Source organism: Salvelinus sp. IW2-2015, linkage group LG2 (genome assembly GCF_002910315.2).
Source record: "Salvelinus sp. IW2-2015 linkage group LG2, ASM291031v2, whole genome shotgun sequence".
Lineage (NCBI taxonomy): Eukaryota > Metazoa > Chordata > Actinopteri > Salmoniformes > Salmonidae > Salvelinus > Salvelinus sp. IW2-2015.
Window position 1 is genome coordinate 14,032,605 of NC_036839.1, and position 72,089 is coordinate 14,104,693.

A 72,089-nucleotide genomic window follows, 5' to 3' on the forward strand; every position below is an offset into this window, starting at 1 on the left:
AGTGTTTTCTATCCAATAGTAATAATAATATGCATATTGTATGATCTAGAACAGAGTACGAGGCCGTTTAAATTGGGCACGATTTTTTCCAAAGTGAAAACAGCGCCCCCCTATTGACAAGAAGTTCTGACAATGGAATGTTAGAATTTTGTTGAATTTAGGGACATGCCTGGTTCTAGAACCCGAATGCGCTCGTGAGTGAGTCTTCTATTTGGATACTTGAGGTTTTTAATTTCTTATGTTCAACAGGAGAGGGCGCTGTGCACAAAATAATTCATCCTTGACGCATCCCTGTCCATAATTTTTACTAGGCCTTCAGTCATTGCAGGTGTACCCTTTCTCTAAACACACGTAGAGCAGATATATATTTTTTTTACAGAAAGAGTTCAAGCTAAAATCATTAAACATATGAAGAAAAGTAACACATGGTTTCATTTTATTTCTAAGTGATGTATTGTTAAAAAGCAGAAACACAACAAAAACAAAACATTTTGGCTTTATCTAACGTTAAGAAACCAAAACACATATTGAAACATTTATACCATTTTGGGCAAAAAAGATTCTGTTTCACAGAAGCAAACATGATAGTAACCAACATAATGAAATCAGGCACATGGAGCTGTACAATTCACAACCATCATAAAACAAGTGCAATTTAAGACCAAAACATGTTTTTTATTCAATACAGACTGTTCAGTAAACCACAAATACACATTTAAATATATCATTCATAATAAGTACTGAAAATCATACACACAGCAGAATGATTCAACGTCACTGTATGTGGCCTTCTCTTAAATGCTTTGGCACTGATACTAAGTCATACTAATACAGTGGCACTGATTCCCTGACAGCTGGATGCACTTTACTTTGCCACTGAGGTGAGGTAACATTCTTACTCACCTCAGTGAGGAGTCAGGAGCAGAAACTCAAATCAAGTAGTAATCATATACAGGAGTGTATGAGCATGTTGGATGACTATTCACACTTTAGGCTTCGAATAGGACAGGGATACATGCAGGGGTTCCCACTCTTTTTATGGTGAGGGAATGTTGGTCTTTAATTGTAAAGGCTGTTTGGAATCACTGCTGTCCCTAACATTTCAAAACAGTTAAAGCAATACATATCTGGAGCATTTAGTTCAATGGTCTTACTTATAAGTTATTTAAAGGTGGTCAAAGTTATTTACAGATTTTTGGCTAATTATACTTTCCTACAAATCACCCGTGCTGATCAGTAATTGTGTAACTTGGTGCTGATATGATTGTCCAACTTCAAATGTTTTTTTGTTTTTTTATTATTATTATTTTTTTTACAATAACTGAGATCTGCATTTCATGCGCGATACTGATGTGGCTCTCAAGAGTATGACATGTAGTGATAGTTTGAACTGTCATTAAAACACTTCCATGTGTAAGTTTCATTTTGCATTTCCTGTTACTATTGCACCGTTCAATAATTGCGTCACACAATAATGTTTGTATCTGTACAAACATTCTCTTGATGTATTTACTCTCAGTTGTCATACGAGAATGGAATGTGGAGCTAAATATATCCTTGAAATCAGTTCCCTGTCCAACTCAGCAATATAGTGTCCTCAGTTAAGAGTTACATATTTTTTATTGACATTTATTTGAAATGAAGCCTCAAAATATTATTTATTGATCATATTATTATCCTGTTTCCATAGATTGGATAGTTGTATGTGATCTTTGAGAAATGAATGTCAAAGTGCTGCATTAGTATATCACCTTCACAAAAGTGCAAACAGCTGTGAATCATTTTGACTTCAATGTCACCGATGACATAATGCTCTTAGCATTATAATTCAAAATAAATAACTAAAAGTTGTAGTCTGTTTCAAGCTTTTCCAAACAATATAAAAGCATGGATTACAAGCGACAACACAATAAGGTTTGTACAGTACATTAATACAGATTTTATCAACCCAAATTGAACATGGTCAATTCCTCATAAATGCCATTGAAAGACCCAAAATAACATGCATTTATAAATATCAAACCATTTATAAGTATACACATACTTCAGAACCAATAAATAAACTGGGACAATTCATTTTTTGCACATTTGACACATAGACATAGAAAAATTCCATTCACAATATATCCTTAAAACCTTACCTTTAAAATTACAAGATACATTGCACAGGCTTACAGCTTTCAGTTTTTGTTGACTGATTCCATCTCGCAGTTTAGAATACTAGAAATCAGGGGGCTCATTAGAAACGTTTCTCATCATGGAACCTGTAGCTAAATAATGTCAATCTAATGTATGGTCTTGTAAATGACTTGGAAAGTTGAGTTCCCATTAAAGGCCATTAATATATTCTCCATAAATAACACTTGGTCAGCCTTGTTCATTAAGAAAAGACAACATGAAGCCTACACAGACAGGTGAGTTAGGCCCACTAAACTGGTGCGACCTGGGGGAGATTCTCTGCTAATGCAGGGATCTTTGTACTGACTGCTAAAGAAGGCCCTTCAGACAGACAATTAACGCTAGACACTTCCTTTGGTTGCTCTGTCACAAAACACTTCTTATTGTTCAGGTAGTTGTTGTGGAACTCAATCTGGCTGAGGCCCCCAGGCTGCTCAGGGAATGTTCCTTTAGGCGGGACCATGTTGTTTTCCAGGTCAGGTGTGCAGCAGCCCATGGCAGTAGTGGTTGCTGCTGTGCCATTGGTCATGGTGAAGTGCTGATTGGCGTACTGTTCCTCAGCCTGGCGGGGGTAATCTGTGTACTGCTCTGCAATGTCGACGGCCATGTTAAATGGTCCTTGTGGCATGGCACCGTTAGTAGTGCTTACTGTGTGCGGGAATGATAAGACCTCTCCATAGGGTTCACTGGGCTGGCTGGCCGTCCCGTTGGCTGAGGCAACAGCACTGGGGTTCTCCAACTGATAATAATCTGCTGGGGAGCTGAATAAATAAGAGTTTCCATTCATATGGTTGTCCTGTGGCAGAGTGGCGTCAGAGTAACACAACACAGAGGACAGGGGGGCAACCTCAGTGTTGGCGACAGGCGGCTCGCTGACTCCATTCTCAAAGTCCTCCGACTTGTCCTCCTCATCGCCGTCCTCTTCCTCAGAGTCACTGTTCGCCAAGCTCTGAGTGCTGGAGTCAGACAGTCCGCTGCATAAACTGCTGCTGTCCTCTTCATCCTCGTCATCTTCCTCATTATCCTCATCATCCTCATCTTCGTCTTCATCACCCAGAGGCTCGTCCATGTCGTCAGCAGTCTGGAGGTGCATGATGGCAGACTGTTGGACTGTTGGGTCTGACAGAGAGTATTGGGTCTGGACCAGCGGGCTGCCATAGCCGTTGCTTTCGCCATGGTAACCGTTGGCAGGGGATGCCTGCTGCTGCTCGCGGCTCTTCTCCAGCTCTAGCTTCATGATGGTGTGCAAGAAGTGGGTCCGCACGCGGATGGGGTTAAACTCCACCCGGCCGGCCGCGTTGCTACAGCCCTCCTTGGTACAGCCACAGGGAAAAGACATGCGGTCCACCTGTAGATTGGACCACCTTGGGTTATATGACCATATATTCTGCAGTTTGCATGTAATAGATTAATGAATGTAATACTTTGGCAATATCAGATAAGCTACTGTAGATGATACAGTACTTTTTCAATGATACAGTACTTTCATCTACAACGTCTAAAATATTTGATCGCTTAATCACCCTTCTATTGAAATGCATTTGCCTGAAGACTAGGGGCCGCATAGAAGGCTTAATTCCAGAGTGGATAGAGTGGCACATCTGTGTCAATATGAGAGCGTGTACAGTATGGTCAGACTACCCAGGGATTTACCTGGCACTTGATTCCTGCTACGCTGCATGCACAGGTCTCTGGGTCACAGAACACTCTGCAGTCGCAGCCACAGTCCTCCCTGGACACCCGGATGGCCCGCAGCTCGTGCTTCTCCTCCACGTCAATCTTCTTCACCCCCGAGGTCCGCAGCAAAGCCCGGCGCTTCTTCGTGGTGAGGGGCTGTAGGAAGAAGTACTCGTCCACCTCTGTGTTTTCCAGATCAATGTCATCGTCAGAGATGTCCTCTGCCATGAGCGTGTTGGCCTCCTCCGACTCCACTGTACCATTCTTAGTCAGCTGAAAACAAACGAGAAGGGATCAAATTTAGTCCGGTTTGAACCAGCTGAAACCAATGACATGCTGCTTCTCGGAAGAGTACACAGAGTGAGCAGTTGGAAACATATAACATTCTATATTTATAAAAGGATACAATATGTCATAACTGTATTTATAAACTGGATGGTTCGAGCCCTGAATGCTGATTGGCTGACAGCCGTGGGTTATCAGACCGTATGCCACGGGTATGACAAAACAATTTTTTACTCTTGAAATTATGTTTGTAACCAGTTCATAATAGAAATAAGGCACCACTGGGGGGTTGTGGTATACGGCCAATATACCACGGCTAAGGGCTGTATCCATGCACTCCGCGTTGCGTCATGCTTAAGAACAGCACTTAGCCGTGGTATATTGGCCATATATCAAACCCCCTCGGGCCTTATTGCTTAAGTATTTATTTATTTTTATTTAACCTTTATTTAACTAGGCAAGTCAGTTAAGAACAAATTCTTATTTGCAATGACGGCCTACATTGGCCAAACCCGGACGACGCTGGGCCAATTGTGAAACTCCCAATCACGGCCGGTTGTGATACAGCCTGGATTCGAACCAATACCTTGAGTTTCATGGAGTTGAGTTTCTCCTCCTTCAGATGGTCTCGGAGCATGTCTCTGTGGATTCTCTCTTGCTCCAGGGCAAACTCTCCCAGGGAGTACTGCCTGACACCGCTGTGTCTGTTGGACATGCCCAGAGTACTGCCCCCCTGACTGGGCACACTGGTGAAGCCCTGGCGCCGGCTGAAGTAGTACACCGTCACATTGTCAAAATGTACCCTCCTTGTTCTCACACGCTTCTCCCTCTTCAGTATAGAATCAGCTACAGAGTCAAAAGACGAGGGGAGAAGATGGTGAAAGGAAGCTGGTGATGGCCCGCTTCTTCATACATATAAATAATAGGGAAAGCAGGGTTATTGGTTTATACATGGATGAAAGATTAACCAGTTCGATGTGGAGGAAAGAATAGCCCATTTTAAATCAAGAAAGAGAATGTGAAATCACCAGTATGAGAAAAAGCTAGATTAACCCCCTTGACAGCATACAAGCACACTGTTTCAAGAGAAAGCACTTATTTAAAATCGGAATCATGTACATAGGAAAGAGTTGTATGTTGTTGCTCGCCATGATGTGCTCTCAGTGGTGTACAGTATGCGTGTAGCCATACCATAACAAGATAAAACGCTAGTCTGCTAGCTTACGATTTGCAGGATTTGAATGCCTCTTTTTATTTGACTTTTAATGAACCTCGGGAGTCCTCTTGCTAACACTCAGACAACAGGGACGTCCTCTAACTCAAGCCAGCTTAGTAGAGCAGTGTCATCATCCCAACTCTGCCATTTGGCATGTCAGTACTACGTGTGGCTTTTTAAGGACCGTTCTATGAGAGGGAGGGAAGGAGGGAGGGAAGGAGGGAGGAAAAAGAAAGCAAAGACAGAGAGCATAAATAATCCCCCTCCTGGCTCAGATCTGGAGTGGTTGAGCACAGCTTTCCCAGCGCTCACTTGATGTCAGAAAAACAGGACAAATGGGAACCATCTGGTTCCAGCAGCAGTCCACCCTGTGCCATAAGGACAATGCATTCATTACAGGCATGGCAGCGCCAGTCTGGCCTTGTTGATCGGAATTACGCTTTATTTTCCCCCAAAAAAAGGTTTATCAGACTTTGTTTAGGGTATCCATGTGGTTTCACTGAATGAGAAAGCAATTACATGCAGAGGTCATTTTCAAGCTTGCAATACGTAACAGAGTTCGATATCTCTGTATTTCTTCCTATTTCTTGTCCGGCCATCTTCTAGTGACTTGTGATATTAGGGTTGCTATGACCATGTAGTTCTAAAAATACATCTGTGAGAATACATAGAAGCCCTTCGTCAAAGACCTCCCGATTCAGATTCGGAAATTCCAAGGCTTTGTTTTGCTCCTCTAAAAGCAATCACACAAGGAGAGGGGCTGGATTATTTCTCCAACACTAACGCGACCCCAAACGGAGTTGTACTGTATCCTCCAGGCAACAATGCTACTGTACGTCTCAGCACCTGACACAGTGTGACACCTCTTTAGTGAGGAGAAGCTCTGGGAGCCGTGTGCTCTGCTGCATGAACTGCTCTCTGATTCCCGTGGCTTAGAGCAACGTCCTCCTGGTTGCCTTTATCTGCAGCAGCTGACCCAGAAGGCTCAGGAGTCTGGGGAAACAGCACGTATGGACCCACACAAACACGTACACAAGTGCATACGCACACACCAGAGGCTGGTGGGAGGAGCTATAGGAGGAGGGGCTCATTGTAATGGCTGGAATGGAATAAATGGTTTCCATTTGTTTGATATCGTTATATTTATTCCCTTTTCAGCCATTACAATGAGCCCGTCCTCCTATAGCTCCTCCTACCAGCGTCCTCTGGCACACACGCACACGTAAACACAACGCAGGGAGGAGCCCTGTCACTCACACCCACAAGAAAACCAGGGTAGGGTTACTGTATCCGTCTTTCCCCAAACACAACATAGATCTGTCACCTGAAGAACCAACCACTGACAATCCACACATTTTCCCCAGGCTGACTACCAATAACATCATATCTGCTCATAGAAAAAAACAGGCCATCTAAAACACAGGTCTTTTTTTTAAAAATCAGTGGCACCATCAGAGGTGCCTGCCAAACTGACTGAAGCCTTTCCGATGACAGGTTTACTCAACTGATAGCTTCTCGGAGCCTGCCAGACACACCACTGGCTTTGCACAACGCCAGAGACTAGAGAGCATCAGCTCATTCATCAGGCTGTACTGTGCTGTACTGCGCTGTACTGTGCTGTGCCTGCTGACGCAACGCCTAATGAGAGACTGTTGTGCTGCTGCTGCGGCGCTGCACTCATTCCCCTTTATTACAGCCCAGCACAGTCCATCCAGCCGTCCTTATGGCTACTCAGCTGTCCACACAGACACCAGCTCAGCTCACACAATGCCATGGATTGCGTCTCTTCTCCTCTTTTAAAGCACACCGGTTGATGCAGCTTTTTTCAATTTCCTCTTCAACTGAGTTATCTGAATTACATTTCTAACCGAGGGTTGTATTGTGCTTTAGCAAGTCATCACAATGACAAAATGTTATTGTCATGCTGTTTCCTAATGCACTCAACGTCCATTTTAGATGCAACAATTACGATACAGAAGTATAATCTGAATGACACATGCTTCATTCAAAAATATGTCTCTTTCACTCAACTACAAGATGAATAACGCATGTAGCTTTTTGTTTGTTCGTGTCAGACTGTATCAGTGCTGAGCAGATGTATAGCGGGAGAGAGCAGTGTGTGTGTGTGTGTGTGTGTGTGTGTGTGTGTGTGTGTGTGTGTGTGTGTGTGTGTGTGTGTGTGTGTGTGCTCACGGGTGAAGGGGCCCGAGGCTGAAGGGTTGACACTGTCACTGCTGTCTCCGCTCTCGCTGCAGGAGACCTCGTCATCAGACTCCTGCAAGGAGGAGCACGGCGAGGAGGAAGCCTCCACCTCGTCAAACTTCCTCTTAAGTATACCGCTCATGGCCCTCCTCTCCGTCTCCGCCGCTGCACCTGCAACAGCCAGCACAAGGAAGGGTACACATTATTTAATGCCCAGCTTAGGCCCCACCGGCCTCCACAGTCCTCCTCAACACAGGCAATTAGCAGTGAGCCACAGAACACAACAACCCCTCCTGCTACCCAGGTCCCCCCGCCACCACCCCCCCCTGCCGTCACTACCTACCCGATGGTCCCCAGGCAATTGATCACCTTGACACAAAGGAGCTCGGATGCGAGGCGAAGGATGCTAATTGCATGACGTGTCTACCTTGTTCACTCTGCTGTCTTTGATTGAGCGGCGACAGAAAAGGGACACTGGGGTGAGATTTTGCTTACTTTGCCCTGCATTCATGATGGTATTTCTAAAAACACTGCCTGGATATTTTTATCACAAAAGAACAACATGGGGCAAAAATTAAATGAGACGTTACCGCCCAAAGCAGGATTGTAATATCTGCCCACAGCAGCATAACTAAAAACATAATCTGACTGTACTTAATTGCTGTTGCACCTCAAAAACACAATGCATGCATCCAGTCGGCTACTGATTGAAAATATCCCTTGGCTTCAAAATTAATTAATTTCTATCTTATGGGAAATTTAAAAAGCCTGACTACAGCTTTACTTATCCTGGGATATGCAGTGAATTTAAATATGCCTGAATGTGTGTGCATGCACACGTGAATGTGTGCGCGTGTGGCCGTGCGTGCGCATGTGTGTGCATAAGTAAAATAGTGATTTGTAAAATGTGTAATGTTGCACATTCAGTGCTCCCTAGAGGGGTTCCAATCTGGGGCATGACTGAAGATAGTTTATAGTGGTTAGGAGGGTATTATGACTGACATGGTTATACCCTCTATAGAAGAAAGAAAGTGAAAATGTTCAAATGGACCGGGGGGAGCACCCAGAGGGATGTGAAGTGCTGTTGGAGTCAGAGTGTTTAATAGCTCCCAGGTTCATAGAAACTGAGGACAGGCCCTGGCTGCATCTCAAATTGCACCCTATTCCCTATATAGCACACTACTTTTGACCAGGGCTCTGGTCAACAATAATGCACTACAGTGCCTTCAGAAAGTATTCATACCCCTTGACTTATTCCACATTCGGCTGTGTTACAGTCTGAATTCAAAATGGATGAAATAATATCATTTTTCCCCTCATCCATCTACACACAATACCCCATAATGACAAAGTGAAAATATTTTTTGAGAAATGTTTGCAAATATATTGAAAATGAAAGACAGAAATATTTTTTTAAAGTATTGAGTATCAATACATGTTAGAATCACCTTTGACAGCGATTACAGCAGTGAGTCTTTCTGGGTAAGTCTCTAAGAGCTTTGCACAACTGGATTGTACAATATATGCACATGATTCTTTTTTCAATTCTGCAATCTCTGTCAAGTTGGTTGTTGACCATTGCTAGACAACCATTTTCAAGTATTGCCATAGATTTTCAAGCCAATTTAAATCAAAACTGTAACTAGGCCACTCAGGAACATTCAATGCCGTCTTGGTAAGCAACTCCAGTATTATATTTGTCCTTGTGTTTTGGGTTATTGTCCTTCTGAAAGATGAATTTGTCTCCCAGTCCCAGTGTCTGTTGGAAAGCAGACTAAACCAGGTTTTCCTCTAGGATTTTGCATGTGCTTAGCTCTATTCCATTTATTTTCATCCTAAAAAATGTCCTAGTCCTTGCCGATGACAAGCATACCCATAACATGATGGAGCCACCACCATGCTTGAAAATATGAAGAGTGATACTCAGTGATGTGTTGTGTTGGATTTGCACCAAACATAACGCTTTGTATTCAGGATATTTCTTTGCAACATTTTTTGCAGTTTTACTTTAGTAAACAGGATGCATGTTTTAGAATATTTTTTCTGTAAAGGCTTCCTTCTTTTCACTTAGATTAGTACTGTCATGTAACTACAATGTTGTTGATACATCCTCAGTTTTCTCCTATCACTCCATTAAACTCTGTAACTGTTTTAAAGTCACCATTGGCCTCATGGTGAAATCCCTGAGCGGTTTCCTTCCTCTCCGGCAACTGAGTTAGGAAAGACACCTGTATCTTTGCAGTGACTGAGTGTATTGATACACCATGCAAAGTGTAATTAATAACTTCTCCATGCTCAAAGGGATATTCAATGTCAACTTTTAAAATGTTTACCCATCTACCAATAGGCGAGGCATTGCAAAACCTCCCTGGTCTTTGTGGTTGAATCTGTTTTTGAAATTCACTACTCGAATGACGGACCTTACAGATAATTTGTATGTGTAGGGTACAGAGATGGGGTAGTCATGAAAAAAATCATGATAAACCCTATATTTGTGATTCCATGAAACTTATTATGTGACATGTTAAGCAAATATTTACTCCTGAACTTATTTAGGCTTGACATAACAAAGGAGTTGAATACTTATTGACTCAAGACATTTCAGCTTTTCATTTTTTTTGTAAAAAAAAATATCTAAAAACGTAATTCCACTTTGACATTATGGGGTATTGTGTGTAGGCCAGTGACACAGCGTTTATATGGAATCCATTTTAAGTTCAGCCAATAACACAACAAAATGTGAAAAAAAATGTGACTACTTTCTGAAGGCACTGTATATAGGGAATAGGGTGCCATTTGGGATGCACCCCTTGCCGAGTCACTCATCCTCCCCAATGCCACTACAGAGGCCAGGGGAGAACAGCCACCAGTGACAGCCATTAAACTCTGACTGATGGTGTAATTAAACAAATCAAAACAAGACCTGGTTCATCAGTCAACTGCACAAATACTACTGTAAGTGCCAAATTAGGCTACTGACTGTAATAAGTGTTGAATTGTAACTGTCAAACAATGGGTTGTTGGAACTTGCTGCCTTTCCTCCACAAATCATTCTCCATATTTCCATCAACATGTCTTCAGCCAGCCATTGCTTATATCAGTAATCAAGTTGCAATTATTTTGATGCATGTTGTCTAATATGTCCCTAAATACAGTTGATGTAGTGTATGTGACAACAACAGTCTGGCTTTTGGTTCTCTTACTACATGATGTGGGATGCAATCTTCTAAAACACATCTAATGAGATGTTTTTATGTTTAGGGGGTGGATCAGCTTTAATATTGCAAATAGATTGTGGCTTCTATCAATGTAATTGTCTGCATCATTTCCAATTCCATATACAGTATATATATATATATATTTGCCATATATATTATATATTGACCATATATATTATATATTTGCCATATATATATTCCTTTATTATTTTCCCCTAACCCTACCCCGCTCCCCTAATTGGAGTAAACTAATTGACAACACCACTTAGGTTTCTACTTCCAGCTTATACATACTATATACGTTTTATGGACACAGTATATTTTATAATAATTATCTTTTGTATGTTTTTAGTCCCATCCTTCAGCTCTACTCAACCATCTCCCATCCATCTCTGAACACCATCCAGGTTTGATTTCTATTTGCCATATATTTTTCAACTGTGCTGTGATGTTTCACAAAAGTTCTGAACCTTTCTATTCTCATAATTTCTACATATTGTAAATTAAAAATAACATTTTTGACTAAGAGTATTATTATATTATTGATATATTGACTATGACTTTTCAGATCACCCAGCAGTGCTATTTGCAGAGTTAACTCCAGGTAAATGTTGCAATTCTTCAGCCACTCCTGAACCTGCGACCAAAAACAAGCTACTTATGGACATTACCAAAACAAATGATCTAATGATTCGGTCTCTTCACAGCAAAATCTGCAGAGCTGCGATTGTTATATCCCCATATATATATATATAACATTATATTGGTTGCAAGAATTTTGTATGATAAATTAAAATGGAAAAACTCTAGGTTTTGAATCCGCCTTCGTTTTGTGTGCCAGTTCATAAACCATGTGCCATGAAATACATTTTACATCTGAAATACATCTGAAATCTCTTCCCAACTATTTTGCAATCTGTATGGCACAGCTGTCAATGTTTTGGTCCTTAAATGTAATTGGTATACTTTTTTATTCATCACTCTCCGACTCCTCTTTGTTTTTGACGCGGGAATAAAGAAACAGTGTTCAGCTTCAGTCTCAGTCCCAGTATCAGCCCGAGCAGCTTGTGGTGGAGTTCCATTCAGAGAGAGGTGCCCATTCATCTGGAGCCGCTCTCTGCTATCAACTCATTACACATGCAAATACTGCTGCTGCCTCAAGGACAGTGTATGCGCCCCTATGTAGTGCACTACCTTCACATACATCCCAAATGGCACTATATTCCCTATATTGTGCACTACTTTTGCACTATATAGGGATTAAGGTGCCATTTGGGACGCATCCAGTGTGGTGGAACCTGGAGAGAAATCACGCCGCTGCCAAAGGACCATTGTTCCCAAGTGTCTGTGGTTGTACTGTGACATGGGTCTGCTTGCACCTGGAGGAGATCCAACCCACAGTACAGTACTTAGCGCTGTGGAATGCTCAATGTTTGGCATCAGGACACCCATTTGAATGATTGTCTGTCCCTCTGCACAGTAGACCAATCATTCAAATGCACTAAAGCTAACATATGGAATTGTTTGTTTGGTTTTGAATTTTAGGACCCCTGTAGGTATTGAAGAAAAATATTAATCATTACTACTATAGACCATAGAAACGCATTGAATAACACATTCATAAATGGCCAAACAGACAGATAAAAAATAAATCATCAGAAATAAGGATTTATTAACGGGTATTTCCTATATATAAGAAAGCTAATGATTTGTTTTTTGGGGGGAACACACATATTTAACCCTTTTTATTTTGGGGCACACTACCTCCGCACTTCCATAAAAACATTTCAACCGGTAACGGTATCCAGTGAGAGTCTCATCTGTCCATAGAGTGGTCATATTAGTTTGTAGCCCAAACGGTTCGGACGCCACAGACGTTTTCGTGAGAAGACACATTTTCGGGATGTCTTATGTTCTGACAAACACTGCTGTAGCTCGGCCAACTTCCACCGCAGATGCGGAGGATTAAAACAAACTCTACATATTTTGAACCAAAACATATCAGCGTTTCCTGTTGGTACCGTTGATGAAATATTGAATCAGTCTAAAATGGTTACTGGCCCTCATCATTTAGCATTAAAGGTTGTACAAATAATACAGCTATCAGAGACTGCCTGAATGCAAATACATTTTTATGTAGCCTATAACCAATGGAATTACATGTTTATGTAGCCTATAACCAATGGAATGACATGTTTATGTAACCTATAACCAATGGAATGACATGTTTATGTAACCTATAACCAATGGAATGACATGTTTATGTAACCTATAAACAATGGAAATGACATGTTTATGTAACCTATAACCAATGGAATGACATGTTTATGTAACCTATAACCAATGGAATGACATGTTTATGTAACCTATAACCAATGGAATGACATGTTTATGTAACTTATAACCAATGGAATGACATGTTTAAATGCATTAGATACTTAGTACCTCCTTTTCTACAGTTGTCATAATGGGCAGCTGGACAATCCTCACTGTAATTCAGGAAGAATACAAAATAGTACAGACAATTTAGTTCTATTTTCCACATGGGATGGCCCAAGTCTATTTTGTAATCATTTTAATTAGTTCCCCATTGTTGGAAATCCATTCGTATTCTTAGCCCTCAGCAGATGCTGCAATATGCTATGATAGCCAAAGTGGTTTCCATGGCAATGCCAACATATGAGCAGAAATAGTGATTTCATGTCTGAAAGTGATTCTGCTCCAGTCCTCATGTCTGTGAAACATAAATGTCATAGTATGACTACACCTGACAACACATTATCGCAGTATAGTTTAAAGAGGAAGATTTGAGGCACACAATTAAGAAAAATTGAATATGATGGTTATAGCTACACTCAAAATCCAAATCAATGCATATCGTTTTCTGTACGAACAAGGATTATGCTACACGTCTCATTTCATATTGTAGCTGTCCTAAAATAGACCGATCCAATCTGGATAGGGTAACATCTCCTTGACACAGTGAATAGGCAGGACATCAAATGCAACTCAGTGGTTAATGTAAGCAGACTTCACTTCTTCAGGGCTTAGCAGCACAAGCCAGAGAGCAGAGCTAGTTCCTCCTCTACATTTCTTTGTCTCCTCCACTGTTGTGTTCCAACTAATCATGGCTAGGCTGGGCATACACCATGGTGCAAGAGAAAATGCTGGGTGGGAATAATGCAGCAAAAGTCTGCTTGCAAAGCCCCTCCCTGTGCTGGCTTCACTGAGCCCACACACATGCACTGTACGAACCAACTGTATTCCTTTAGGAACTGCATCCACAGCCCTATGTGACACACGTATATTCTGAATCAAAACAGATCATGTTTCCCGTAAGGTTCACCTATCACTGTACACAGAGGTGACACACAAGCCTCACGCTGCGGACCTGCCATACAGAGAGAGTCACAACGAAAGCTCTCGTTCCCAAGCAATACTAACAAGCCCCGAGATCTGTAGCAAGTCGTCACACATCAGCCCTGCAAAAATAAATATACATAACATGGCACTTTGTGCCAGCCCTGAAAGAAACCACTGACCTGTGTCCACTGGCGTGTTCCCGACTCCTCTGGCACCCTTTCTTAACGTGACACTTGGGAGCAAAATCTAAATGAAGCACTTAGAAAGAGGTGAAACATGATAAATGATAAGCTCCCATTTTGCTTTAGTCCACTGACTTGCTGCGACCCCAGTACTCTGAGGGCATGAGAACCTGGTGAGAGGGAGGGAGTGGGAGACACACAGAGACTTGTACATTTCCCAGCCCTGACTGCCACTGCCGGTACCATATGCTTTATTGTTAAATGACAATATTTAACTCTCCCTCTCCCTTCCTTTATGCTTTATTGTTAAATGACAATAGATGCCTCTCTTTAACTCTCCCTCTCCCTTCCCTCCTTCTCTCTCTTATTCACCCTAGCCACACAAAGACTCATTAGTTGCTGCCGGCTGAAAGGCTGGAGCCTGACTGGAGCAGAGGGAGGCAGCCTGTGAGATCACATGGGTGGTATGTCTGAGAGAGTCAGGCGTGCCTCTGCTCCTGCTGTCTGCAGATAATTTTACCAGCATGAGCCAGGGAGGGAGGGAGGGAGGGAGGGAGGGAAGAGAGAGAGAGAGAGAGAGAGAGAGAGAGAGAGAGAGAGAAAGAGAGAAGAGAATGCTGAAGGAGCGAGAATGGTGAAGGGGAGGGGGAAGAAGAGAGCGAGCGAGCGAGCGAGCGAGTGAGTGAGTGAGTGAGTGAGTGAGTAGTGAGTGAGTGAGTGAGTGAGTGAGTGAGTGAGTGAGTGAGAGAGAGAGAATAAAGAGGAGAGAGAGGGACAGGGAGAGGAAGAGAAATATTTGATTTCAGGCACAGCACAATAACCCAGTTTGATTAATGGGCACAAGGCTTAAAACCACAGGAGAAACCATTGTGTGGTTCACAACATCGACATTAGAAGCAAAATCTCCAAGAAGTGACAAATCCAGCATGAGAACATTCTTTGTGCTTATTTTAAAAGTCTTCTATTCATGGAAAAATGATGTATGCCTCAGACAAAAGGGAATTACCACATACAAGCTAATTAAACGTAAGTTACCATCATAGGGATCACAGTGAATACTACAGTATTCACAGCCTGTATATCTATGAAATAGTTATCCCCATTGAAGTGATTATAGTACAACAACTTCCTATCCCAGGAAGTCCTGGTGATTGTAAGTGAGGCCACGGCCAGTGAAGTGAAAGAGGAATGATATCATTCTCACACTCAATTAAAGCACTGCACTTCCTCCAATAGCGTTGGCCTAATCTACTGCTTTACAGCCAGCAGGGAAATAGAATCACCGCTGCAGCAGCGCCGTATTAAGGAGTGTGGTACAACCACTAACGTGGCTGATTGCAGACAAAAGACAAACATACAGAGCCAAAGTTACGACAAACACATTCTACTTACTCCTCTGCTGAGGAAATGTGTATTCCAAGATGAAGACATGTAACAAATTGGGCGAGTGCCTTATACACAGTGCATAATGTACATTAAATCCCCGGTGCATCTGGCAAATGCCGATGTTTAGTGGGCAGTTTCAGTGTGACGAGCATGTTTTTTTGACAGTGTGACGGGATTACATTGTTTTATTTATGAACCATTAAAACCCAACTGCCATTCCTCCCAGGTAGCGGCAGTCGGCTGCCTCACATGTGTCCTCGCTGAACCTACTGGACTTTCCCTTGACAGAGATTCTGCTGCCCTCCTCCTGCCCTCTCCTCTCCTCCTCCCAGAGGACTTATCTTCCACTCTGCTGTGACAAGTAGCCTAAATCAAGTCCTGGCACAGGATGAACTCACCAACCCCAGACAGACCATTACAGTATCTACAGTGAGGCGTGTCACCTTTACAATTTGAACTACGGCTCTTCGACGTGAACCACGATGCTTGAGTCATTTCGCTATTATACAGAGACTGAGGAGGACCTCTGTTGACAGGAGGCTACAGTTAATCCCTATGTTGATTCGTCCTCTATGCCAAAACAGTTCATAATTGAAACCAGACCCTGGTCACTGTGTTGCCTTGGGTCGGGTTTTTGAGCGTATTTGTTGATCCCTTTGTGTTACAGTAGATCCCTTTGTGTTACAGTAGATCCCTTTGTGTTAACTAGCATATGTTTTATGTAACACATCATTTATGAGACCGTATTAGTCTGAAGGAGGTTTTTATACATTGTGAACGCAGCGAGAAGTCATTCTGGCCTTTAAGAGACGTGGCTGCTTTGGTACAAGTGATTAACATACCAGCCACAGTGCACATTGTGAACAAGCCCAGCGGTTATGCATATTGATAGCGATCCGTGAGCTGCTGAGCTCTCCAACACAAGATTAGAGTAAATCAACTCAAGCTGGACCAGATGTATCACAAGACATGCAAGTTTAATGTCATTCTTTCAGCATTGCTCTAATGCTTTAATAACAGTGGATACTTCAATGACAGTAGGTTAGGTATAGTTAGTTGGTGACTTGTCAAAATAAAAAAGACATTTATGAATGATAAATAGCACACAGCATAAAAATCTAGTGAGAATATACAGAAAGGATTCAGACCCCTTGACTTTTTCCACATTGTGTTAGGTTACAGCCTTATTCTAAAATTGATTAAAACTAAATGTTTTCATCAATCTACACACAATACCACATAATGAAAAAGTGAAAACAGGTTTTAGAAGATTTAGAAAAATTTATAAAAAATAAAATAAAAAAAACGTATTTACATGATTATTCAGACCCTTTGCTATGAGACTCGAAATTGAGCTCAGGTGCATCCTCTTCCTATTGATCATCCTTGAGATGTTTCTACAACTTGATTGGAGTCGACCTGTGGTAAATTCAATTGATTGGACATGACTTGGTAAGATCCCACAGTTGACAGTACATGTCAGAGCAAAAAACAAGCCACAAAGTCGAAAGGACTGTCCGTAGAGCTCCGAGACAGGATTGTGTGGAGGCACAGATCAGGGGAAGGGTAACAAAACATTTCTGCAGCATTGAAGGTCCCCAAGAACAGAGTGGCCTCCATCATTCTTCAATGGAAGAAGTTTAGAACCACCAAGACTCTTCCTAGAGCTGGCCGCCCGGCCGAAGTGAGCAATCGGGGGAGAAGGGCCTTGGTCAGGGAGGTAACCAAGAACCAAATGGTCACTCTGACAGAGCTCCAGAATTCATCTGTGGAGATGGAAGAACCTTCCAGGAGGACAACCATCTCTACAGCACTCCACCAATCATGCCTTAATGGTAGAGTGGCCAGACATAAAACACTACTTAGTAAAAGGCACATGACAGCCCGTTTGGAGTTTGCCAAAAGGCACTTAAAGACTTTTAGACCATGAGAAACAATATTCTTTGGTCTGATGAAACCAAAATGGAACTCTTTGGCCTGAATGCCAAGCATCACGTCTGGAGGAAACCTGACACCATCCCTACGGTGAAGCATGGTGGCGGATGCATCATGCTGTGCGACTGTTTTTCAGCAGCAGGGACTGGGAGACTAGTCAGGATCGAGGGAAAGATGAATGGCGCAAGGTACAGAGAGATCGTTTATGAAAACCTGATCCAGAGCGCTCAGTACCTCAGACGGGGGCGAAGGTTCACCGTCCAACAGGACAATGAACTTAAGCACAAACCCAAGACAACGGTGGAGTGGCTTGGGGACAAGTCTCTGAATGTCCTTGAGTGACCCAGCTAGAGCCAGGACTTGAAACCGATCGAACATCTATGGAGAGACATGAAAATAGCTGTGCAGCGACGCTCCCCATCCAACCTGAAAGTGCTTGAGATGATCTGCAGAGAAGAATGAGAGAAACTCCCCAAATGCAGGTGTGCCAAGCTTGTAGCATCATACCCAAGAAGACTCGAGGCTATAATCGCTGCCAAAGGTGCTTCAACAAAGTACTGAGTAAAGGGTCTGAATACTTATGTAAATGTGATATTTCAGCTTTTCTTTTTCTTTTAAACCTTTTTTTGCTTTGTCATTATGGGGTATTGTGTGTAGATTGATTAAATCGTTTTTTCCCCTCATCAATTTTGGAATAAGTTTGTAATGTAACAAAATGTCAAGGGGTCTGAATACTTTCCGAATGCACTGTACACTGAACAAAAATATAAATGCAACATGTAAAGTGTTGGTCCCATGTTTCATGAGCTGAAATAAAATATCTCTGAAATGTTATTTCCCTCAAATTTTGTGCACATTTTGTTTTTACATCCCTGTTAGTGAGCATTTATCATTTGCCAAGATAAGATGTCTGTAATAAAGCCCTTTTGTGGGGAAAAACGTATTCTTATTGGCTGGGCCTGGCTCCCCACTGGGTGGGCCTATGCCCTCCAAGGCCCACCTATGGCTACACCCCTGCACAGTCATGTCAAATCCATAGATTAAGGCCTAATGAATTTATTGAAATTGACTGATTTCCTAATATGAAATGTAGCTCAGTCAAATCTTAGAAACTGTTGGATGTCGCGTTTATATTTGTAATCAGTATACTTTTACTCCGTACTATTTTCCCCTTACTTCTTCTCTAACTAAATATCCATAATTATCTAAATGGAATGCAGTACCTTATCTGTATTCTGTTGTATCCTTCTCTTATGGGTATCACATACTTTATGCAGCTATATGCAAAACATAAGCTAGAGAGATTGCATTTTGTTATAAACACTACCATTGCACCACGGCTATTGACCTATATTGTCTGATATGCAAGAGGCATTTTGATTTTGATGAAGCAAGTTTGTGACAGCAGGCATGAAAATAAACATACAAAACTATATATTTTAATAATCTGTGCCCAAGCTGTGCTGTTGTATTGAGGTCATATGCTAATGACATGTCTGACCCAGAATGCTCAGTCAAGACATGATACTAGAAAATAGGACATATAATTGAAGAAACATTTTGAAAAAATATCCCCTAACATATTTACTGTATCTCATGCATTGGTGAATAACTAATTATACTGTCCTAGAGTCATATTTCCTCCATAAACACATACCTGTTGTTCATCATAAACACAGGGTCAAATAGGCATTCCTGTGTAATTATCTTAAATCTTAAAGCCAACATTGTGTGGATTGGCTGAGCTGTGACTGAGATTGTATCTAATTAATATGTTTTATCCTGCACATAGTTTATAAAGCCTACATGCACATCTCCACCTTGAGTTTGTGCTTCTTGCTGATCGTTTTAAATGAATCAAGGGCTGAAAAAGCATTAGCAGGAGCCCATATTTCAGGTTTTACTCTATTGAAAATCATATGCACAGTCTCTCTAGATCCCTTGACAGTGTAGTAGTGGTGATGCTGTTGCATAGGTGATTTAAATATTGACTGGCTTTCATCAAGCTGCCCACTCAAGAAAAAGCTTCAAACTGGTTCAGGTTATCAGTCAACCTACCAGGGTGGTTACAAACAGCACAGGAATTAAATCATCAACATATATCGATCAAATCTTTACTAATGCAGCAGAAATTTTCTTTAAAGCAGTATCCGAAATATATCGGATGTAGTGATCACAATATAGTAGCCATATCTATGAAAACCAAAGTTCCAAAGGCTGGGCCTAATATAGTGTATAAGAGGTCATACAATAAGTTTTGTAGTGATTCCTATGTTGTTGATGTAAATAATATTTTTGAGTCTGTGGTGTGTAATGAGTAGCAACCAGACGCTGCACTTTTATGAAATTGCTTATTGCAGTTACACTTAAGCATGCACCCATTAAGAAAATGACTGTAAAAACTGTTAAATCCCTATGGATTGATGAGGAATAAAACATGGTATGGTTGAGAGGGATGAGGCAAAAGGAATGGCAAATAAGTCTGGCTGCACAACTGATTTGCAAGCGTACTTAAAATTGAGAAATCATGTGACTAAACTGAATAAAAAGAGAAGAAACTATACTATGAAACAAAGATAAATGATAGCAAATGATAGTAAAAAGCTTTGGAGCACCTTAAATGAATTTTTGTGCAAACTCACTCCATCATTCATTGAATCAGATGGCTCATTCATCACAAAACCCACTAATATTGCAAATTACTTGAATGATTTTTTAATTGGCAAGATTTGCAAATTTAGTCATGACATACCAGCAACAAACGCTGACACTACACATCCAAGTATAAATTAACAAATTATGAAAGAATTTTGAATACATTTTGAATTCCGTAAAGTGAGTGTGGAAGAGGATTAAAAAATTATTGCTGTCTAACAGCAATGACAAGCCACCAGGGTCTGACAACTGGGAATATTACTGAGGATATTAGCGAACGATATTGCCACTCCTATTTGTCATATCTTTAATCTAAGCCTACTAGAAAGTGTGTGCCCTCAGGCCTGGAGGGAAGCAAAAGTAATTCCCCTACCCAAGAATAGTAAAGCCCCTTTACCGGCTCAAATAGCCGACCAATCAGCCTGTTACCAACCCTTAGTAAACTTTTGGGAAAAATTGTGTTTGACCAGATACAATGCTATTTTACTGTAAGAACAATTGACAACAGACTTTCAGCACGCTTATAGGGAAAGACATTCAACAAGCACGGCACTTACACAAATGACCAATGATTGGCTGAGAGAAATTGATGATAAAAAGATTGTGGGAGCTGTTTTGTAAGACTTCAATGCGGCTGTTGACATTATCAATCACAATCTGCTGATGGAAAAACTTGTGTTGTGGCTTTACATCCCCTGCTATATTGTGGATAAAGAGTTACCTGTCTAACAGAACACAGAGGGTGTTCTTTAATGGACGCATCTCCAACATAATCCAGGTAGAATCAGGAATTCCACCGGGCAGCTGTCTAGGCCTCTTACTTTTAAAAATCTTTACTAAATGACTAGAGGTCGACCGATTAATCGGAATGGCCGATTAATTAGGGACGATTTTAAGTTTTCATAGCAATCGGAAATCGGTATTTTTGGACACCGATTTGGCTGCTTGAAAAAATATAATATTTTTTAACTAGGCAAGTCAGTTATGAACACATTCTTGTTTTCAATGACGGCCTAGGAACGGTGGGTTAACTGCCTTGTTCAGGGGCTGAACGACAGATTTTTACCTTGTCAGCTCAGGGATTTGTTTTTGCAACCTTCCGGTTACTAGTCCAACGCTCTAACCACCTGCCTTACATTGCACTCCACGAGGAGCCTGCGTGGCAGGCTGACTACCTCTTACGCGAGGGCAGCAAGAAGCCAAGGTAAGTTGCTAGCTAGCATTAAACTTATAAAAAACAATCAATCTTCACATAATCACTAGTTAACTATACATGGTTGATGATATTACTAGTTTATCTAGCGTGTCCTGCGTTGCAAATAATCGATGCGGTGCCTGTTAATTTCTCATCGAATCACAGCCTACTTTGCCAAACGTGTGATGATTTAGCACTGTCGTTGCACCAAACCTAACCATAAACATCAATGCCTTTCTTTAAATCAATACACAAGTACATATTTTAAACCTGCATATTTAGTTAATATTGCCTGCTAACATGAATTTCTTATAATTAGGGAAATTGTGTCACTTCTCTTGTGTTCCGTGCAAGCAGTCAGGGTATATGCAGCAGTTTGGGCCGCCTGGCTCGTTGCGAAGTGTGTGAAGTCTATTTATTCCTAACAAAGACCGTAATTAATTTGACAGAATTGTACATAATTATGATATAACTTTGAAGGTTGTACAATGTAACAGCAATATTTAGACTTAGGGATGCCACTCGATAGATAAAATACGTAACGGTTCCGTATTTCACTGAAAGAATAAACGTTTTGTTTTCGAAATGATAGTTTCCGGATTCTACCATTTTAATGACCTAAGGCTCGTATTTCTGTGTGTTATTATGGTATAATTAAGTCTATGATTTGATATTTGATAGAGTAGTCTGACTGAGCGATGGTAGGCAGCAGCAGGCTCGTAAGCATTCATTCAAACAGCACATTCGTGCGTTTGCCAGCAGCTCTTCGCAATGCTTCTAGCATTGAGCTGTTTATGACTTCAAGCCTATCAACTCCCGAGATTAGGCTGGTGTAACCYATGTGAAATGGCTAGCTAGTTAGCGGGGTGCGCGCTAATAGCGTTTCAATCGGTGACGTCACTCGCTCTGAGACTTGGAGTAGTTGTTCCCCTTGCTCTGCAAGGGCCGCGGCTTTTGTGGAGCGATGGGTAACGATGCTTCGAGGGTGGCTGTTGTCAATGTATTCCTGGTTCGAGCCCAGGTAGGGGCGAGGAGAGGGACGGAAGCTATACTGTTACACTGGCAATACTAAAGTGCCTATAAGAACATCCAATAGTCAAAGGCATATGAAATACAAATGGTATAGAGAGAAATAGTCCTATAATTCCTATAATAACTACAACCTAAAACTTCTTACCTGGGAATATTGAAGACTCATGTTAAAAGGAACCACCAGCTTTCATATGTTCTCATGTTCTGAGCAAGGAACTTAAACGTTAGCTTTTTTACATGGCACATATTGCACTTTTACTTTCTTCTCCAACACTTTGTTTTTGCATTATTTAAACCAAATTGAACATGTTTCATTATTTATTTGAGGCTAAATTGATTTTATCGATGTATTATATTAAGTTAAAATAAGTTTTCATTCAGTATTGTTGTAATTGTCATTATTACAAATAAATAAATAAAAATCGTCCGATTAATCGGTATCGGCTTTTTTTGGTCCTCCAATAACCGGTATCGGCGTTGAAAAATCATAATCGGTCGACCTCTACTAATGACATGCCAATGGCCTTGAGTAAAGCCAGTCTGTCTATGTATGCGGATGACTCAACACTATACACATCAGCTACTACAGCGAGTGAAATCCCTGCAAGACTTAACAAAGAGCTGCAGTTAGTTTCAGAATGGGTGGCAAGGAATAAGTTAGTCCTACATATTTCAAAAACTGAAAGCATTGTATTTGGGACAAATAATTCACTAAACCCTAAACCTCAACTAAAACTTGTAATAAATGATGTGGATATTGAGCAAATTGAGGTGACTGAACTGCTTGGAGTAGCCCTGGATTGTAAACTGTCATGGTCCAAACATGTTGATACAACAGTAGCTAACAAGCGGTGCTCTGCCTTTTTAACAACACTATCAACAAGGCAAGTCCAGGCACTAGTTTTGTCGCACCTGGACTACTGTTCAGTCGTGTGGTCAGGTGCCACAAAGGGACCTCGGGAAAATTACAATTGGCTCAGAACAGGGCAGCACGGCTGGCCCTTAAACGTACACGGAGAGCTAACATTAATAATATGCGTGTCAATCGCTCATGGCTCAAAGTGGAGAAGAAATTGACTTCATCACTACTTGTTCTTGTAAGTGTTGACATGCTGAATGCATCGAGGTGTCTGTTTAAACTACTAGCACACAGCTCAGACACCCATGCATACCCCACAAGACATGCCACCAGGTCTCTTCACAATCACCAAGTTAAGAACAGACTGTGAGGCGCACAGTACTACAAAGAGCCATGGCTACAAGGAACTCTATTCCACATCAGGTAACTGATGTAAGTAGTAGAATCAGATTTTAAAAACAGATAAAAATACACCTTATGGAACAGCAGGGACTGTGAAGAGAAACACACAGACACAGACACACAAACACACATGGATTTTGTATTGTAGATATTAAATCGTAGAGTAGTGGCCTGAGGGAACACACTTAATGTGTTGTGAAAAGTGTTGTGAAATGTAATGTGATGTAATATTTTAAATTGTATATAACTGGCTTAATGTTGCTGGACCCCAGGAAGAGTAGCTGCTGACTTGGCAGCAGCGAATGGGGATCCTTAATAAATACAAATACACTACAATAGGAGCAACCTGGTCTCAGAGCATTTTGTATTGTTCTGTACATAAATCCGTGACACTCATTTTAGTATGATATGTTATGTTTGGTATGGTTACATAAGACAGATGGTTATGTAAGGTAAAAACGAAAGGAAGGTGGTTGGTTGGGGTGGATGGGTAGGCATATAACGCAAATGTCTAGCAGCCCAAAGGCTGCAAGTTTGAATCTCATCACAGACAACATTTAACATTTTAGCTAATTAGCAACTTTGCAACTACTTAGCTAACCCTTCCCCTAACCCTAACCTTAACGCTTTTAGCTAACTCTTAACCTAACCTTAACCATTTACCCTAACTACTAAACTTAACACTAACCCCTAGCCTTGCTAATGTTAGTGAGCTAGCTAACATTAGCCACCTAGCTAGAATTCGTAACATATCATACGTTTAGCAAATTCAAAACATATTGTACGTTTAGCAAATTCGTAACATATAATATGAATTGTAATGCTAAACATATCATATGAAATGGGTGATGGACATCCACAAATGAATACATACCATACGAAACTCAACATGCCTCAGATTTACATACAGAATAATATGAAATGCTCTGAGACCAGGTTAATAATGGACATTGGTGCAGGGAGTGGGCAGTGTATTTCTGATATTGTGAAGCTAGAGACAAGGGAACTGACTTTAGACACCTCAGCCTACGTTCCAAATGGCACCCTATTCCCTACATAGTGCACTACTTTTGACGAGGGCCCATAGGAAATAGGGCGTAATTTGGGACATATTCCTGTCTCTCTCTCACTCTCTCTCTCTGAAGCCTGGGGAGAGGACCTCGCCAGTCTTAGCTAACACTCAATATGGCGTCTCATTCCAAAGTGCTAGTGTTTTAATTGTCATCATACAGCACTGTGCAAACATCCACGCAACCCAGATGGCTAGGCTGATTTTTGTCTTGTGGGAGATTCAGCTATGTGCCAATAGCCAGACTGTCTGGGCGACTAGGGCCATTAAAGCCATACAATGAGATTGCACAGTGAAGAAAAAGAAGAAGAAGAACCCTAAACCACTAAAGATCTTCTGCCATGTTAGCAGTCCAAGGTTGGGCTTAACCTCATAAATCACTGGTGTGAGACACGGCCATAAACAGCAACCTTTAGAGGCAAGCAGGGTCTCAGCTGGGCTCCCTGAGGAGAAGCTGTGGCCTGGATGATTATAGATCTACAGATGATGTCGACGGAGGATTCCTGCAACCAAGCATGTGGCAGAGGGAACATAAACACAACGCTGATGGATTTCACATTCAATGGCACTGTTTAAAAATAAATTATACATGAAAAGGCCACAGAGGAATATGTTTGGCGAGGGGGTCAGAGGGGACTAGCTCTCTCTCTCATAATCATGGGTTCAGGAATAAGAGAATGCTCAAGGTAATTTTGTCAAAATTGAGTTATTGACATAGCCTTGTTCTGTTCAATTTTCTCCTCTGTATAGTACTCTAAATACCCAAATTCATGTTGTTAAGTTCAAAAGAATTACAAGATTATTTTTTTTGACACCATTCAAATCAATGAGGGTTCGGAACATTAAAGCCAATTATCTCAGAATCATCTTTTGCAGATAGAACCTTATAGTCCTAAGCTTTCGGTACATCAATCTGCACACAAAATCAAAATATATGCATTACATACTAACTATGAAATAATTGAAATATGGCCTCTTAGGTGGAGGGGGCATATTTATATTCAAACACTCAACGTTTCTGAGGCACCAATAACAAAATGATATAATCTACATACTTACTTATCCATGGTCAGATCATGGTCAAATTAAATTGAAAAGGAGAACAACAAAGAGTCCAAGATAATTGGAAAGTCACGTGCACAAGGAACCATGCACCAATTAAACACAAAGGAATCCATTTAAGGAAATGTAGCACATCTACAGATTTATGCAAATCAGACTTTCGAAATGCACTCTGTACATTTGTTAACTTGCAGTTGCCTGAGGCTATAGACTGCTCCACACACATGAAAGGAAAGGAGGGAGTCAGACCAGCCCACTGCTGTACACGGAGGGAGCTTGCCTGCCTGCTGCAGCTAGCACAGGGACCATTGATCTATCTCCTCCTCCTCACAGAACAATAGAGGAAACGCCAGCGCTGTCTTTTATCAATGCAGTTCCAGGGATAAGTGAGATAGAGGCTAATGCCAAGCATTAGGATGTTTAGGGTGATATTATATCAAACTGGGCTGCTCTGTTCCATTTCATAACATCGATAATGTATCGACATACAACTCCAAATAATATTAGTTCAGAGTTGCTAAGGGGGATGTTGTCATTACAATTCAATGATGGGTAAATAAAATAACATTATGTTGTATGCACCCAATATGGTTGGTTATTGTTTGGTTATTTTCAAAGGCAGTTTGTGTATAAAAAAATCAGGTAATTGTATTATTTACATTTCCTCTTTTAAACATGTATTTATAAAATGTTATAGTATTACTAAAAGGCAAAAGCTGATATTTTTGTGTTGAGTTGATGCCTGCAAGAAGCAGCACATGAATTCATCTGACATTAGTCCGACAACATACACTGAGTATACAAAACATTAAGAACCGCTGCTCTTTCCATGACAGGTGAATCCAGGTGAAAGCTATGATCCCTCATTGATGTCACTTGTTAAATCCACTTCAATCAGTGTAGATGAAGGGGAGGAAACAGGTTAAAGAAGGATTTTTAAGCCTTGAGACAATTGAGACATGCATTGACAAAATATTGATGTGCTTTGAACACTAAGTGCCAGGCGCATCGGTTTGTGTCAAGAACTGCAACGCTGCTGGGTTTTTCACACTCAAACAATTTCCTGCATGTATCAAGAATGGTCCACCACCCAAAGGACATCCACCCAACTGTGGGAAGCATTGGAGTCAACATTGGGAGGGGGGGCAACTCAATATTAGGAAGGTGTTCACTGTATATCAATCCCCTTTGTCTGCCATAATTAGTCAACCGAATGATGCACATACAGCTAAACTTGTTGGTGTAATCCCAGTCATGCACTGTGGAGGCATAATCAGGTACTTTCACCCTAGTTGTCAATCACAATCCTCAGCCAAATTATTCATAAAAGCATATTTTATTTATGGGTGCATTTTCCCATGCTACCTAAAAGTTTGCATAAGCCCTAGCTCTGGCAGAGACTGAACTGCCAAGACTCCTCACAGAGACATAGATGCTTTCATCTCTCATACAAGCGGAGGGAGCCAAGGTGGTGTTGCTCCATGTTAGGCAGACATCCTTATGATTTATATATAGTAGGATCTGCTGAGATCTTCAAGCATTTTCACATGTAAAACATTAGCTCTGTTATTTGGGAAAATTCATAAAGCAGGTTACAATGTAGTTGTAGGTAGACAGTGCAAATCTAATTATTTTCATCTGAAATGAGAGTGCAAGAAAGAAAAGATTTCAACTTGAAGATATATTTTATTTGTACTAGAAATAATCTAAATAGACCAAGTGAAAACATAGCCTTTGTAGGCTAAAAACGATATGCAGCTCTCACATCTCAGAGGCTAAATTTAGCCTAATTAACCAACTCCATCCTAATGGATACGGACTCCTGCAAGCCGTCTCGGAGATAGAAATAGAGTCATCACTACCAGACATATACAGAACATCATCATTTTACTCACATGATTTTCTTTGTCACTAGAATGTCTACTGTAAATGAAAATCGAAAACAGTCCATGATGTTTAATGCAGGGGGATGCAAAAATATGATCACATAGTTATACTCATATAAATATAATGATTGTTTTAATGACGTGGTTATGCTAAATCAACACTTGATGATTCACACATTTACTGTAAAAATATATATATTAATTTGACAGTATTGCAACATTTCTGACTAATGATCTGACAAAATAAAAACATATACCACAATGGTAGTCAATTTACCAAAGAGTTTCCCCCCACAATAAAACTGGTTGCCATAGCGATGGCAGGCATAATGAGCAGATTAACTGCATGCTGGAAATCATTTGTTGAGAATTTATTCAGAGAAATGTGACATCCCCAAACTCGTAGGAATAGGAAAAGAGGTGCTCTTTATTTTCCTTGGAATCAAAACAAATTGAGAAAAAATTCACTTCCAAATGAAAACATAAGTATGCAGGCCCATTACCAATGAGAGTACATCAAATGAGATAGCATAATTATGGTTATAGGTTATAGTTGGCATAATTATGGTACTGTATCTATCACCTTCAGAGTTATTAACAGTAGTAAAATGCAGGATTTCCAGGGCAATATGTTTATGTGGGCTGGGCTCCAGTAACTAACTGTTCATGTCAGATCCTAGTCATTTATTTCCAGTGACACAAAATAAACTACAAGACATAGATGGGTTGGGCCAGTAACCGAAAGGTTGCTGGATCGAATCCCCGAGCTGACAAGGTAAAAATCTGTCATTCTGCCCCTGAGCAAGCCAGTTAACCCACTGTTCCCCGGGCGCCGAAGACGTGGATGTCGATTAAGGCAGCCCCCCGCACCTCTCTGATTCAGAGGGGTTGGGTTAAATGCGGAAGACACATTTCAGTTGAATACATTCAGTTGGACAACTGACTAGGTATCCCCCTTTCCCTTACCTTATAAATAGAACCATCACTTTAAGCTCATCTAAATAAAATGAGAAAAAAACCAATTTCAAGTCAACCTATAATAAGCAGGAGAGAGAAAGCACTTTCCACATTGATGTCATGGCAACATCTCATGGGAGCCAGCCAAACCCTGAACAACCTCGCTAGCCTGCACAGAGCCAGACCAAAGACCCTCAAGGACTACTCACATCATAGACATTGAGATTAGAAAACAACATTCCTTCTGAGAGTGAGACAATTATTCTGTTTATATGAGGTGATATTTGTGCCGTTTGACTTAATTCAATACTGGAATACATATTAAGTCGATTGAATGGATTGAGATGGTCTTCCATTTTCAAGAGGGGGATTTTTTCATTAAATTTAGTTGAGACATTAAAGCCTTCAGGTGAGAAAATAAGAATATCATCGAATCATTGATTCTCCAAGATAGATTTTTTAAAAAGTGTAATTGTTTTTTTGTGATTTTGTTCCCTGAACAATAAATGTCCTGTTCAGCCTACAGACATGCTTCCTACAGGGCAGAACATTCCAACTGATAAACAAGATGTGAACCGGTGATCCAAAGCACAAGCTACTCCCTACCCAAAACAATCTTCTAGCTTGACCTTTTTGCCTGTTTTACAAGTCACTATGAATGGAGCTGCAGGTCAACTTTAAAGCCAAGCATGTATCCCTGTCATTTCCACATAAAAGGATGCCAAATTGATTTGGCTCTGAATGTGAACCTCCGTGTGAAGACTACTCACCCGCGCTGGAGTCATGCAGGGAGATTCTACTCTGTACTGTTATCTTTAAAAGCCGTGCCACCTTCCCTGTGAATCTTTAATGGACCCCATTCAATGTGACAGAGCCCAAGCCATCTGTGCTACAATATGTAATAGCAACACATGGCAGATTCAATGTACCAGATTAATGATCCAGCCTAGCACCCAGTAAATACATTTAGTGAATGTTTCGATGTCCCTTAACTATGTCACATGTACTAATTCAATTACATTGCTGACCGATTGGATACACAAACAGATGGATCAGGGAGGACAAAATTCACAGCCAAGGTAAGAGAAGGAGCTCCACTCTTGCCTCACAAATCGCTTTGCTGGAATGTGTGTGTGTGTGTGTGTGTGTGTGTGTGTGTGTGTGTGTGTGTGTGTGTGTGTGTGTGTGTGTGTGTNCCAAATAGGGCTCTCTTCTGTATACCACCCCAACAACTGATTGGCTGAAACGCATTAAGAAGGAAATAAATTACACAAATTAACTTTTAACAAGGCACACCTGTTAACTGAAATGCATTCCAAGTGACTACCTTATGAAGCTGGTTGAGCGGTACTTTATTTCTAATATTTGCAGGACGTAACATATCATACAAAACGGATGACGCTGTACACAATTTGACGACGTAGTACCCAAAAAACGTGGACCCCTTTTGGCCCATGAGCACCACTTTCAAAACTACAGGCTGGAATTATACAAAAGTTTGAGAGTGCATATTTAACTATGTAACAAGACATGTACTAATTAAGTCATATTCCTGCGAGGACAGGTTGCTGACGGATTGGATAGACTAACAGATGGATTAGGGAGGGAAAAAATCATTGCCAAGATAAGAGGTGGAGCCCCACTCTTGCCTCACAGATCTCAATCACTTTGCTGGAATGAGTTTGGGTGTGCGTGTATGTGTATGTGTATGTGTGTGTGTGTTGCACAGAGCTGTCTCAGTGGCTCCTTCCTGTTTGACAAAAGAGGATGGTTGAGGGACAACAAAGAGGTAGTGCTGGATAATGAGGCACGTTGCCATATTCAAACCCAGTTCACTGCTTTACTGGCGCAGCGTGTCTTCCCAGCTGCTGCCAATGCTGACCTCCAATTACATGACCTTTGCTATCTAACCCATTTTGATAAGGCATTGAATAATCAGCCTTGCAATTATACCTAAAATCTAATGCTATTTTTCATTTTTTTAAACAACTAATTGACCGACGTCGATTAAAATATTGAAATTCAATTTAGCTTTTTTTTCTGAGCTCAATACACAATTTCTCTAGAGATAAATCAGATCAAGCCCGAACAGGGCGATGTATGAGTTATAGTTTCCAACAGGCCAATATTCTACATAGTTTAGTGCAGAAAACGTGGTAATTGACTACAATGCCCATAATCCATTGCATTCCTACTTGTCCGGTCTGTGTGGGCAAGGAGACGGAGAGAAGAGAGAAGAACGCGCGATTGAGAGGGATAGAGAGCAATTGCTTTGCGAGGTATCTCTACCTGAAAATACATGATCTATATGATTGACGGTTGGTATTCAGCAGTCATAAAAGTATACCTCATTTACTTTGAAGAACTACAAAATAGTGATTTTGTCAGACAGCGTAGGCAGCAGCTCTATAGAGATGAGATGATGACTTGGAATGAAATAATAAAGTCATCAAATAAAACGAATGTAATATACACAACTGAAATATTTTAGTAAAGTAATGTAAATAAATTATGGTTAATAAGCCAAACAAATAATCAAAACTGAATTATTATTTTTATGTTTTATTTTTTAAAATAATCTAACCGAAACCGACCTCAAAAAGCACAAATGTTTTGGTCTTCTAAAATGGCACTCATCATACTGATGTATACAGCTGCTTGGTAAAGCCTGTATTGTGTCTGTTGAAGAAAATAAAGGTACATCCACCATCAAGGACGACCTTTTCAGCCATTATCAACAAGGCCCTATAATGTAAGCCACTGGGTGTTTCCCCGCATCAAAAGCCATTGGGAAACTATTTCATGTACTGTAGATTCTGACACATTGCAGCATGTATTAAGTACCTAATGTCTTATTATAATCTCATAATGATCATGACTGAATAACAGCCAATATGCACATATCATAGATGTTACAATGTGTTTGTATTCATTTAATTTACCAGAAGCTGTGCCTTGTCTAACAATTCCTGACTACTGTAGAGTTGTTTCTATTTCATAACCAGTCTGTGTTGAGTAGACACTGTAACACAGTTGTCTCTCTGAATATCAAGATCAAGTCTTAAGATAGCTCGTTGAGATATTTTGTAGCAAAACTGCAACAGCTGTGCAAGCTTTTAATTGATTCTCAGAGCCAACAAATTCTACCAAAGGCAGGTGGCATCACATTTCTGCATTCCACAGAAAAACATGACATGTCAGACAGTATAAAAGAGAGAGACAATATACTTAGCTAGTCTTACCTTAAATAAAATATGTAGGTATGCTGTAGCGAGTTGTCTCTATTCTGTGGAAGAGAATAAATTAATTTAGATGTAAATGAGCCTAGAGTCAACTATTATTTCCAGAGGCAGTGTAGCAACCAGGGTGCCACATAAAATCAGGTTGAAAGTGACTATAAAATATAACCACCAATGAACTCGAGGTGATACAGGTAACAGAGAACAGGGTGCATTACATAATTTTTCACTGGGAAGGTCTGTAAAGATTGAATAATAGTCACAGCAAAATAACTACTGTAAATGAATAAACTGTTCAGTTAAACATGGAAAATGTCTCTTATCAAGCCAGCAAGCTATGTTCTAGGAAAAAATATATTGAAAATGTATGTTGATTAAAATCATGGTAATAGCCTATTGGCAGTGCTCTTTCTGCACTAACCCTCTCAGTAAGAGAGAGAGAGAGGGAGATCTCCCAGTGGAGGCAGGAGTAGAGTGTGCACTATGTCTGACACAGATGCATGTTCTCCAGGAGGACTCTGCAGGGAGCCAGCCTCTCCCTCTCCCAAATTTCACTGCTCTGCATGGGAGCATTTTAGCTACTTGGGTTCACATGTGTATGTGCAGATACTAATAACACACACAGCCATGCATTTAAACACGCACACGCACACGCGCGCGCGCCACACACACACACACACACACACACACACACACACACACACACACGCACACACACACACACACACACACACACACACACACACGATATTCAATTATATGCCCCGATATATACACAGATCATACCGTCAATGAAAACTGTAACTAAACACATGATTTAACTCTATGCCAGATTGATGAGGATAATGACGTTCAAGTTGCGGCACTTACCATTCATTTCATGTTTCAGCCTTTGCAATGCCTGCTTGTTCAATGACGTCCCTCTCTCTGAGTAGCCTAATTAAGCATCTAAATTATACGTTGTTTTTTTTGAATGTCATTCACTCCATTCATAAAAAAGCTTTTTTAGGTGCACACTAATTAAGATTTGCCTACCTGGCACAGTCGTGTCGCATCCACAGTGCACATTCATAGGCAGTTCTTCCGGTTTCTCTTGGAACAATGGTGCAGCATCGGTCTGACAGATACATCAGCAACGTGACTTCCCTTAACCAATCATTTCACATGGTTTAAGGAATCAGGAATCGTTCTCTCAAACCTTTGTACACGATTTTGCGTACTGTAGGCAAAGCTGGGAAGACAATGTGCATCAATGCTAGCAACTATAGCCAACGGCAATATGGCGTTTATACACTCAACTTGGATACAATTGTATCTTTTAAAGTCAACGGTGTCGAACTTGGTGTATGCATAACCTCGTCCCACGGAAGTGTCTGCGAACGATATTAGTGTATAAATGACAATTAAAAAATAATCACATGGTGTTGTTCTCCTACCACATTTAATTTCAATTGAAGGTATTCATAAATAACCTATGAATATAGTCACTACCATCTTATCTGTTTTAATGCTCAATGTATTATGTTATTGACAAAACATTCTAGGGGAGAGTGGGGTAAATTGAGCTATTTTTTACATTCAGAATCACTCTGTCAAGGGAAATATAGTATTCTTTCTAACAAAGATATCTGTATATTTCAGGATGTTGGGTATGCCTGGAATAATGTAAACATTACAGGTTTGGAAACATCGCTTGTCCCCCAAAAAAGTGGTCTCTTGGCACAATTTACCCCGGTATGGGGTAAGTTTAGCCTCGGGACAGGGTAAGTTAAGCCACCTACAAATGTCTGTACTTAATGAAATATTACCACTACCTTGTCTATCTGTATTTCCCAAACACAATTCAACACAATCACAATAGCGTTTGTCTTTTAATAAGTTTAAGCATCTTTTAAATCTGCACTATGTAACTTTTTGGGGCGACTTGACCAAATTCACATAGAAATGTGAGTTATAGATCTGTCATTCCCATTGAAAGCAAGTCTAAGAAGCGGAAGATATGTTCTATGTGCACTATTTCTATGCCTCCTGTTCTTAACTTTCGTTTTTGCTTTTACTTTCAGTTTTGTACACCATCTTAAAACAGCTGAAAATACAATATTTTTGGTTATTGAAAATATATTTCACAGAGGTTTAGATGGTACAATGATTCTCAACACTATATATTGATTGTTTTGTCAAACTGAAATTAGCTGAACTATTAGAATTTTAGGAAAATGGGGGAGAGATTTCTGCATATTAACACCTAACAAACACTGTTTTTTAATCACTTTTAGCATAGGCCAGGCCCTATTGTTACCTCATATGAAGAAAGCACTTCAATTTGCTAAACTCACCATTGGCTCAACTTACCCCAAGGCAAACATTTTGACTATATTAGCCCACATAGCTACAAGGATGCACTTTCATGTTAGGTTTAGGACCTCATATTGAAGCTTTTAGAGACCCCAACTGATGTATAGAACAATTATCTACTTTGGTTTAGATACAAGCGTCATGAAACCTCTAACACAAAACATTAATTTGAGTTGGTAAAAATCGTTTTTTGGACCTAGCTTGCTTACCACTTTTTCTATATAGTTTCTTCCTTCACAGACTCCATAAAATGATGGCCTCTTCCTACATATTTGGTCAAATTAATTTTGTGTATGGTTTCCTAGAAACAAAGGGGGCTCAACTTATCCTTTTGGCTCAACTTAGCGGACTCTCCCCTATTAGTATAAATTACATAGACCTAGAAAGAAATGTTTCTATAGTCTACACCAAAATTATCAAAACCATAGCCTCATGTTTACCACCAAGATCTGCCTTGACTTAAGTTTCTGACTGTTGCAGATTGCTGAAGTACACTGCCATCTAGTGGATACTATATGAAGATACATTACTTTCTCAAAACGTGTGAGAGATGTTTACCACAGTATTGCACACCCTCTATTGATCAATTCCATCCAGGCCTATGGAAGAAGGGACTCAGAAGACCGACTTCTTTGTCATCCTAAGTCAAAGACGGTACACGTGTGCAGTAGCCTATGCATTTCAATCTAAGTAGACACCCAAGTTCTATGTACACAATGCTCTCTCTAACACCATGGTACCTGGGTGGGGCATGTGCTTCTCTGAAAGAACAGTAGATGATGCTAGTAGTTCACTTACAGCAGGAATGTGTAGAAATACTCCATATGTTATGGTACTCATTCATTATGCAGTGATCATTACTTTTGAAATGTTTTCCTTATTTTACACATTCTCATTTACAGCAACGACCTGGGGAATAGTTACATTTTCAGTACTGTTTCCTGTACTATTGTATAAAGAGCAATTTATCGACAAGAGGCCTGCATAGAGATTACACATATCATTCACTGTAAATTACCAATTAACATCCAATTGGTTTGGACTATTTGTGTATTATGAACTAAATGATTACATTGTGTAAGTTCATCGTTTCAATTGGATGAATACTGTAGTCATAAATGGTTTAAATGAGGGAAAACCATAAGGGAAGCAGTGTCGTCACACTACTCAGATAATGTGTAATTCTCTGACACAGGTGAAACAGTGTCTGGGTAGTAGATTATATTGTAGAAGGACTGTAACTAACATGCTATTGGCCATTTCACTGTCACTGCATTCTCCCAGCATTGTCATTGTGCTAAAATAGACCCCCCCCCCCACACCCACACCAAATAAACAAACATCTAATCATTCAGACTCCATAGCTCCCATAGCTCATTTACATTGGCACTCAAGCGAGTCTGCAGCAATTGTTAAAAATACTTTTTGTGATACATTGCAGTGACTACAGTATGAATTGTGTGAAGATCTACCATTATATAATATTGTGTTTTATTAGTACTACCAGAAAAAAAAACGATTTACTCTACTACTTAGATTAATGAAGTGAACTAAATGTTTTAAATTCATGTTATGTTTTGTAATTCCCCCATCCTTGTTTTACTCAGGGTGGCTATTTGTTTTGGCATCTCCATTAGAATTTATCTGAAGTATTTCCTCTGTAGTGCTTATTAGCCCCTGGCACATTACAAAATCGTATAATTATAACCGATGTGTTTATATTCTATGAGAAACAAGGTGCTCATTATTGACTTCATTAATTTCAATGTTTGAGACATTAATGACAGCTGTGCTATTATGACTAATGGTGAAAAGTCTGTATTTGCCTGTTAATGCCGTGTGTAGTAGTATCTTAATTGTCTTTGGTCTAGCTGCCTCCGGGGTGTGTAACACAAGCATTCTGAATAGATAGAGTATCCAGCTCACCCTGCTCTGGCCTGTCCTGAATTATGCAATCATCTCAAGTGAACTGAGGATATCTGGTGTCCTTCCATCACCGTTGTATTTTGGAGACATATGTCCATGGTCGTGCATTAGGATGAAACCTCTTTTCAGTCACAGCAAGTAATGTCTACATTTAGGGAACATTTAAAGTCATCCTGAGAGTTACAGTATGGTCAAGTTGAAACTTTAACATTGAAGTATGAAATGTGGTGTAAAAAAGAGTGTTGAACACAGTAGAATTTCAGGGTGTGTGTGTCTGTGTGTGTGTGTGCTCTTCAGAGGTCTTTTGTTCAAAGCCAGTCAGTTACCTCAGTCTGTTGAAAGAGACCTCTCAGACTTCATAGAAAGTGGAACCCTGTGGAGTGTACTGACCTGTGTCCTCCCTCCCCATACATTTAGTCTGTGTACCTGGACCAGGCCGATACAGTTTCCCAACAATGGAAATTCAATCAACCTGAGTATCAACCTGCATAAGTGAGAGGAGCCCTGACCACAAACACTCTCGTCTCTCTCCAAACCACAAGTGGCCACTGCCTATTAGGGCTGGGAATTGCCAGGGACCTCATGATACGATATTATCATGATACTTCGGTGCCGATATGATATGTATTGCGATTCTCACGATTCTATATGTATTGCGATTTGATATTGTGATTTTATTGCGATTCGATGTTCCAAACATATTGCTCACCATATGTCTGCTGCAGAGGCACAGGATAGTTTGTTTTGGTGCAGGTACAACTAGTGCAAAAATACTATTGCAATATTGTCACAACTATACAATATATTGTCAAAAGTAATATCCCGAAATGTAACTGTATAGTTTTTCCCCCACATCACTACTGCCTATAATAGACCGGTTACGGGAGAACTCCAAGTGAACAAGAAGATAAGGGAGGTTCAGTATTTCAGAGGTAAGACTGAAGAATCCCTCAGCACAGCAAACTGTAAGTATGTTGTTCTCTCATGTTATCAAAATACTTGTATTTTTATTTATTCAAGTTATGGAGATATGGCATTTGGATCATTTTGTAGAAAAGCTTTATGTAACTTGAGATATGCTGTATGGATTGTATGTCTCTAGAGCAGGTCTAAATTGAAATGCACTCATAAAATAAATAGAGACAAAGTGGAGTTCTGAATGAATTTGTCTCAATATAAGTGCACCATTTCTTTCTGTGACACCATAAACATTTATGGAAGTGTGTAATTTATATGCATAAAAGCAGCAGGCCCACTGTTACCGAGCTCTTTTTTTTCTATAAGCCATCATTATAGCTAACCTAACTTAGTAGGCATAAAAGCAATGCCTGAAACTAGATCCCCTGCAAACTGGTCTTGACTAGAAGAAAAAAAACTGTCAGGGGAGGTTCTCTTCTGCACTGTTCAACCAATCCAGTGAATGTGGAGGAGGAGTTAAGATGGAGTGTATCGTCCAAAATCAGAAGTTTTCTTTCCATTTCAGCTGAAAACCGGAACATCCGGATGTTGGGGACTCGGCAGAGGCTATACACCAGCAAACATGATATCCTCTTTCATGTTTCATCCATCCCACCTTTTACAATCATAAGTACTCGACATAAAAGCACTAGGGATAGTGTCAAAACCTGAGCAAGTGATGAGGTTACCTAAACAAAACATGGCCTGAGTGCCGTTATAAGTACACGAGTAGTACATTACCGCACACAATCTTCATTCAACATTCAAGGACTGTTTCACCTTCGCATCACAAGTAGGTTTGGATAATGTTAAAAACTGAGAACAGTTTCAGTGAGTGAGGAGATAAACAGCCAAAAGCACTCCGCCTCTCTGTGGGGTTTATGAAGACAACTATGAGATGATTCAAGGTAACTGAGGACCCATTCGCCTAGATTTTTCGCACTCATTTATATGATTATTATTCCACTGTAGCCTATTTGTGATGATTAGGCAACATGCTCTTGGTGTCTAACCAGTGGCAGGTTGTGTCTCTGGTTCATTGATTTAGGTGATTTTTTTCCCTTCCTCGCATCCTGATATAATACCTTGTTAGAATCAAGTGCTTTCTGTAATGTTAGAGGCAATTCAAGCAGTCTGAAATCCTTGGGTGCTACTCCTACGATATACACTGAACAAAAATATAAATGCAACATGTAAAGTGTTGGTCCCATGTTTCATGAGCTGAAATAAAAGATCCCAGAAATGTTATGCACAAAAAGCTTATTTCTCTAAAATGTTGTGCACAAATTTGTTTACATCTCTGTTAGTGAGTTTTCATCATTTGCCAAGATAATCAATCCACCTGACAGGTGTGGCATATCAAGACTGATTAAACAGAATGATCATTACACAGGTGCACCTTGTGCTGGGGACAATAAAAGGCCACTTTAAAATGTGCAGTTTTGTCACACAACACATTGCCACAGATGTCTCAAGTTTTGAGGGAGCGTGCAATTGGCATGCTGACTGCAGGAGTGTCCACCAGGGCTGTTGCCAAAGCATTTGTTTATTTTTCTACCATAAGCCACATCCAACGTCGTTTTAGAGAATTTGGCAGTACATCCAATCGGACTCATAACCGCAAACCACGTGTAACCACACCAGCCAAGGACCTCCACATCCAGCTTCTTCTGAGACCAGCCACCCAGAGAGCTGGCAAAACTGTGGGTTTGCGCAACTAAAGAATTTCTGCACAAACTGTCTGAAACCTACCCCGGCAAGCTCATCTGCGTGCTCGCCGTTCTCACCAGGGTCTTGACCTGACTGCAGTTCAGCGTCGTAACCGACTTCAGTGGGCAAATGCTCACTTTCGATGGCCACTGGCACTCTAGAGAGGGGAGATGGCATGGCGTAGTGTGGGCGGGCGGTTTGCTGATGTCAACGTTGTGAACAGAGTGCCCCATGGTGGCAGTGGGGTTATGATATGGGTAGGCATAAGCTATAGACAATGAACACAATTGCATTTTATTGATGACAATTTGAATGCACAGAGATAACGTGACGAGATCCTGAGGCCCATTATCGTGCCATTTATCTGCCGCAATCATCTCATGTTTCACCATGGTAATGCATGGCCCCATGTCACAATTCCTGGAAGCTGAAAATGTCCCAGTTCTTCCATGGCCTGCATACTCACCAGACATGTCACCTATTGAGCATGTTTGGGATGCTCTGGATCTACGTGTACGACAACGGGTTCCAGTTCCCGCCAATATCGAGCAACTTCACATAACCATTGAAGAGGAGTGGGACAACATTCCACAGGCCACAATCAACAGCCTGATCAACTCTATGCGAAGGAGATGTTGCACTGCATGGTGGTTACACCAGATACTGACTGGTTTCCTGATCCACGACCCTACCTTTTTTTTTAAAGGTATCTGTGACCAACAGATGCATATCTGTATTCCCAGTAATGTGAAATCCATAGATTACGGCCTAATGAATTTATTTCAATTGACTGATTTTCTTATGTGAACTGTTGCTCAGTAAAATCGTTGAAATTGTTGCACGTTGCACTTATATTTTTGTTCAGTGTAGAAATATCTGAATGATTAAATTCAAGTAACACAGCCCTGGAAATGCTTTGTATTTGCAGCCCTCAAGAACAAATAAGATTTGTTTTAATGGCCTAAGATTCAAACTCTAAATACATTTTTGCTGCAAGTCAAAGACATTTGATTCTGTTAAAATGTATAAGAATAGGGATCTATGGATGACTCACCGTCTTGATACAGTAATAGGACCATTTAAAAACACTAAACATGACATCCACTTTGTTCCAGCATTGGGTGACCCTTAACTCTCATTACTATTTTCTGATAGCAGTGTGATTAGGGGGGGGGCTACTGAGGGGAAGGGAAAGGTCAGGCTTTAACTAACTTTGTGGATTGTGAGCGTGTGGCTATGAGAGGACTAGACTTGTCTTGATTTGTCTAACTCTGGGATAGAAGAGCAGGATTAGGACAGACCTAACAGCAACTATAATTGCTAGTCTAATGTTGCTCTGACCCGAAACGTGCACCAAGTTTTGCTCCTCTTATGGAAAAAGCCAATCCTCGTACCGTGTGAGATGGCAAGGCTCACGGTGACCACTGATTAGAATGCTCAGTGCATTCACACACTCTCTCTATCCAGGAGTGACCTGGTTGATATGTCTGGGATGAATGTCTGTCACTTCTGTCTGTGTCTAATTTGCTTGAGTAATATATTTTGACCTTCCCTGTATTATAAATAATGAGTTTTAATGACACATGCCCTCTTGTCATTTTCTTTACGGCCACCATCTTGTCCCCCTCTGTCTGTGGGGATTGTTTAATTCACTTTCATCCTGAATCAGATTATTGCTGTGGTCTCGTTTGCAACAAGGTGACCTGATATAAATAATGAGCATGTCTCACGCTGATGGTAATTATACTCGAGCAAGTTGTGGCATTGTGACTGAACTCATGACATTTAATTCTGTAATTTAGGGGATTCAAAAGCCAATCAAATTGTCAGTATGTTCTTCATCACTGTCATTTGTGTACCTCCCCCTGACAAAGTCACGGCAGGACATTGTGGCGTAATATAGGCTACGGCTGTTAACACAATGCAGGGCAACAGACCTCGTTGTTTTTTACATTAAACACAACAAAGTCTTAGCCAAGTCAATTGGGTAATGAATGTTTCTCTAATGTTTCAGATTGAACTTTGTTTTATTGGATGGTTATATCGTGCAAGAGACAATAAGAAGGTGGACTTCCTACACTAATATGCATATATTTTAGTTGGAAAGGCAGTCCTACAGCAAGACATGCATGATTACTAGCTTCTTATTCTGTTAATGTAATGGAAGCCAATCTTGTTGCTTGTCAGCCCTGTGTATGGCTGATGGATCAGAGTGACAGGACATTAGTGAGTAAATGACAGCCGTGTGATCCATGACAGGCTCTCCATTGTCTAGCTAGCAGCTGTATGGCAGTGCACGTAAAAGATTTGTGCTTGAACATGACTTTGAACGATCCCTACCATAGCTGAACACTGTAAGGCGTTGTGTGATTATGTTATGTTCGATTCATCGTTGGAATTTTGTATAGGCTCTCTGCAATGCATTGCAGGCGGTCTTCAGTATAGTGTAATGACTTGACTCTACCACAGAGTGGCAGCCAAGAGTCTAGACACCAGCAAATACAGTGTTCTTCATATACCATGGACTGACTCTTTGAGGTTTGGGTCCCCTTCTTGAAAGACTGCTTAAATTGAGCTCTTGCAAATGATGTCACAATGTGACAAACAGGTTCTGTGGCAGTTGATGTATTGGTTGTTTGTCAATAAGTTTGCCAATCTTTTGCCAATACCAAATATCTGTAAAATATATATATAATTTTTAAAAATGTCGCCCTGTATGTTCATCAAAGCAGGATTTGACAGGCATTTGTATGTTACATATCAGTCTCATGTTATTTCTGTCTGAGATGGCCTCGTGAGTCTCTGGCTGCAGTGCACAGAGCCTTTTGGTTAGGTCAGAAACAGTAAGTATCACACCCATGTCATCATGGCCTCCTGAGAACATGTTGTTTCATGTACTGTACCTATACATAAGCAGTCATTTCAGGCAACACTCCAACGAGACACACAGCTACAGTACCAGTCAAAAGTTTGGACACACCTACTAATTCTAGGGTTTATCTTTATTTTGACTATTTTCTACATTGTAGAATAATAGCGAAGACATCAAAATTATGAAATAATACATATAGAATCATGTAGTAACCATAAAACTGTTAAATAGAAAATATATTTTGATTTGTTTGAGATTCTTCAAAGTAGCCACCCTTTGCCTTGGTGACAGCTTTGCACACATTCCCATGGGTAAAATATGTTTAGCGGATGAACGGATGATCTCCGCTTGTGTCACGGCTCTTTTTTCACTTGAGACAGTTATTTTTAGATCATTTTTTTGACTTTCCGTCGTGGCTTTGAGAGTCTGAGATTGGGTGTCAGGCTTGACTGTGTGTCATAGGACAAGCACAGGCTAAATATATGTTCTGTTACCATCAATGTGGACGTTGTGCTCATCCTAACATGCCCTGCTGTCTGTTTGACAGCCGCTGTGTTTGCTGTGTATTTCACACCTTAAGATATGTTCCGTCACAGGTCTTTGAAGCCGAGTTGGGTACATGGTTACATTGGGATATTTGTCATCTCTCAGCCCACAGGTCACTTGTCTCTCTGTGTGACTGCATCCTTTTTTAGGTGTATCGTTTAGCTGGATTTGACACATTTGTCTGTTATGGTCTTGTTCCCAGCCTCACCATTATCTTTACACTGCTCCTCAGGGCAGCTGGGCCTCATGTTGTGGTAAAGTTAAGAGATGGACAAACTTCTGGTAGATGAGGGTGAAGTCACGGGGGATTATTTTACAGAGACCTGAGGGTGTAAGTCACGGACAAGTGTGCATGTATGTGTGTGGGTAGGCAGAACAGCCATATGTCTGTCCTTTTCTTGTTCCACATAATGATTTGTGGGGAAGGCCATACCTGACATCACATTTGAATGATGTGCCTGCTCAGGTAGAATATCCACCCAAATATTTGATCAACCTCCGTGCAATCTTCTTATTACAAGTCATGTCAGACACAGAGCAAAAGAAGTGATACTAATTCACAAAATCTTTTTTAATGGCTCTATATCTCCTGTGGTGTGACAGAGTAAAGTAAGAGGGTAAACCATTTGAATCACAATATGTGAGTCAGATTGGAATATTGGATTTTTAAATCATGCTAAATAGTAATCCTCCCCCCAAAAATCTGGCAATTTAATTTTTGAATTATATTTCAAAACTTGGCCACGGATCTAATTGAGGTGAGGAAAGCTCTCTGACTGGTCTAGAGCCGCTCTCTCACGTGTGCTGAATCCCTCCTATTTGTATTTGTATTTATTATGGATCCCCATTAGCAGCTACTCTTCCTGGGGTCCAGCAAAATTAAGGCAGTTATACATTTTAAAACATTACAGTACATTCATAACAGATTTCACAACATATTAACTGTGTGTCCTCAGGCCCCTACTCTACTACCACATATCTATAACAGTAAATACATGGGTACGTGTGTGTATAGTGTTATCATGTGTTTGTATTCATGTGTCTATGTTTGTGTTGCTTCACAGTCCCCGCTGTTCCATAAGGTATATTTTAATCTGTTTTTTTTAATCTAATTTTACTGCTTGCATGAGTACTTATGTGGAATAGAGTACCGTGTAGTTATGGCTCTATGTAGTGCTGTGCCATAGTCTGCTCTGGACTTGGGGACTGTGAAGAAACCTCTGGTGGCATGTCTTGTGGGGTATGCATGGGTGTACCTCTCACAAATACAAGTAGTGATGAAGTAGATCTCTCCTCCACTTTGAGCCAGGAAAGACTGACATGCTTATTATTAATTTTAGCTCTCTGTATACATCCAAGGGCCAGCCGTGCCGCCCTGTTCTGAGCCAATTTGTGGCACCTGACCACTAGACTGAACAGTAGTCTAGGTGCGACAAAACTAGGGCCTGTAGTGTGGTGTGGTGACCATGAAGAACACAGGTAGACCAAGCTAATGCTATACTCCAGTCCTTCATCACTGACCCTCCAGCACCCAGCCTTACATCTCTACTCTGTCCTTCAGCACTGACCCTCCAGCACCCAGCCTTACGTCTCTACTCTGTCCTTCAGCACTGACCCTCCAGCACCCAGCCTTACGTCTCTACTCTGTCCTTCAGCACTGACCCTACAGCACCCAGTCTTACGTCTCTACTCTGTCCTTCAGCAGCTGACCTACCGCACCCAGTTTACGTCTCTACTCTGTCCTTCAGCACTGACCCTACAGCACCAGTCTTACGTCTTACCTGTCCTCGCACTGACCCTCCAGCACCCAGTCTTACGTCTCTACTCTGTCCTTCAGCACTGACCCTCCAGCACCCAGTCTTACGTCTCTACTCTGTCCTTAGGCACTGACCCTCCAGCACCCAGCCTTACATCTCTACTCTGTCCTTCAGCACTGACCCTCCAGCACCCAGTCTTACGTCTCTACTCTGTCCTTCAGCACTGACCATCCAGCCCCCAGTCTTACGTCTCTACTCTGTCCTTCAGCACTGACCCTCCAGCACCCAGTCTTACGTCTCTACTCTATCCTTCAGCACTAACCCTCCAGCACCCAGCCTTGCGTCTCTACCCTGAATTAAACATCCAGCCCAGACATACTTCCAGCCTTTCCCTTTCTGCCTGCCTGCCTGCATGAATCCAAATTGGTCATTCCTCACATTGTCAAACTGCCATTTGGTTCTTTCCAGTGAGGAGTTTTCTGTGCTGCCACTAAGCTTTGCACAAATTAGAATTTTTAATCCACCCACATCCTCGTGAGACCCAGGCGTCCTTGGTGAGAGGAAGCAATATGCTCTCTGCCTCAGCATGAATTATTCCAACAAAAAGTGTTATCTTCAGGCACACCCTGTCGCAGACCACCACAATACAGCTTCTTAGCCAAATACAGTCAGGGGTTTTATACAGTATATGGTGCATTGTTTTCTTTGTGGAACATATTGTAATAAAGCTCACTAGAAAACCAGAGACGTGGTGCAAGTACTGGATTGAGCAGAGTAGCGTGATGCTGCCACCACATTTGTTTGACCGGTATGGTCCGGGGTCAGAGGGCAGGACACCAAAACTCAACACAGATATAGCAAACATTGATCTTTATTAACTACACATTTTCATAAGACGGCGTGCATGAAATGCTATGCGACCTACTTCATTCCTGCAGTCTCTGTAACCCAATCAGAAGTGCAGCAACGACCTGAAGAAGGTGTAAGACACACAGGCTATTAAGTGTGATAAGGTGCTAAAATAGTGACACTACACACACGAGTGAGGTATACAGTTAAGGAGAACTGAACATCCAAGGTTCTGCTACTACCTCACTGCAAACCGGACCTAGCCCAATGAAACGCAATCGAACAACCATTTCAAATTCACTGCACACAGAGGCATAATAACCTACACACGGTCCAGAGACCCACACATGATAATAAAGTCATAGACCCCCCCACTTTGAGCTACGCAGTCTGCACTCCCCGTTCTCTTCGGCCTACATAACCCATGCTGTATTTAAAAAAAAACATTCTAAAAACATTTAAACACTTAGCTCTCCCAGGTGACGGGACTCCCCTCCCCCATGGGGTTTTGGCGTTTGCACCATCCGTTGGGCCGGTTGGTGTGGCTAATGGCAATACGGCAGTGGATAAGTATCCATGGTGCACTGAATAGGTCATACCATGGATCATTTCGCTATTTGATTTTGAATTTTAGGACACCTTTAGGTATCCATTTTTTTTTTTTTTTTTAATTTGGCCTTTACTACGTTAGCCCATAGAAACACATTAAACAATGTTTTTTTGGAAACATAATAAGGGATTAAATATTATTTAACCTCTTGTTTTTGTTGGCAAAAAACTACCATACTTCCATTTGTTTGTATGGGTTACCTTCAGACGAGTCCTGTGACACTTGTTTGTGAGAGTCTCCCCTTTCCATAGGGTGGTCATATTCATTTGTCGGCCAAACCGTTCAGAAGTTTTCGTTTTCGTCTCATGGTCTGACAAACACCGTTGTAGCTCGGTCACCTTCCAGATGCGGACGACCGACATAGGAGGATGCTGTGGACTGAGACGCAGCCCATGATGCAGCCCATGCTTAAACTAACGGATTTTGATGGTGATTTTTTTTATTGTGTTACGAAGATTGACGCAGGGGTGGTTTTAGCCTGATTAATTACGTAGAATAGAGGAGCACACTACACGCACGCTCTGTTTGCAAACACTGATCAAGCTTAGCTAATTAATTTGCATGTCAAAGAACATGCTACAACACGTAACAGGTGTCTTGCTTTATCAAAGCTCGACTAGTATACGCTACCACATGCTCCAATCCTCCCCCCTCTTGGGATAGTACAGCTCCTATACCTTCTTTGCTAGCATCAGTATCTAAGATAAACGTATTGTGAGGGTCTGGGGAGGACTGGTGCAGTAGTGAGGTTAACTTTCAACTGCGTGAATGTCCGCCTGCAGTTTCCCCCCCGTTGAAACCGCCTTCCTTTTTCAGTAAGCTGGTGCAAAGGGCGGGGCTATTTCAGCTAACCTTTTCACAAACCGCCTATAACAAGACGCCAGCCCCACAAGCCTCTTTACTTCAGTCTGGTTCTTAGGAATGCACAGTTTCTACCTTGGCTGGATCTGCCATCACCCTTTCGGCTGACATTTGGCCCAGATACTGTACTTGAGAGACAAAGAGATTGCACTTGGAGGGCTTGACCTTGAGATGAACCTGGCACAGCTTGGATAGAACTTCATACAAATGGAGGAGATTTTCTTGAAAGGTACAACTGAACACGATAATGTCATCCAAATAAACTAAACAGGTGGTCCACTGTGAATCTGCTAGAACTACGTCCATCAACCTCTGGAAGGTTCTTGGTGCGTTGCATAAACCAAAACTTAAAACGAATTTAAACAAGCCCTTTCTGGTAGAAAATATAGTTTTTGGTCTGTCTTTGGGGTCCACCTCAACCTGCTTGTAGCCACTGGCTAGGTCGAGGGTGGAGAACCAGCGAGCCTTGCTCAAACTGTCAAAAGCATTGTTAATTCTCAGGAGCGGGTAAGCATCTTCCTCAGTGACATCATTGAGTCTCCGATAATCACCACAGAAGCCTAAAGTTCCATCATTTTTACCAGAACGACGGGCTGCCCATGGGCTACATGACAGGAGGAGGATGCCATGAACATATGCTTAATGTGGTCTGTGGCTTTCTGTATCAGTTGAAGGGGGATTATGAGCAGGGCCATCTTAATGGGTTTTGCGTTACTGGTATCTAACTGATCCATCGTAAGGCGAGTTCGCCATAGATCTGTATCTACTGAACTAAAAACAGAAGTGCGCCGATGGAGCAGTTCACAAATGGCAGGGAGTTCGTACCATAAGGGTGTTTACAGACCAGGGCGACGTGACGCCCTCTTCATTCCACTTCTCGGAGTCTCCTGCTTCTCTGTGTACCTCCACCTCAGTGAACAGCGTGCCAATTTTCATGCCCAGTTTTAGAGTTTGGGCCTCAGTCACATTAATTACAGTTGAAGTCGGAAGTTGACATACACCGAAGCCAAATACATTTAAACTCAGTTTTCACAATTCCTGACATTTAATCCTAGTTAAAATTCCCTGTCTTAGGTCAGTAAGGATCACCACTTTATTTTAACAATGTGAAATGTCAAAATAATAGTAGAGAGAATGATTTAATTCAGTTTTTATTTCTTTCATCACATTCCCAGTGGGTCAGAAGTTTACTAACACTCAATTAGTATTTGGTAGCATTGCCTTTAAATTGTTTAACTTGGTTCAAACATTTCGGGTAGCCTTCCACAAGCTTCCCACAATAAGTTGGGTGTATTGTGGCCCATACCTCCTATCAGAGCTTGTGTAACTTAGTCAGGTTTGTAGGCCTCCTTGCTCGCACACGCTTTTTCAGTTCTCCCAACAAATTTCTATGGGAATGAGGTCAGGGCTTTGTGATGGCCACTCCAATACCTTGATTTTGTTGTCCTTAAGCCATTTTGCCACAACTTTGGAAGTATGCTTGGGGTCATTGTCCATTTGGAAGACCCATTTGCAACCAAACTTTAACTTCCTGTCTGATGTCTTGAGATCTTGCTTCAATATATCCACATCATTTTCCTCTCCTCGTGATGCCATCTATTTTGGGAAGTGCACCAGTCCCTCCTGCAGCAAAGCACCCCCACAACATGATGCTGCCACCCCGTGCTTCGCGGTTGGGATGGTGTTATTCGGCTTGCAAGCTTCCCCCTTTTTCCTCCAAACATAACGATGGTCATTATGGCCAACAAGTTCTATTTGTGTTTCATCAGACCTGAGGACATTTCTCCAAAAAGAACGATCTTTGTCCCCATGTGCAGTGGCAAACTGTAGTCTGGCGTTTTTATGATGGTTATGGAGCAGTGGCTTCTTCCTTGCTGAGCGCCTTTTCAGGTTATGTTGATATAGGACACGTTTTACTGTGGATATAGATACTTTGTACCTGTTTCCTCCAGAATCTTCACAAGGTCCTTTGCTGTAGTTCTGGGATTGATTTGCACTTTTCGCACCAAAATACGTTCATCTGTAGGAGACAGAAAGCGTCTCCTTCCTAAGTGGTATGACGGCTGCGTGGTCCCATGGTGTTTATACTTGCGTGCTATTGTTTGTACAGAAGAACGTGGTACCTTAAGGCGTTTGGAAATTGCTCCCAAGGATGAACCAGACTTGTGGAGGTCTACAATTTTTTGTCTGATTTATTTTGATTTTCCCATGATGTCAAGCAGAGGCACCGAGTTTGAAGGTAGGCCTTGATACCTCCACAGGTAAACCTCCAATTGACTCAAATTATTTCAATTAGCCTATCAGAAGCTTCTAAAGCCATGACATCATTTTCCGGAATTGTCCATGCTGTTTAAAGGCATAGTGTATGTAAACTTCTGACCCACTGGAATTGTGATACAGTGAATTACAGTGGGGAGAACAAGTATTTGATACACTGCCGATTTTGCAGGTTTTCCTACTTACAAAGCATGTAGAGGTCTGTAATTTTTATCCTAGGTACACTTCAACTGTGAGAGACGGAATCTAAAACAAAAATACAGAAAATCACATTGTATGATTTTTAAGTAATTAATTTGCATTTTATTGCATGACATAAGTATTTGATCACCTACCAACCAGTAAGAATTCCGGCTCTCACAGACCTGTTAGTTGTCTTTAGAAGCCCTCCTGTTCTCCACTCATTACTGTATTAACTGCACCTGTTTGAACTCGTTACCTGTATAAAAGACACCTGTCCACACACTCAATCAAACAGACTCCAACCTCTCCACAATGGCCAAGACCAGAGAGCTGTGTAAGGACATCAGGGATAAATTGTAGACCTGTACAAGGCTGGGATGGGCTACAGGACAATAGCCAAGCAGCTTGGTGAGAAGGCAACAACTGTTGGCACAATTATTAGAAAATGGAAGAAGTTCAAGATGACGGTCAATCACCCTCGTCGGGGCTCCATGCAAGATCTCACCTCGTGGGGCATCAATGATCATGAGGAATGTGAGGGATCAGCCCAGAACTCACGGCAGGACCTGGTCAATGACCTGAAGAGAGCTGGACCACAGTCTCAAAGAAAACCATTAGTAACACACTACGCCGTCATGGATTAAAATCCTGCAGCGCACGCAAGGTCCCCCTGCTCAAGCCAGCGCATGTCCAGGCCCGTCTGAAGTTTGCCAAGACCATCTGGATGATCCAGAGGAGGAATGGGAGAAGGTCATGTGGTCTGATGAGACAAAAATAGAGCTTTTTGCTCTAAACTCCACTCGCCGTGTTTGGAGGAATAGAAGGATGAGTACAACCCAAGAACACCATCCCAACCGTGAAGCATGGAGGTGGAAACATCATTCTTTGGGGATGCTTTTCTGCAAGGGGACAGGACGACTGCACCGTATTGAGGGGAGGATGGATGGGGCCATGTATCGCGAGATCTTGACCAACAACCTCCTTCCCTCAGTAAGAGCATTGAAGATGGGTCGTGGCTGGGTCTTCCAGCATGACAACGACCCGAAACACACAGCCAGGGCAACTAAGGAGTGGCTCCGTAAGAAGCATCTCAAGGTCCTGGAGTGGCCTAGCCAGTCTCCAGACCTGAACCCAATAGAAAATCTTTGGAGGGAGCCGAAAGTCCGTATTGCCCAGCGACAGCCCCGAAACCTGAAGGATCTGGAGAAGGTCTGTATGGAGGAGTGGGCCAAACTCCCTGCTGCAGTGTGTGCAAACCTGGTCAAGAACTACAGGAAACGTATGATCTCTGTAATTGCACACAAAGGTTTCTGTACCAAATATTCAGTTCTGCTTTTCTGATGTATCAAATACTTATGTCATGCAATAAAATGCAAATTAATTACTTAAAAATCATACAATGTGATTTTCTGGATTTTTGTTTTAGATTCCTTCTCTCACAGTTGAAGTGTACCTATGATAAAAATTACAGACCTCTACATGCTTTGTAAGTAGGAAAACCTGCAAAATTGTCAGTGTATCAAATACTTGTTCTCCCCACTGTATAAGTGAAATAATCTGTCTGTAAACAATTGTTGGAAAAATTACTTGTGTCATCCACAAAGTAGATGTCCTAACCGACTTGCCAAAACTATAGTTTGTTAACAAGAATTCTGTGGAGTGGTTGAAAAACAAGTTTTAATGACTCTAACCTCAGTGTATGTAAACTTTTGACTTCAACTGGCATATTCAGAGTGAACAATAACAAGTTTGGGTTGATTAGCATCATACAACAACAAGAGAGGCAGCTTCTTTCCCATTAGTCGGCAGCATCTTTCCTCCAGATCAGTCACAGCACCAAATTTAGCTAGAAAGTCAGTGCCAAGCAAAATATCTTGGGGCAGGATATCTGCCACTAAGAATTCAGCAACTACTTCTAAGGACCCAAATTGACAAACAGTTTCCCAATGGCCAAGGAACCCCCCCCCCCCCCCCCCCCCTCCACCCCCTCATTAGCTTCACTAACTGACCTGGTAACCCAATAACTCAGTATCTCCATTAGTTTTTTTAGCCATACTTTAAATGCTTGGGGACAATGGAAAATTGAGCCCCGGTATCAACTAGTAGACGAGTGTCCCACCAACTTAATTTAGCATTGAGGTAGACCCCGGAAGTGTTCTTGTCACATGAAGAAGCCAGTCGAGAAGAAGGAGGAAGGGGGACGAGCATTTGGCCTGCCGTGCATGCCCCCTCTAGTTTCCCGGCAGGTAGGGGCAGTTTCGCCGCATATGACTGTTACATACACGTTCCCTTGGTCAAAAGCAAGCCCACTTTATCCCAGAGCGTCGGGGGCGCTTGTCACGTGTACTGGGTCGGCTGGTCTATTGGAGGGAGGGGCTTGGCCCCCTTTTACCTCTGCGTGCAAGGACTTGAACCCTTCTACTACACCAAGCAAAACCTCCATTTGAGCATCACTAGTTGACACGCCCCGAACCCTGGCATCGGGTTTAAGTGACTACGTTCCAAACTTCTGATGACTTCCATATCGGAAGCAGTACTTATGGCCTGCTCCAGCGTAGGGGGCCTAGCAGACCGGAGACTGACTCGCGAGTCCCCACTACATACATATGCAATAAAACAATCACGTGTAAACAAATCCAGGGTTGTGGCCTCTGCAGTTGGGTACGGTTTCTCCATTGACCAACATAGAGCATTGCCAAATTCACGGGCTGTTTCGTTATGCAGCCTCCCCCTAGCCAGTAAGTAAGTTACCACGGTTCCCATTGCAACTGTCACAAGGGTCTAAACATTTCCCCATAGCATTTTTCAACTGTATTTAGTCACTTCTATCCTCAACGGAGAGACCGCCATAAATGTCTTGAGCCCAGGTGAAAGCTATGATCCATTATTATTGTCACCTGTTAAATCCACTACAATCAGTGTAGATGAAGGGGAGGAGACAAGTTAATGAAGGATTTTTAAGCCTTGAGATAATTGAGACATGGTGAAAATCAAATCAAATATTATTAGTCACATACACGTGTTTAGCAGATGTTATTGCGGGTGTAGCGAAATGCTTGTGTTTCTAGCTCCGACAGTGCAGTAATAGCTAACAAGTAATATCTAACAATTTCACAACATATACCCAATACACACCAATCTTAGTAAAGAAATGGAATTAAGAATATATAAATATATGGACGAGCAATGTCAGAGCGGCATAGACTAAGATACAGTAGAATACAATACAATATATACATATGAGATGAGTAATGCAAAATATGTACACATTATTACAGTGAATAGTGTTCCATTTATTAAAGTGGCCAGTGATTTCAAGTCTATGTATATAAGCAGCAGCCTCTAACGTGCTAGTGATGACTATTTAACAGTCTGATGACTTTGAGATAGAAGCTTTTTTTCAGTCTCTTGGTCCCAGCTTTGATGCACCTGTACTGACCTCACCTTCTGGATGATAGTGGGGTGAACAGGCAGTGGCTCGGTTGGTTGTTGTCCCTGATTATCTTTTTGGCCTTCCTGTGACATCGGATGCTGTAAGTATCCTGGAGGGCAGGTAGTTTGCCCCTGGTGATGCATTGGGCAGACTGCATCACCCTCTGGAGAGCCCTATGGTTGCGGGTGGTGCAGTTACCATACCAGGTGGTGATACAGCACAACAGGATGCTCTCAATTGTGCATCTGTAAAAGTTGGTCAGGGTTTTAGGTGCCAAGCCAAATTTCTTCAGCCTCCTGAGGTTGAAGATGCACTGTTGTGCCTTCTTCACCACACTGTCTGTGTGGGTGGACCATTTCAGTTTGTCAGTGATGTGTACGTCGAGGAACTTGAAGGTTTCCACCTTCTCCACTGCGGTTCCGTCAATGTGGATAGGGAGGTGCTCCCTCTGCTGTTTCCTGAAGTCCACGATCATCTCGTTTGTTTTGTTGACGTTGAGTGAGAGGTTATTTTCCTGGCACCACACTCCCAGAGCCCTCACCTCAGCCCTGTACGCTGTCTCGTCATTGTTAGTAATCAAGCCTCCTACCGTTGTGTCGTCTGCAAACTTGATGATTGAGTTGGCCATGCAGTCATGGGTGAACAAGGAGTACAGGAGGGGGCTGAGCACGCACCCTTGCGTGTGTTGAGGATCAGCAAAGTGGGGGTGTTGTTTCCTACCTTCACCACCTGGGGGCAGCCCATCAGGAAGTCCAGGACCCAGTTGCACAGGGTCCAACTATTTAAGTGCCTTTGAACAGGGTATGGTTGTAGATGCCAGGAGCACCTGTTTGTGTCAAGAACTGCAATGCTGCTGGGGTTTTCACGCCACCAAAAGAACATCAAGCCAACTTGACACAACTGTGGGAAACAGTGGAGTCCACACGGGCCAGCATCCCTGTGGAACGCTTTCGACACCTTGTAGAGTCCATGCCCTGACAAATTGAGGCTGTTCTGAGGACAAAAGGTGGGGTGCAACTCAATATTAGGAAGGTGTTTTTAATGTTTTGTACACTCAGTGTATATGAATACATCTAAGAAAAAAAAAGACATTTAACAATAAATGCAATATCTGAATTGCCATCAAAATCACTGAACAAGAGTAAAATGTTGTATGTGCTAAATTTAAGTCAATACCTGCTGTTTTATAAAAATGCAAAAAGTTTGGAGTATCTTCATCTATTGTCCAACTGCTGCATTTATTAGAATTGTTTTTAAAACCTTTTAACAATGTCGATGACCATTGCTCGTTGTATAGCGCACATATTCCCTCTTAGGTGTCATCAACTTCATAATGTATTGGCCCTGACATAGCAACAAACACATTATCTTTATATACTGTATGTACTGTAGCACTAAAGGCCCCAAACAGTCCCCGGACATCCACTCTGACAATCCCATAAGCCAGGTTAGCCTACCCTCTCCCATGCTTGAACGGTGGTAAACCACTAGAAGCCAGTTCAATGCAGCGTTCAGCACTCTGTTATGTCTGAGACTGTGTCTGCAGCTCCATGGCCGGTGCATGTAGGACAATACCTCTTGATAAAGCCTACAGTGTTGGCTACACATCTATCCAGTCATCAGGGCGGACAGACAGTGCACTTGGTCTCCAATTACCATCTCACAAACACACACACACACATACTGTGCCTGGTGAGGAAGCAGGCCTCATCCACTGTCCTCTGCTCATCCACGGTCCCCTGCCATCGCACTTGTCCTCTCACAACAGAAACAAAGAACCGCTGCCTCGGTGCAGTGGATAATCACATTACAGACATAAAGCATCATAACAATTTGATTTGATTTGATATTGGGGCTGTGTTGTGAATACACAGGCTAATATATTCTTCCAGTGTTAACGCTTATGAAGATGCAAAAAAGAGACTTATGTACATTGACAGTTTTAGCTCTGAATCAATATGGACAATACTTGAGGCTAGGTAAATCACATGAAATATATGTACTTGAAGCTTAATGTCCTCAGCTTTGATATTCATAAGACATCATTTTTCTGTCTGTGTTTTACTGTTACCAACTGATCGTGTAATAGGCCTGTTGAATATGTCCACCTTTTTAGGCAGAAGGTTGACGCTATCAGCAGCAAAGACTTGACAGAGATTGCAACAGAAAACGCCCCAATCCAGAAAGCGTTCATGCAAGGCAGTTATGCACAAAATGATGAGCCCGGGAGAAAGAGAGAGAGAGATCTGGAATTTGAATTGAACACTCCTCCTGAACAGTCACACATGAGCTGCCTCTGTCTGTCAGCTTTTTCAAATAAGGCTTCCCCGAAAGGCCGGCTTTGCCAAGCTGGGAGGGAGAGATAGAGCTGCTTTTCACACAAATCCCTGGTCTTCCTGTCATCGGTGGTGCTCAATAGTCTACAGCAGCACAGGTTCCATCTCAATCTGTCTCGCTGATCTGGGTAATCACAATTGGAAATCTATTGGCACACCCGAACAACTGACAGACATATTCACACTGTTTGATGCATGGTGGTGGCCGGGAATGCTTTTCCCCATAACTGATTGGCAGGGTTTGGTGAATGAAACCATAGTGGCTGCACCATGAGTGTAGAATGATGAATTGTGCTGCTGATAGTTCAGATGGGTATGTGTATTGTCTATGTACACTATATTTGAACAGAATCCTGTATTAGAGCTATTTGAGGACTAACTGGATTTAGTTACTTTCTACAGTAATCCAACACCGTCTGCGACCTAAATATGTCTGAGACAAACATAGATATGGATATGTTCCTGAAACCCGGACTCTGAACTCCCGTTTAAACCCGGCACGCTTAATCCTGCCCTCAAATGCAGCACGTCTATATGTATCTGCATTGATATGTCAGTAAGAAGAATAAAAATCCAACAGTTTTTTGCTCAGCATAAATGTTTAATTTACCTCGCCGCAAGACAACAGAATGCATTAGCGGGGAACAATCTGTGTTATTTGCTATGAGCTGCAGTGTGGGGTACAAAATATCACAGTGTATTTTTGAGATATGCTAAAGAGGGAAAGCAGACGTTCTGAGGAAACTAAGGAAGGCAATAATTTGATCCAGGGGGAGGCTTTCAATTCTCCTCTGACTGTTTAGCATTACTGATCTTCCCGGGCTTGGATTCCAGGCAGGCATCACACAAAGCTTTAAGAGTGAGGTTTGAGTTGCTTGTGCTTTGCTGGTTGTTAGAGAGGTTTGGCTCCATCTGCCTCCCCCTTCTCTACCTAATCCCCCAGAGAGCCTTTTGGGAAGCGTAGTCAGGGGCGTATTTTGATTTGCAAACAATTTTGAAAACAAAAGAGAGGTATTTCTGTGCCCTGTAGGGCTGATTAGCAGCTAGGAATATATACTCACAGCTTTAGCTTCTCGCTCCCCTGAGAGCTTTTATACAAAAACACAAGAGGTAAGCATATTTTGTGTGTGATGTCACTTATCTTCTCCTCCGTGGCAATTAGGATACAGCTGCCATGGATCTGTTGCAGTGAAATGTTTCTATCCCGTTTCGGACAGTGAGGATGGCATAGCACCAAACTCACTGCAAATTATGTATGGAATGTGTGGGGAATTTATATGAATATAAAAAAGACCCATCTTGCAGTGGGATTTTGATTATTTTTAGGTATGCTGTTAAGGCAGGGAGCATGACTAGCACTGTCATCATAACTCCTTGGTTGTCCTCGCCCCAATCTCTCCCTGGGACAGAAATGTCTGCCAGTACATCAGACAGCACATCACAGACATCTCTATGGGGAGACGTGCCTGGATGGCCTTTCCAGTAGAACACCTGTAGGTCAGAGGAACAGACCACCAGTGTGAGAGAGAAGTGTTTCCCAAATGGAACCCTATACCCTTCATAGTGCACTACTTTTGTTCCAAAGTACTGAACTAAATAGGAAATAGGATGCCACCAGTTAGTACACTCTAGTGAGGAGAGGGCTTGCTTGGTCACCAAAACAAAACTGCACTAGGTTTAGAAAGCTTTCAAGTCATTCACCATAAAAACAGATGATATAGATACATATTACAGAAAGTAAACAGCACATATATTTTCTTTATGAGTGTGACGTTTGCAATATTTCTAGTGTTTTTACTGTTGTTTATATCCTTTAATCTAAGGAAATGACGAGGAGCTACCATGAAAGTATGTCAGGAAAGGAAAAGCAAGGAAGTGTGGGCATAAAGTATCAAGGGATTGATTCAAAATGAATGACAACAGATTTCCTTATTGATGTCATGTGATACACATGTATGTATATGCTGCGTATTTTGGCTCGAAGCGGAGAGCACAATATCCATCTTGTTATGTTTGCCGTTAAAATGTAATCCTGTAGGTCAAATTAAATATTTAGCTAAAGGCCCTGTAATTACTCTTTTATACCCTTGTCTGAAAATATTTCAGTAGACCACAGAACATTGCGGTCATATAATAAGGTTCTTTATTTGAACTATTTACATAACACTATGGGCCAGAGTTGTTAAATGTTTCCACCGCTGTAATATTCCACCTGTTATACAAGGGGGAAAACTAAACCCAAGGACGCATTTATTCACAGTAAGATCAACCCCTCTCCCTCTGCTGAAGTTGTACATTTAGCACCGGTGCAAAAGCTTAGTAAATCCTGTAGTGGTGAAAGTCCTGTATACAGTATTTTATAGTCACCTTCACCCTCTAGGAACTGGGTGTGAAGGTTAAGGTATCAGCGTTGTGGGATTTGGCAATGATGAATGTCGACAGATTCCAGTCTGTCCGTGAGGTTGTGTGCACACAGCTGACCTAGTGGCATACAGAATAACAGAGTCCTCATCCAGCTTGTCTTCCTGGAAGATCTACTTCCATCCAATCAATTTTCAGCCTCCTGGCAGAGGKAACCAGGTTTTTTGCTAAAATGTCCTGGTACTGGATAAAGTTCATGATACCATTGACTTTAACAAGGACCCCAGGACCAGTGGAAGCAAAATAGACCCGTAACATCGAAGATCCACCACTATATTTTACAGAGGTTATTTTCTGCTCATGCATTCTCCCTTCGAAGCCAAACCCACCACTGGTGTGGTGGCCAACAAGCTATGTTTTCAGATCAAGATAATAACCGAAGCACACATCAGAATCCACAAAGAAATGGTTAAAGTGATTCTTCTGTAGTTTTGTACACTTTTTAGCCAGTAGTTCTGAAAGTAGTGCTCATGAGACAAAAGTGGTCCCGGAAAATTGCGTACTACATCACATATGTACAGATACAGTATGTGCACCACGTCATTGCTCTCTCTCTCGCTCTGCTGTGTGTGCTTCTTGCTAGTTGTCACTCAAATGGCGAGTGGCTGAAGCTCATTGGCTTAAATCCGAATTGCTAGGGGGCTGGCCCAAAATTGAGGGAAAATGGCACAGCACTTTTCCCAAAGTTCTAGAAAACAGTCGCTTTAAAACTAGGGATTTCGTGGATCATTTAGGTAAGACAGTAATTATGCTCATAGATTATGCATGTATGAACTACACATTGACACATCCAGCCCAAAGTGGGAGGTTTAAAAAATACCAAAGTTAAGGAGCATGTCTTCAGTTGACCCCAATATCAACATTTTGCAACGGTCTCCGGACTTGAAACCCATTGAAAACCTGTGGTTTGAATTGAAAAGGGCAGTCTATAAGCGCAGACGAAGGATATCAAGGATCTGGAAGGATTCTGTATGGAGGAATGGTCTGTGTTCTCCAACTCATAACATTTTTTTAGAAAAAGGCTCAGTGCTGTTATCCTCGCAAGGTGAGGTATTGAAAACAGAGGTGTCAATCATTTTCGAATGTTTATTACAGATAGTGCGCTGTCAATCACAGTCCTTTTATCGGATGATAAAAGAGTGTGATAAAATCCAAGACGCCTTGTAATTTATTGTTCCCTATCTAATAGCATCTCACCTCATTCTGATGCACCCCACCGTGGTATCTATCTGCCGTTCGTCTGCCTGCCCTGCAGTGCTCAATGAGCTCAGGAGTAACGCCAACGACAGTGAGGCTCTCTCACTTCTAGAGCCAGAATCAAAGCAGTTCTATTGCAGCAGCGCTGTACTTTACTGTACAGATGTTGTGAGGAGTCTAGTAAAATAGCACTATGTGACAACCAGTCTGGGAGAGAGGGCAAGGCTGGATACGGACAGTGACATTTTTCTCTGACGTGCCTGCTTTAGGCACTTAGTGATGGGCATGCTGATTCCTGACATGAGGGTCAGTTGTAGACCACCAGATGGTGTTATCGCTGAAACCTTGGAATGACTAATTCCCTGCTCAGACATTATCTGCAGTGTGCAGGATCATCACTCACTTCACATAAACCAGAGAATGGAAAGAGGTGACATTCAGGTCACAGTAATAGCACTTGGTTATTACTCTACAGTTAGAATTTGTGACGGTATAGTCATTTCAGTTGATGTGTCTGACGGCAGGGCTATTTAATTAACACTGGCAACATTCTGCGTGATTCTCCAATGATTAAACCGTTGTATTAAAAGCACAGCAGGGAAACGGTAGATTACATTTCTCATTGTAATTTTGGAATGTCAGGAGAACATTAGCATTCAATAGGAAAAAATAACTATTTGTAGACAAACATTAAACAAACAAATGGGTTTTTTATTAGCTGGAATATGATTATGTGTCGCAGCTATAACATGACCATTACATAGAAAAAATGCTGCTCAATGCACATTTCCTTGCATTTATAATTTGTTCTGCATCTAACTGTAAGCCTACTGTACAACAATAAGAATAAAAAGCCAATAATACAATTTACTGTTGAGTTAAATCGTGTACGGACTGAAACACTCTATTTGATGACTCAAAGGAGGACTTACGATACATTAAAGAATTCATTACAAAAGGAAAAGTAATAAAGTGCTTCTCTCAGGCAATGGAGATTGTGCCAGAAATACTTCAGACAATGATATTTGATGGCTTTTATGACTTAACTCTGTCTGAACTCTTAACCCGCTCAGTAGAAGAGAACATGTTGTGCTTTCACCGAGTGTCTGTTTATATAAATATAGCTTGAAGACATGTTTCACTAGTCTCTCTTGAAAGGTACAGGATGTGTACTGTAGGCCTATTTGTCATCCCTGTGTACTGTAGATCTTTCTTGTCTCCCTTGCAAATGTCTTTTTTTTTGTCACATAGAAAATAGTGATGTGCATTCTGAGTCTTTCCGGTGAGCCGCATCTTTTGGCTCTGTTCACGTAAAAGAGACGTATCATTTGGCTCCCAAATGGCTCTACATTCAAAATGCTTGAKAATCGACCTACTGTAGGACCATGTAAAACGTGCAAATCTCTAATGTTAAGCTCAAAAAGTAGGCTAGCATTAGGTCAGATGGTGATATGCTCCTTCAAATACATTTTTTAGCTGGCCTTCAAAATATATACAGTGCATTCGGAAAATATTCAGAGACCTTGACTTTTTCCACATGTTGTTACGGTACAGCCTTATTCTAAAATGTWTTAAATCGTTTTTTCACCTCATCAAACTACACACGATACCCCATAATGACAAAGCAAAAACTGTTTTTTAGAAATGTTGGCGAATTCATTAAAAATAAAAAACTGAAATATTACATTTACGTAAGTATTCAGACCCTTTATTCAGTCATTTGTTGAAGCACCTTTGGCAGCGATTACAGCCTAAAGTCTTAGGTAGGACGCTACAAGCTTGGCACACCTGTATTTGGGGAGTTTCTCCCATTCTTCTTTGCAGATCCTCTCAAGCTCTGTCAGGTTAGATGGAGAGCGTTACTGCACAGCTATTTTCAGGTCAATAAATTTGCAAAGAAATCTAAAAATCGGTTTTCTCTTTGTCATTATGGGGTATTGTGTGTAGATTGATGAGGAACAAAAATTATTTAATACATTTCAGAAGGCTGTAACGTAACAAACTGTGGAAAAAGTCCTCAACTGGCAGCTTCATTAAATAGTATCCGCAAAACACCAATCTCAATGTCAACAGTGAAGAGACGACTCCGGGATGCTGGCCTTCTAGGCAGAGTTCCTCTGTCCTCTGTTCTTTTTATCTTAATCTTTTCTTTGAGATATGGCTTTTTCTTTGCAACTCTGCCTAGAAGGCCAGCATCCCGGAGTCGCCTGTTTTGTGGGTACTATTTAATGAAGCTGCCAGTTGAGGACTTGTGAGGTGTCTGTTTCGTCAAACTAGACACTCTAATGTACTTGTCCTCTTGCTCAGTTGTGCACCGGGCCTCCCACTCCTCTTGCTATTCTGGTTAGAGACAGTTTGTGCTGTTCTGTGAAGGGAGTAGTACACAGCATTGTACGAGATCTTCAGTTTCTTGGCAATTTCTCACATGGAATAGCCTTAATTTCTCAGAACAAGAATAGACTGACGAGTTTCAGAAGAAAGTGCTTTGTTTCTGGCTATTTTGAGCCTGTAATCGAACCTCCAAATGCTGATGCTCCAGATTCTCAACTAGTCTAAAGAAGGCCAGTTTTATTGCTTCTTTAATCAGAACAACAGTTTTCAGCTGTGCTAACATAATTGAAAAGGGTTTTCTAATGATCAATTAGCCTTTTAAAATGATAAACTTGGATTAGCTAACACAACGTACCGTTGGAACACAGGAGTGATGGTTGCTGATAATAGTCCTCTGTACGCCTCTGTAGGCCTTTTCCAGATACAATAGTCATTTACAATATTAACAATGTCTACACTGTATTTCTGATCAATTTGATGTTATTCTAATGGACAAAAAAATTGCTTTTCTTACGAAAACAAGGACATTTCTAAGTGACCCTACACTTTTGAACAGTAGTGCAAAAATGAGCGTGGACCAGAATGATGTGCTCTCCCCACTATTTATTGTTCCTGCAGTGACGATTCACCGGCTTCAGATAATTATTTTTATAACATTTTGCAGATAATCTTTGTTTGAAGCTCAAAAAGCAGTAGCAGTGTGCAAACCAAGGAGCCAAATGAACGTCTCTTTCACCGATGCTCAACAAAAAGAGCCGTTCAAGAAGAGAAAATGTCCCTTTATGAAAGATCTAGATGCATTTTGATACTGTACATTGTGTTCTCTGCAGTAGTGGGTGACAAATATATGAATTTCAACATTTTCCTTTATGGGAAACATTGTCTGTTGATTAAGTAAAGGGCAATGAATGAGCTCACGCTGCAGTTTCTCTTGAGACCAGTTTAGATTGTTTGCTGAGTTTTCATATGTAAGATATTATGCATAGTGTGCTTGTCTGTTCWTACCGGTAGGCTAATATAAACATACTGTACGCTTACATAATCCCAGACTGTTTTGTTACCTACAGTATGTATAGGGTTCTGACCTACTGTATTCTAAAGCTGTCTGTAGAGAAACAGTAACTCATAGTAGCATGTATCTGGTGCCAGTATGAAAGACAGCATGGAGCAGAGGTAGTGAAAGATACTGTCTCTGAAACAGTTAGCTCATTATTCCTTTCCTGGCACGCTTGACATCTGTTCAGTGATATGCAAAGGCTGTAAAGCCTTGTTCACACTGCATGTCTAAATGCTCAAATCAGTTTTGTTTTTCAAATCCGTTTTGGATTATTGACTGACCAAACAGTAAGTTACATGTGACCAAATCGGATTTGTGTGTGTTCTGACTGCAGTCATTTGCTGACATGGCTATGCTAGTTGTCATAGTAATGACGGGTATGTGCGCAGTGGTGAAGGCTGATTGGTGGTGGTGCTCATGCTTCCTATCACTCAGAAGTTGTGTAGCTAGCTAACGTAACAACAATGCCTGCCATGGATGTTTCCCAGTTGATTTGAATGTTCAAAATCATAGTGTAAGAACGCTTTTAAAGRCTCAAAGGATTTWWTTTTATTTTTGGCTAGTCACACCAGTCAACTAGCAAGCTAGCCACAGCAGTCAGTCACTAGCTGGCCAGGTAACGTTAGCTGTTTAGCTCTCTAGCACGTTCACTAATGTGTTTGTAAACAATTAACAAGCTAGTTATCTACCACATGATCTTGTCAAACTGTCAACAGAGTAGCTAGTGAGCAACAAGATATGACAAATAACAGTCTAAAAACCACTTGAGGGCAAATAAATCCGATTTGACCGTTCAGACATGTCACATGGCCAGGAATCAGATTTGTATCTGTGGCTTGAAATATCCAATTCCATGTGCTTTTTGGCTGTTCAGGATATGCAAAGAAATAGGATTTGAGTCACTTCAAACCAATGTGAACAAGACTTTAGTGTCTGATGGAAGTCAATTCTTATCTCCAGTGAGGGGCTGGGGATGGCAATGGGTCCACCTGACAGGCTCTGCTGGTGGAGAGGCTGCTGCTGCCTCTCCACTCTGCATGACTTACCCCTCTGTTATGGATCAGAGAGCTAACTCCAAGCAGAATACAAAGAGCCGCTATGAAAATAAGATGAGGCTTAATAAATTCCCTGAAAGTTGGCTGATTGTATTCACATTGACAGTTTCTTTCACTCACTGAGATTGAACSGAGAACTAACTTCGGCACCTCCCTACCCTTTAAGAGTAATGTGACTTGTTGTTTGGACGTTTACTCAAGCCACAAGAAGAGTCCTGTATCAAATGAATTGAGGCTGTCTCCATGATCAAGAATCATTGGAGAGTGTTGTGTTCGAAAGATCTTAGGTTTCCGCGCAGAGTGGCGGCGGTAGGAATGCGTCAGACGGGGTTCTTTAGGGCAGGTGACATATAGAGAGGCGGGTGTGGGTTACACATGGGGTAGACGGGCCCTGCGGTGATGCATGGCTGCCACGTCTGGCCTCCACACATCCCCGGCCTTCAGGGCATAGCAGAGTCAGCCTTGCGCCGCTGCTCTCCAGCTGGGCTAAAGAGGACGYATGAGAGGAGTGAGAGGAGCGAGAGCTCTCCGAAACTCAGGTGTCTCTTGCAATGCCTGCCTTTAGCATTACATCACCGCTGACCCCATTCCAAACCCCTGGATGACGCATCACATGGGTCCGTTTTCTCTCTAACTGTAACTGTTATCATTCAAATAAGCAGCACTTTCCTGGGATCCAGCAGCTCACGCTGTGAGGGGTAATTTAAGACTGTAGAACGGTAGAGATACCTAAAGCATGAGATATATGACTGAATGTGTATGTTTTTGGCGTGTATAAATAGGTCATGATGACAGCTGTAGTTGAAGAGTGGACAGTGAGCTATGATGGAATCTGTGATGATGAAACTGTAGTGGTCTGATTTATTAGTAGAGTAGGCTGTAAACGAGGGTGGCCTAGGAAGCACAAAACATGTAGATTTCCCGGACTCAACATGGAAGGCACCAAGGCCTCACCCTCTAAAAAAAGCACCTCTGGCCCATCTTACGGGGGGGGGGTCTAAAATAAAATCAGCTGTTACTGTCTGCTCGTTGGACAGAGGTGATCACGTACTGCTGGAGCTGAACTCCAACGCCAAAAGGGATTTGACTTGTGGTGAGGAAAGACGCCCTGCGGGCCATGGGTTTCAGTGGCCTTCCTGTGGGATTCTATCGACTGAGTTGTATTTTTCTATTCTTCACAGACCTGGTAGGTGGAAAAGCGTATTGGAGCAACTTTGTCTGTGTTGGTTGGGTGGTCTTTGACTTCTACATAGCTAATGTTGTTGTTCATAAGCCATTCAAAAATGATTCATTGATGCATGCATAAATGGCTCCGTTTGATACTTTTGTACATCACAGGCTTTCTGAGTCATGTAGTATTCATTGATTTCGGTCAATATGATGTTAGGAAGCAAAACAGTTGAATTCATATTCGCAGTGGAGAAATAAAAATGTGCTTTAGTTCTCCTGTCCCATGTTTTCATTATGTGTCCCTATTCGATTATGTTATTTAATGCATGGACATAACTCGTAGTTAGAAGGACAGCTGAGGGGCAAGATTTTGTTCTTGTGCTGTTTGAAAGCCTTATTATTTTCCTCACAGAGCAGACATTGTCTTGGAGGTCCATTCTTGCGAAGTAACAGGCAAATCAGAACTTCCCAAGGGCCAGTAGTACTGTAATTAATTAAATATTAATTAAATAAATTAAATATTAATTAAATATTTTGGATTCGGACAGTAAGCTAACCTTGTGTAATGTGAACTGCATTTTTATCTGGAAAATACTGGATTCGCCTCTGTAGCCTTATTGCCTAAGTAGACAGACTGTCATTCCTTGTCTCATAATCGCAGAAGTGCTGATGTCATAGACCACAGCTTAGTTCAATATAGCTTTTGAACTCTGCATACCAAAAGCAAGGCTCCTGTCTGTCTCAAAACAGTTCCTCAGAAGGTTATTACTGCCATAGACTACTGAGAGTTTTGAATGGCAAATACAATTAAACTCACTTGATGTATGGATGTAAGAACATTAAGGTATGACCTCAGACACACACATTTTTTATTTACATATTACTGTAAGCCCAAAACAGGACAGTGTCAGGATTCTGGAAATGGGTCTTCCAAGCTTTAAAAAATCTTGTCCTCCCAGTTTGTCTCCAGCTCTTACTGAGAAATACGACTCTGCAGGACTCCAAAGTTTAAAATAGGGTGGATTTATTTTTGCAGGTAGTTGGCGCCTAGATTACTTCACTTTCCTGTTATGTGAGCTCTCAACTGAACATAATATGTCACAAGATATTCAAAGATTGTTGACACATTTCTGGGCCTTAAAGTTTCCCAAAATCCTTAATTAACATTATAGCTGCATGGCCTCCAGTTGCCAAAGGCAATGGTAGAGATTGAACTTTCTCCTATATCTGATATAAGAAAACATTTCCTATGTTGAAGCTACCTGGATTTATGGTTTTGGACTAGGTGAAATGTATCTTATTTTGGGAGGTGGCTATGCTTGTCCCTCTCCCATCCCTCTTGACAGGCTGATAGGTTTACACTAGCATGCTGATCATGCCTCTAGGCTAAAATAGATGGTCAGATACAGCTTTGCCCCAACACTGTCTTGTCCACACAATCCTATGATACTGTACTTATCAACAGCATCAATCCCCAGCAGGACTATGTATGCCTATCATTAGGTTTTCATTGTTCTCCTGGGTGATCAAACGTATATAGTCTCAAATACATTTATAGAATGTTTAGAGCACAAATAGGCTAGTCACTGTTATACTTATCTATTTGTGGCTTCAAAGGCAGTAGGCATATCCTTCAGATAAAAAAAAAATTCTTCACAGCATTTAAAGCTATGAAATACAGTTTGATTTGAAGTGATTCGATCTGTAATTTCCTGTCATAATTCATATTATGTAAGTGAAATATCATCTCCAGTCTCTTTTTTGCTGACGGTATTCGTCATATTTCATTCAGTTTGAGAAAACAACCATTTGTGCCTGTTCAGAGACCCAACTTTGTGTAATGCACGTTGAATCTGTTTTTAATTTGATTAATGCTGATTAGGCTTCATACCGCCTGCCAATTAAAAAAACAGAAATTCTCATGAATTAGGACTTTCCGCTTAATGAGTGTCCCTTACGTGATTCCAAAGTGATGCTTTTGCGGTGCTGTATGTTCCAAAAACCCCAAATGATCTTTAGTYCCTCTGTAGTGCAACGTGAAACTGTGCATCCATGCTTCCCTAAAACCAGACCACCAGAGCTGAAGTATGCCCCCATCACATGTCATGAGGTGTCCATGCTGGCTCAGCACCAAGGCTAGCGTGCACTCTGTGTGGGTTATAAACAGTTTGGGGTGTCAGGGAAACATCATCATAACCGTGTTTAACAGCACACCGACAAACATAAATCTTTATTCTCCCACTGTTTAATTGACRATCCACTGGGAAGGCTGTAATTGATTTGAATGATGCTCCTGTGTTGGAGAGGGACTATCTCATTCACTAGAGCACCTGCGCACCCGCATGGGAAACACTGTGAATTCCCTTTCTGCTGGATGTGTATGGTCGCTGTATAAGAAACGGTTACAACACAGAATGACTTCACCCACTATCCATCTCACGATGTTGATTACAGAACAAAAWATTATAGTCTACTGTCAATGTTAGATTTAAAGTTTGAAAGCCTTACAAAGCTCAGTTGCCAGTCATTCATGTGGATGTTTGTGTACCCTTCTTTTAAAATAATGCCAAATGGCCGAATGGCACATAAAGCGAACATACTGTCTATCCCTGTGCTTTAAGATTGGACTGTAAACTCGTTGTAAGGTCTTCAGCTGTATTAAAACAATTGTCGCCAGTTTGGACTCATTTATTGTCGAAAGCATGCCATGTGATTGCACTGTTCCCGTTATAAATGTACTGTGTAGCTACAAAATAGATCTCCTTCTCTTAAATCTGTGTCCCCTATTTGAACTGGTGAGGGAGGTATTGATATTGTAGCTCGGCAAGCCACCTGATCTCGCGGGCTTTGCGAAGCGAATATTCATGTAAARTCGCGAGATCAGGCGGCTTGTGGGGCCATTGATATTCTGCAACTCCACGTAATGCACCTCTTTCATAAGCAAGCTTATTATCGCCCCCCATGGCAACTCAACGCTGGWCACAGACAACACATTGCACTAAATGCTCTACTAGTGAAATAGTCAAACCATATTATTGTGTGTAGCATAGACTGTTGGGTAAATGTTATAATTAATTACTGTTGTTCCCTTAGCTGCTGGCAGCGCAGGTGTAACTACCAGGTTAGGACTTCCTGAGGAAGCTGTGAACTCAGAGGAACAGGATTCACTCTGAAGACTCAGATCCCATTGACAGGAACCACTGACACAACCTACTGACACCAGGATCCACTGACACCAGGATATATTGACCACCAGTACCCACTGACACCAGGATCCACTGACACCAGATCTCACTGATCGTACCCATGGCCATGTACCAGCAGGCAGCTGACTCCAAGCAGCAGGACAACATCTTCTCCAGCGGGGTAGGCAGACACACACAATACATTATAAAGATATGGTCATACATTTATGGATGTACTCTTCAATGACCAGTTTTAGGTCGTACTACCTGACTTACTGACAAACCTAACCATAGAAGCTTCTAACAATGTAGGTGATAAGATTTTTTTTTAATATKGTTTTTTATGTTCAGTGATTTGTCCAGCGTGTCCATTGTAATGAGCCAACTACATAATTTTTTGATTAATTGTATGTTTCGTCATGCCAACCCTGTTAACCCTGCCATGTTTTGTGTGACTGTAAAGGCCTTGGGACGTTAGATTTTGCAGTCTAGAAGTAATTTATTCCACATTTTGAACGAGGTTGCATAATTCTGATATTCACAGTAGATAATTCCYACCATGTTCTAAAGTAGTCGCAGTCATGCAAAGAAAAAGTCAAAGTGTTGTGATTGTTGTGATAGCCACTGATGGCTTTGTGGTGCTATGTTAGTGGAAAGTGATGACGGCTGACCAGTGGGAGAGTTCAGTGGCCCTGCAGACCCACGGAAACATGACTCCTCTCATGGGGCTCAGAGTGGAAACAAGGGCAGACAGGCAACACAATGGGCAATCTGTGCCCCCTGCAGGATCCCATTAGTCATGTTTTAGACCTCAAAGCTGTCAACTCCACTCTGCAGGGTGGGCAAAACAACTATCTGCCTGGACAACATGCTGTGATGCACCACCCAAAAAGCAACCAACTAGAAAGATTGCTCTGCCATTGTGTAAACATAATGCCACATGCTGTCAGGAGGCCTACATTGAAATGGGCATGTGTGCAGGCATGTGTGTGTGTGTGCATCTGTGTGTGTAAACACTCTGCAGTCTCAGTAATGGCTGCTCCAGTATTTTCTATGAATTTGCAGAAGTCTGCAATGAAACCCAAGCTCAATAGGCCTATTAGGCATACGTCTGATCCCAGGCCATGTAGAAATGCAGGCAGCTAATGATGTTCCACTGCTTCATTAGGTCATGGAGGAGTCTGAGGTCTYCTCTGTGCCTGGGGGGCTCGCCAGCATCAGGGCACAATTCGAGACCCAGGAAACTGCAACATCGCACAACGTCACCCAGTTCCTCTTCCACCACAGAGCTGTGCAGGTACTGTAATTAATGCAGGCTAATCTCAGGCATGCGGTGCATGGGGGAACGTGCAGATGTAGTATGACCTACGCTGGTTAAATTCCAGCCTACAATCTAGCTATCCATCCATCCGCACCACTGTGTCCCWGCCCGCATTACGTCCCCTGCCGAGTGTAAGTCACTCACTCAGGGAGCGACCACAAATCTGGGTGAATAGTAAATTATTGAAAAGGCTGGGGAGCTGCCTGCTGCTACATTATTCTTCTCCAAAGGCTTAAAGTACAGATGTTAGATTTCATTTGATGCACTGCTAGACAGTGCTGGCCAACTTGGCAATGGAGAAGAATACAGATCCCTGTGTCTGTCAAAACCCCTGGATTTCACACTCACATTGCTACTGCTTTAATTGCCACTATGTGTATAGCTTGGAATCCTCAGCTGAAGTGACACAAAGGGGCATGAAACAAATTAAGTATTCTTTGTCCCTGTATGCATGGTGACAGCTACTCTGTTTGATTAAGGTGAGTCTACTGTGTTTGATTAAGGTGAACCATCCATGGAATCGTCCCTTCTCGTCTGTCATCCTCTCTTTGTCTGTGATTAGTGTAATTTAACTGCAGTAAGCCATCTAATTATCAAGCTTCTATCCCATATTGTTCTCAGTGATGCACACTCTATCTGCTACTGTTTGAGCATTAATTAAACTCACTGCTGCTGCTGCTGCTGCTTGTGCTGGGCTGTCAATGAGTGGGAGCCATTCCCTGCTGTGTGTGTGTGTGTSTGTSRGRGCGCGRGRGTGTGTGTGCCTTTATGTGACAGCCAATGTCTTCGATCTCACAGGAAGTGGAATTGAACTCTGAGTTGACAATGAGGAGCAGTTCCAGGGAAGTCATCCCAGCCTCTCAGCAGGCTATTTTCCACCAGGATGAACAGGTAGACCGTCTGGAGACCTCTGTTTCATCACACGACAGTGAAGCTGGGCTGACTACCCAGACGTTAATGCCTTATATGTGTTAACAATTGTAAAAACCTTTTCATTCGAGAGAAGCTCTTTACTGACCACAGTCAGTACGCTGACAACAAGATACCTAGTAGAGAGTGGATTAACTCTAAAGAGCTTGATCATTCAGTTAATGGCCATTACATAACACAGATTCACTTTACATGTCCCCATGAGTTTTCTTAATAGGTGGAAATTGTCCTAARAGGTGMAAATTGTCCTAATAMACTGCCTTTCTGATACAGGTCACACATGAAGAAAACTTGGCCTCCAGTTATGAAGCAGGTAGGATGTTACTACAGTTTATGCTCATCATGTTTTACAGTATGCACATCATCAAGATAAATAACACTGTTCAAATTAGTTTAAATGAAATCATATGAAGTTGATGGATGAATCATGCATTCAGAAAGTATTCAGACCCCTTCCGTTTGTCCACATTTTGTTACGTTACAGCCTTATTCTAAAATGGATTAAAAAAAGGTTTTCCTCATCAATCTACACACAATACCCCACAATGACAAAGTCAAAACAGGTTTTTACAAATTATTGCAAATGTATTAAAAACAAAAAACAAAAAACAGAAATACCTTATTTACATAAGTATTCAGACCCTTTGCTATGAGATTCGAAATTGAGCTCAGGTGCATCCTGTTTCCATTGACCATCCTTGAGATGTTTCTACAACTTGATTGGAGTCCARCTGTGGTAAATTCAATTGATTGGACATGATTTGGAAAGGCACACACCTGTGCCTAAGGTCCTACAATTGACAGTGCATGTCAGAGCAAAAACCAAGCTATGAGGTTGAAGGAATTGTCCGTAGAGCTCCGAGACAGGATTGTGTCGAGGCACAGATTGGGGGAAGGGTACTAAAAACTGTCTGCAGCATTGAAGGTCCCCAAGAACACAGTGGCCTCCATCATTCTTACATGGAAGAAGTTTGTAACCACAAAGACTCTTTCTAGAGCTGGCCGTACGGCCAAACTGAGCAATCGGGGGAGAAGGGCCTTGGTCAGGGAGGTGACCAAGAACCAAATGGTCACTCTGACAGAGCTACAGAATTAATCTGTGGAGATGGGAGAAACATCCAGAAGGACAACCATCTCTGCAGCACTCCACCAATCAGGCCTTTATGGTAGAGTGGCCAGACGGAAGGCACTCCTCATTAAAAGGCACATGACAGCCCACTTGGAGTTTGCCAAAAGGCACCTAAAGGATTCTCAGACCATGAGAAACAAGATTCCCTGGTCTGATGAAACCAAGATTAAACTCTTTGGCCTAAATGCCYAGAGWCACGTCTGGAGGAAACGTGACACCATCCCAACAGTAAAGCATGGTGGTGCCAGCATCATGCTGTGGGGATGTTTTTCAGTGGCAGGGACTGGGGGGCAAGTCAGGATCGAGGGAAAGATMAACGGAGCCAAGTACAGAGGAAAACCTGCTCCAGAGTTCTCAGGACCTCAGACTGGGGCAAAGGTTCACCTTCCAACAGGACAACGACCCTAAGCAAACAGCCAAGACAACGCACGAGTGGCTTCGGGACAAGTCTCTGGATGTTTTGAGTGGCCCAACCAGAGCCCGGACTTGAACCGATCTACACATCTCTGGAGAGACCTGAAAATAGCTGTGCAGCGACACTTCCCATCCAACTGACAGAGATTCAGAGGAACTGCAAAGAAAAATGGGAAAACTCTACAAATACAAGTGTGCCAAGCTTGTAGTGTCACACCCAAGAAGACTCAAGGCTGTAATCGCTGCCATAGCTGCTTCAGCAACGTACTGAGTAAAAGGTCTGAATACTTATGTAAATGTGATATTTWWTWAWWTATTTWTTTTAATACATTTGCAAAAATGTCTAAAACCTGTTTGTGCTTTGTCATTATGGGGTATTGTGTGTAGATTGATGAGGGGGAAAACTGTGTAATCCATTTTAGAATAAGGCTGTGACGTAACAAAARGTGGGAAAAGTCAAGGGGTCTGAATACACTGTATTTTGCTTTGTTCTCTTTACATTGTTAGAGGAGGAAGGTCCTAGACTTACAACCAAGGAATTGAGAGATCATTTTGAGAGAACCATTGAGGAAGCTGCCCCAAGCAAGCCAATGAAGGTAATTGGACATGCTTGTCTTAAACCCATTTTACTTAAATGGACAGAAACTGCATAATTTTGGCTTAGGTTACACACAAACCCTTTTTTATCACCATTGCTGAACAAGTTATTAACTTTATTTGAATTGTAATTTGTTGCAGTGTAGCTCATGTGTAAATACAGCTTGTTTAATAACACTATAAGACGTTTTTTCTTACCTTGTTTATAAAATGATCAAGATTKTTCTATTAAACCATGTCAGGCACCAATCCCTCAGTTAATAACAATGAGACTGGATATTGACAATTAGTGATAAACAAAGAGTTGCCATGCTATACATGTAATGTTTGCATTCAATTTTGTTTCTGAAAACATGTCAGGGACCTCTAATGACACCAATCATTATTTTCTTCCCAAAAAGATTGGCCGAGCTGACATCAATAGGTCTCAGTGGGCCTCAAATGTATCACAAAAACAAGTCTCAACAAGTGAGATACACAATTTATCGTCAAGTAATATACAGAATTTCTCATCAAGTGAGATACATAATGTGTCATCAAGTGAGATATGGGAAGATTCTGCTACTGAAGCAATAGAGGACACATCTGCTGTTGACTACGAGAACACAGAAT

The 72,089-nt window shown here is 41.5% G+C and overlaps 2 protein-coding genes across 6 annotated transcripts in view; one reads left to right on the plus strand and one right to left on the minus strand.

Annotated features, from left to right (window-relative positions):
- Nucleotides 1-419: 419 nt before the first annotated feature.
- Nucleotides 420-33,102, minus strand: LOC111974770 (cysteine/serine-rich nuclear protein 3). Of its 5 annotated transcripts, none has more exons than XM_024002784.2 (7): nucleotides 33,034-33,102; nucleotides 32,002-32,045; nucleotides 14,319-14,397; nucleotides 7,550-7,729; nucleotides 4,727-4,986; nucleotides 3,832-4,128; nucleotides 420-3,526 (listed from the first exon to the last, which is right to left on the minus strand). In XM_024002784.2, exons 4-7 carry the CDS (start codon nucleotides 7,698-7,700, stop codon nucleotides 2,429-2,431), a joined length of 1,806 nt encoding a protein of 601 aa, XP_023858552.1. In that variant the 5' UTR covers nucleotides 7,701-7,729; nucleotides 14,319-14,397; nucleotides 32,002-32,045; nucleotides 33,034-33,102; the 3' UTR covers nucleotides 420-2,428. The 5 variants fall into 5 exon arrangements, with proteins under 5 accessions (XP_023858552.1, XP_023858543.1, XP_023858535.1 ...); XM_024002775.2 differs by having other exon boundaries at nucleotides 32,869-33,088; XM_024002767.2 differs by lacking the exon at nucleotides 14,319-14,397.
- Nucleotides 33,103-63,755: 30,653 nt separating this feature from the next.
- LOC111972752 (xin actin-binding repeat-containing protein 2) overlaps nucleotides 63,756-72,089 on the plus strand; it is a 21,419-nt gene continuing 13,085 nt past the window's right edge. Inside the window, 7 exon segments of the mRNA XM_070449342.1 lie at nucleotides 63,756-63,917; nucleotides 66,995-67,267; nucleotides 68,255-68,383; nucleotides 69,206-69,298; nucleotides 69,611-69,650; nucleotides 71,388-71,476; nucleotides 71,879-72,089. The exon segment at nucleotides 71,879-72,089 is cut by the window's right edge and continues 4,073 nt beyond it. Of these exon segments, the coding sequence (XP_070305443.1) occupies nucleotides 67,208-67,267; nucleotides 68,255-68,383; nucleotides 69,206-69,298; nucleotides 69,611-69,650; nucleotides 71,388-71,476; nucleotides 71,879-72,089 (622 nt within the window). The 5' untranslated portion in view covers nucleotides 63,756-63,917; nucleotides 66,995-67,207.

Coding starts and splice junctions, on each gene's coding strand:
- LOC111974770 (XM_024002767.2), bottom strand. CDS start 7,700: ATGAGCGGTATACTTAAGAGGAAGTTTGACGAGGTGGAGGCTTCCTCC. Junction 4,987..7,549: donor AGCCTCGGGCCCCTTCACCC/GTGAGCACACAC, acceptor TTGACTCTGTAG/CTGATTCTATACTGAAGAGG. Junction 4,129..4,726: donor TCAACTCCATGAAACTCAAG/GTATTGGTTCGA, acceptor GTTTGTTTTCAG/CTGACTAAGAATGGTACAGT.